Consider the following 72089-nt stretch of genomic DNA (forward strand, 5'->3'; position numbering starts at 1 on the left):
CGTGGTCAATCAGAGATTGTGCTAGTTGTTTGGCACTATCGAAAGTATCAGGCCTTGATGCTGACACACTTGACTGAATTTGGGGAGACAATCCCCAAATATAACTCTCTAATTTCTTGCTCTCTGGAGCAACCATATCCGGGCATAGGTTTGCCAGATCACAGAATCTACCCGTATAGGTTGATATATCGGTACCAACCATTTCCAGACTCCAAAGTTCTTGTTTGAGCTTTTGAACTTCCCCTCGAGGACAGTACCCTTTCATCAGCATGATCTTCAAGTTTTCCCAACTTATCGAATTTGCCATTACTATAGTCAGGGACTTAACGTGGTCATTCCACCAAGTTAACGCTCTGTCAGAAAAGGTACAAGTAGCAAACTTGACCTTGTTTCCCTCCGGGCAGGCGCAGATCTCAAAGACTGCTTCTGTCTTTTCAATCCACTGCCTTAGAACCATAACCCCACCAGTTCCATTGAAGTTTCGGGGTTTAGCATTTGTAAAGTCCTTGTAGGTGCATTCCCTGGGATGCCCCTGGCTCTCACCATGGTGAGAAGGAGGTGCACCCGTTCCCGATCCACTAGGGACATGAGCATTGATGGATGACATGGCAACTGCTACTACACACATGAAAGCTGCTTGGAACGTGGCAGCGTCGAAAGGAGGAGGTGGCTGAGGTGGTGGAGGAGGTGGTGGTATTGGTGTTTCGTTATTAAGGTTACGCCTTGGGTTCCTGCGAGGCGGCATCTTTTGACTATACGATGAAAAGATGACAACACGGTAAGAATAAACAAATAAGGAGAGTGACTCATGGACTAACTCTCCATAGTCCAACAGCACAATTTAATAACACGTTTGAATAAGGATCTGGTATCGAAAGGTGAAAGCATATGGACAATAATGTCCATACGATTTGGTATCTGTCAAAAATACTGGAATTATAGATGTAACATGTTCTGGAAAAGTGGCCTAGGAGTAGGCCTTACATCAACCATTGATGGGAAATTTTTGACAGGACAACAATCTAATCAAGACCTAATAGATCTAAGATTTAAAACGATAGGAAATTAGACCAGGGTTTTACATAAACTAGGTTATATCCGAATGAGTAGTCGATGAGATTCTATCGGCGACGAGAACTACTAGAAAAAGTCTTCAGTTGAGTGATCATTCGAAGGGATTGGGTGATCATTCTCTGGCTCCTCTCTGAGCCATCCAGCATTGTCGTGGTTGAGGTAGTGTGGGTTGTCGTGGAGATGGAATCCAACCATGATAACTATGCGAGAAAAGGGATATAAGAATTAACTAAATAGACGAACTGACTAAGATAATTATAAGATGGTTTTTATCAGTTGCTTCAATACTTGTTTAGTGCATTCCAGTTATATGTATTTAGGATAGGATAGACCTTCGAATAAGTGACCCTAACCCTAAGCCCCCAACCCAACAAGGACAGGACATAAAGCAAAGATTCACATATTCTAAGTCTATGACATCCTACTACATATAACCTTAGTGTATCCACTAAACGACTATTGACATACTAATAAAAATCTATTTAGTTCTCAAATAAGTAATTACAGTAACACTAAATACCCCTATGGTATTTCTTTTCTGGTTGTGTTGGTAAGTTTTTAGACTTGTTTCCACATCACAACCATTCTTGGGCATGTGCTAATCACTCCTCGGAACAACATAGTTGATCAGACTATGCTACTCCCAAGAATGGCCATACATCTCCAAACTTACTTGTGATGTTCAACAATCGTAATACTTTTGTTCTTGTCATTGTGACACTGATTTTAGTATGAATGCAGGCACGTATACTTACTTAAATATTTTATTATTTAAAAGTATAAACTCTTGGTCAGAGTATTTTAATCCCATTGTGTTTATAGTCTGTATATCTTTTATGGGTTGATATACTCAATTCACTATAAACAATGATCTAATACCAATCTGTCACACCCCAAAACCAGAACAGCGGAAACGTTCTGGGGCGGAGGACGTCATGTAATGTATCATAACAATGCAAAGTAGTAAATAAGCAACAACATCATCCATTGCATTAATAATATAATTTTAGTTACAAGTGTGTTCTTTCATAGTATAAGACAACATAATGAACAATCAAAATAAAATAGGAGTCTTGATTTCTCCGTCTTCACAAAACCTGGTCGTCGTACCGGTCTATTTGTGACCTGAGAATACAAGTGTTTTGAAAGCGAGTATCAGCAATAAAGTTGGTGAATTCATAAGTATTAATGTGTCTTAGATTTGTTAAACTGGAAAGTAAAGACTTTTGAACATTTGGAAAAAGTTGGTATAAGTATGAACTGTTCAAAAATAGTTTGAAAACGTTTGAATACCCTAGCAAATCCCTATGATTTCTACTACTATAAAGAGTAGTCTTCTACCACGACTAGACTGTTTTGTAAGTAACGAAGATGGTTTTTCCCTTGTATGGCCACTATTAACAATATATATATATAGTCTACCTCGTCGTTTATGTGAATGTTTCACAAAATAAAAGTAATAGGAAAATATAGCCATGTAAGTGTTATCCTTTTGTATTAGGATCAACCTGACATCGCGATTGCCGAAATAGTAATAACCTTGGACGTCCGTAGATGTTCATTTTCCTCTGTAGCTAACAGCAGGGCGTAGGAATGGTTAGTCTCGTAAAGGTACCCTAATATAAGTATTAACCGTAGGCATCCGTAGATGTTCATTACCTCTGTTGCTAACAGTTGGGTGCCGGAATGGTTAGTCCCGTCTAGTAAGTAGTCTTCTCAAGAGACCTGCTGTAAGTAAGTAATAATATGATTGGTAGTCCCTATTCTACATTTGGAACTAAAGGTGACTTCCGCAACGAATCGCTAGGTCGAAATCCATATTTATTACCAAATCATATATAAGCCCAAACTATACCTATAATAGCTTACTAGGGATATATGAATGTATACCTTTGATACCCAAAGGTACTGAACTGACGGACTAGAACTATTATGTCCGTATATGTACACATGATATATAACTAATATTTAGACGACCTTTCGACGGATACCCGTTACCCTACCAGACCACATCCCAACGAGGAAAATGAAATAAAGCGGGTTAGCCTTCCTAAGTCCTTTAAACATTACTTATATAACTATACATATACATGCATGCTTTTAACAAAGTATCTATGTAAAGGTATCCAAGTAAGTGTATCTATGTAAGTGTACTCAAGTAAGTGTATCCATGTAAGTGTATTCAAGTAAGTGTATCCATGTAAGTGTATTCAAGTAAGTGTATCCCTTCATATATCATTTAGTATAGACTCATGAATGAACTGACTCTGGTGTATTCCTTGTACTTGGAATGGTAAGTAGTATCTCCTAACTATACCTATAATAGTTACTAGTAAGGTACAAGTATACTGAAGGTATACCTTTGCTAGCCAAAGGTACTGAACTGACTGAGGGTACTTTTATGTCTATGTATGTATACATGATATATAACTAATAGCTAAATGACCTTCGGACGGATACTCGATACCCTACCAGACCACATTCCAACGAGGAAAAGGAAATAAAGCGGGTTAGCCTTCCTAAGTCCTTCAAGCATTACTTATATAACTATACATATACAGGCATGCATTTGATAATATAAAAGCATAAAAGGAGTTTTATAAAACCTTTGAAAAAGATTAATATCTAAGAAAAGTTCGACTTGATGTCGGTTTATAAAACGGTTTGAAAGTATTTTGTTTGAATAAACAGTTTAAGTATAAAGAAACCTTTTGTTTGAAATATAATTGCAACAGAGTTTGAAAGGAAACATACAATGTATAAAGCGGTTTGTTAAAGAGTTTAAACATATAAAACGTTTAATGAAACATTTGAAGAAATCTGTTTGGTAAAACAACTAACGTATAGTAAATCTAATTGCATGTTAGTTATTAATCACATGTGAGTGATATAATAACTAGCATGATTCAACTTGTATTCCCCCCCCCCATAAAAGCATTTAAAAACATTTAAATCAATGATTAAGGGGTATGAACTCACCTGTAGTGAGTGGCTTGTTCGGAAGTGTTAGGCAAGGTGCTAGGTGTCAAGTGAGGACTTGAACACACACAGTGGTCCTAGTTATCATATAATAGACATATGTGTAATCTAATTAGTCAATTAATAACTAATTAATAAATTTAAGACACTCTAGGACATGGGTACACTTTGTTTCAAGTGTTAAAGATCACAAGGGTTGCAACCAAGTGTTGTAGGGCACATGTAGTAAGTGTAGGGTTCAAGGAAAACTCCCTAAGGGAGTTTATGGTCCTAAGGTCCTCCATAAATGAGTTTATGGTCGTAAACTCATGAGTTTACGGTCGTAAGATCTCATTCCCTTGACCAATTGATGTTTTGAGGCTTTACAAGACCCTTAGAAGCATTTCTACTTGATGGTTATGTCTTTGGAAGAGATTAGGGAACTATTCCCTCCCTTTGGAGAGTTCACGGCCCTAAGACCATTTTCTTTTGGTTTGACTGCCGTAAACCCTTAAGGATTATGGTATTTTGATGTTTGCTAGTCCTAAACATAACAATGAATGATTCTCGGTTAGGTTCCAAGGCTTATGAAGAGTTAAAGCACACTTTGGCACTTTTAGTTGGGGTTCACGGTCCAAGAACTTCTTGGATCATGAACACCTTACTCTTGGTGTTCTTGGGGTGTTTTCTTGATGTTTGGAAAGGTAATAAGCTTTACAATACACTAGGGTAGAAGCACTTACTAGTTAGAAGCTTGAAAAGGTGCTAAGGGCCCAAGTACACTAGTGTGTGTTCTTGGTGTTTTGGAAATCTAAACCAAACATGAAATTTGATGGATGAAAAGATGTATAATCACTAGTTGTTATGATTGAACAACAAATCAAGCCAAGAAGTACTTACGTTTTTGGGAAATCGGGTGAAAGACGGGATGGTAGTTGAGAGTGTTTGGAGTTTGCTCTTGAGATTGTAAGTAAGAAGTGAGGTGTTTTGAGGAGTAAACTCATGCTTAAGGCATCAGTTTATGGTTTTGGAAGAATTTACGGCCCAAACATAAAAGTTTGGTCGTGAATTTCTTAACTACGTGGTACTTGTGGTTTTGGAATTTCAAGACTCGAGCCGTCACTTCCTTTCACCCGTTCGTTTAAAGAATAATTATTATTATAATCAAACGAACTTTAAATTTGCTTTTAAATAAATAAAAATGAACTTGACTTATAATTTGAAGTGATTGACTTTAGGGTTTGACCGAACGAAAATTTCGGGTTGTCACATAGGGACTTGCTCCTTTGCTAGCTATGTATCTCCCACTTCAGCCCAACGTAGTGGTGATCTGTCCTTGCGGTTTTAGAGAGCTTTGAATGGAGTGACCTTGATGTTAGGGTGATTGTTGTTGTTGTGCAAAAATTCAATGAATGGTAAGTGGGCATTCCCACGCTTTACCGAAGTCAATCACCCAAGCCATTAGCATGTCTTCCCAGGTTTGAATGGTTTCCCTTGCTCTGCCCGTCAGTTTGGTGGTGGTAGGCCGTACTCAAGCCTAGTCTAGTCCCTGTAAGGGTTGCCAAAATCGCGAAAGGAATCTACCATCTTTGTTAGATATAATGGGTATTGACACACCATGCAGTCGTGTGATCTCCTTGATGTTCGTTCTAGTCAAATTCTCCATCTTGCTGGTTCCTTTGATTGGTAGGAAGTGCGCAGATTTGGTCGACCTATCCACAATTACCCAAAGGGTATTGAGACCACCCTTTGACTTGGGTGACTTGGTTGTGAAGTTCGTGGCTATCCGCTTCCACTTCCTTTCGGTTATCATTAGTTGTTTGTAGCAAACTCAAAGGCTTCTATTGTTCTTCCTCTACCTTGGCACAAGTCTGATACTTGCCCACATGTGTACCGATGTTAGCTTTCCTATTCGGTCACCGATGTTACTTTTTCAGGTCTAGACACATCTTGTCCGAGCCTGGATGAATGAAGTAGCAAGTTTTCATGTGCTTTGCTCATGACGTCATTTCTGATTCCATCAACTTTGGTGTCCAGATCCGGTTCATGGGATAACATACCCTGCCGTACTTTCCTTCTAGGTTCTTATGATCGGTGAAGATTGTATACTTCGTGTCGTGGATATAGTGTCTCTAGATCTCTAGGGCGAATACTACCGCTCCTAGTTCGAGGTCATGCGTGACCTAGCCGACCTCGTACGTCTTTAGCTATCTTAAGTCATAAAGAAAAAATATTCTCCTCAAAGCGCTGCATAGGGCCTGCTGTAGTGTTTCTTGATTGATTAGTTCGGTAGGGAGCATATGGGTTTAGTTTACGCGACTAGACTTATTCGGATGGTAGAACGTTCACTCGCGCTCCTGGTTAGTCTTGTCTCGAAGTTCCTGGTAGGACTCGTACCCGGTTCGTCTATCTCTAACTTGTGCATAAAGGTCGTATGTAATTATGGTTGGTAAGACAACTGGATTGGTGACTCTGCCCCAAGTCCACAACCAGACAAGGAACAGGAAATATGGCGGAAGAACACATCTGATGTCCGTAGAATCTTAATTACATATTATCCTTACATATACCCTTAGTAGTGATAGGCTAACTGTATTCATCCTAAGCTTTCATGTTTGATCTTGGCCTGATATACGAGTGATATCCTCGAAGGGTTTACTAGGAATAAATCGAAAAGGTTACAAAAGGTATAACACACCTCCAGAGAGTGCTTTAGGGTTTTGCAATGAAGGATGACTAGAGATTCAGAGTCAGATTGAGAGACGAGGGTTTCGATATTCAGCTGGGTAGGTGGAGGGTCTTCTCGTAACATAGGTAATTGATAAGGCGATGATCCAAACCAATCCATATCGAATGACGACACCAGATATTTTTTTTGATGACACATGAACTAAGTCGTATTCGTAAGAGGTATTCGTTAGAGTGATAGTGCATCCTGTGTTTCTTTTTAGTGTTTTCCGTTTTGATCGATGTTATTGCTACTGCAATTGATTCATACCACAGCATCTCGTGCTGACAATAAGTGTGATCTGATAGCTAGTGATGATACTTTATATTGTGACCCCCGACCGATCATTCCATGATTGATCGGTATATACAAGTTGTATGTCATTTGATATTGATGAAATTGACGAGTGAATGGTTCTATCCTAATACTACCACTAGTCATGGAACAAGAATTAGGACGGAATTATTTGTTTTAAGTCTGTAGTATTTTGATTATACTTAATCCTGATGTATACATCAATTCATCACGGCTCGCCGGTAATGATCCTAAGGTCACATATGAGTGTCTTTGATTTGATTTAATGAGAGCGTATTTTAACAACCTTTTTGAAAGACAGTAATTTTTAGTGAACACACCGAATTCATTACAAACATATGGTACTTAAAAGTTTTCGTTGTTGGAAACATTACAAAATTCCTAGTAAGATTCCTTGTTGCCTTTGTTGGTTTGTTCGTCACACTCCTCCTACTCCCTTGTCATTCCTCTCAGTGGGACAGTCTCTCTTGAAGTGTCCCATTTCACCGCATAGGTGGCATGCTAGACTTACGTTGGTATTGGTGGTTGAACTGATGTGCTGAGTTGGGGTCCTGCAGAAAGGACGGTATGTCCTTTCCTGTTGCAGTTAATACAGTGCGGAATCTGGCAAGCTCCTGTGTAATGGTAGTTACACTTGTTACACTTTGGAAGTGTTCCCATATATTGCTTGTCTGGTGCTTGAGTGACAGATGTTGTGGCGGATGTCGAGGCATGTGTTGCGACTACTGTCGTAATTGTAGGGGCAGCCACTGATCGTTGTCTTTTAGCGAGTTTTTGGGATAGGTTGCGCTTCATTTTGTCACAAAACTTACTTTTCTTGCTCTTAGGTTTGTGGCCTGAGGTATTTTCGTTGGTAGACACTCGCTGGTGTTCTTGATTGTTATTGCGGTTAGTATTTCTGGCACCATCTCCGCGCCTGCTGACGGGGTTAGAGTTGAGCTGCGCCATGACGGTTGCCACGGCTGCCGTGACTGCAACTTGAAAGGTAGCAGAGTCTATCTGCAGGGTTGGTGCCTTGCTAGTTGGTTGGTTACCACTTGGTGAAGACATAATTTTGTTTCCTGATGAAAAACGACTTCGTGAGTGGGGATGATTATCTCAAGTGCATTCTTACAATTTTTATTCACATATATATCTCAAGTGCATAATTTTGTTTCCTGATGAAAAACGACTTCATGAGTAGGGATGATTATCTCAAGTCCAACAAGAGGTTTTTCGGTCCATTGGGCCCACACATGAGTTCTCGGCCGAAAAGAGGTAAAAACAATAGGTTTTCGGCCCAATAAGACCCATGATTACAAGATGAGTCATTCTAGGCCCACATGACCCAAATACTGTAGTTTCATGAATGTGGGTCCAATTAGGGCCCAAAGGAGGTATCTTAACCCAAAATAATCAAGTTGAGGGTTTATTGGCCCATTATGCCCAATAAGAGGATCCTGGTTCAATAAGAGTTTGAACTGGGAAGTTAGGGTTACAACCCAACATAGAGTGAATATAGCGCATTGAATTAGGTTTAGGGCTTCATGATTGAGTTTTTATTCAATTGGATGATTTTGATTGAGCATAGAGTATGATATCCACTTAGAGTACAAGTCTTACAATAGTTGATGTTTACATGAGGACATAACTTCCTAGCTAAAAATGCTAGTTGTGACATTGACCAAGATCTGATGCTTTGCCAAAGTATTGATATCATGCTCACCAAACTGCAGGAGACCCTTTGCTTCAATAAGTCGAATCTCACGAGTTAGCAGCTTGATGACAACGGTGGCTGTAACCTCATCGAATACCCAAAATACCATGTTCCACAGTGAACCATCAGGTAACTGCGGAACAATAGGAATTTTTATCATTTGTTTTGTAGGAGGCCACATCACATTTTTTATAGTACGGTTGGTGCTGGGATCACGAACTCCCTTGACTTTCTTGACAAAAGACTCTATAGTCTTCATCCCCTCGAACTTTTTCTTTACTTGGTTTTCCAAAAAGAGCTTGAAGTTAGTTCCACGGGGATCATTTGATGGGTTGTGAAAGGGAGCCTCAGAAAATTCTATAAGATCAACTTTAGTTGAGGACCTAAAGTCATTTTAATGTGCATAGTACTCCACATTTCCACTTTTCCTCTTGACTGCCCAGACGTTCTTCTGGTCGTGAAATCCCCACACCGTAATTCCCGACATGTCTCCATACTTGGCTTTGAACCGTTTTTTCTCGAGCTCGGTCACACTCAACTATGGCTGATCACCACGAATATTTTTATCAGAGTTTTTCATGAAGAGAAATCCCCTTTTGCCTTGAGTCTTTTCTTGTTTCTGAGCTCGCTTCAGAATTACTCTTGGATCAGCTTGAGTAGGTTCTTTTTCAAAACAATCAACAATACGGGTCGCACAGACATGTTGAGGAGCATCTTGTGAATCTTGAGTTGTTTAGGCAGGAGCACTTTGGGAAGCCTCAGCTTCATTGTGTTCACTGACTGATGTTTTGAATTTGTTGCCAAATTCACTAATCAACTTGTTCTTTAGATCAAAATATCCAGCAGTTAAAGCACCAAGGTTGAACTGCAAGTCAGATATTTGTTTTGATTTTTGATAGTTTTCTTTTTCAAGCTCAGAAACTCTAATGTCTTGAGTTCCAATCAAAACGTATTTCTCGATAAGTTTCTGATTTAAGATACCAATCTCTTCCTTGAGATCAGATATAGATGCCTCTTCACCCCCAGAACTCCCTGCACCAATGGATATCCCTTTTTCCTCTGGGTGCAGGGTCAACATCCTCTTGAGCTAAAAACCCGGCGAGCCTCTCAGAGGTGACATCACACGTAGGTTGGGATGCAGAGGAGCTACCAGGAGCTGACGAGCTCCCCGCTTCAAAAGAAGAATGAGCAAATTTGTGGCCTTCGTTCAGAGTTGGACTCTTGAAATGAATTGGTTGGGAAGTTTCGGTGGTTTTGATAGGTGGTTGAACATGTTGAACTTCTTCCCTTACAAGCACTCTCGGCCTGAGATCAGCACGTCTTTGTTTCAAAGGTGGCTAAGAGGCTTGAATTTCATCAAGGTCACGATCTGATGTAGTAATAGTTGGAGTAACAACTACTTAGGGAGGAATCCTTGCAGTTAAATCCAGTTGAGCAATGAATTCATCCATCTGTGCGGCTGATTGAGACGGTAGCTTGAAAATATCAGAATCTCCCTCTGTCTCAGTTGGAGAATTCCCAACATCATTGACATTATCAAAAAACGAACATAGGTCATCATTATTTGGCTCGAAATCAAAGAAAAAATCTTCATCATCAACGACTGGTGCATCACCCCCTTGATTCATCCCAATTCCCTCATCATCATGATTATCATCGTTATATCACCATCGTCATCATCATCTACATCAAGTACAGGCACATGTTCCTCGACAAAAATTGCCACAGGAGGAACAACGTCGTCTTCAGGCTCAGAAACAGAAATCTCATCATCTTCATCATTTGAAACATTTTCTAATTCATAAGCATCTTCTATCTCAGCAAAACGACCAAACTATACCAAGGGATTCAATCCCTTAAACACAAACTTTGCAATCTTACGATTCTGCTTCATCAGTCCAAATGTGTTTGGACCTAAGGATTTCAGATCCAAGGTTTCACCATTCCTTTCAAACTCTGGATATTGATCATTAAAGGTCATCTGAAGAAACCTTGGATACATCCTAAATACGTCCTTCTTTTTCAATTGCAAGTTTCTCTTCATCTCATGGAATAAAAGTCTTGAGAAGTTGAAGTCCAGATCCATAATCAGAGCAACAGTGACACTGATGGATGAAAGAGATAACTTATATGCTCCTCCCTTTCTTCCTGAGACGCAAATAACAAAGGTGTGGGAAAGTAAATGCCAATAAGGAGGGACCAATTTCTTTATTGTTGGAGTGAAGGTTCCTTCATATCCCATCTTTTCTAGAACCCCCAATATCATATAAATATGAATTTCAGTTGGGAAGCTAGGCTGATCTCCGAAGCGAAGAACTTCTCAGATAATTTGTTCAGTCACAACAATCTCCTCCCTCTTTACAATTGATTCTATCAAGCTTTGCTCCATTTGCTCCTTCTTGATTAAAAACGGCTTTCTCCCAAAATCCACTCACTAAGCTTTTGTAGATGACGGGATTTGACTTAATTGCGTGAGTGATCCTGCAATTGTTTAACCCATGGACCATAAACTTGAACTCTTGATGACTTGCAGATGGATCTTACAGACTGGCAACGATGTTGTGGTTGTCAGCAAACTTCATTTCAGCCATTTGTCTGCATTAACCAAGCCAAGCGAGAAAAAAAAATATTAAACAATTAAGATCAATTTTCTCAAATCATTAATTTTAATTAACTAGATCGATTTAGGTCAACAAAATTCAATTAGTCCTCAATTTGATTTGATCCAAGTCAAAAACTAAATTAATTAATCGTTTTCGGTCGAAAAGGCTACACCAAAAAACCCAAAAAAATCAATTTAATATGAGTTTTCAGCCTCAAAAGGGTTTTCGGCTGAAAATGGTTTTCTGTTCTGTGACAACCCGAAATTTCCTTTCTGTACAAACAATATCACTTCAATAGAAGTTATAGCAGTCACAGTTAATTTTCAAACTTTTTCGTGTAAGTTTGAGTAATTCAGGGTTTACACTTCAGGAGATATCAGGAGAGTGGATGCACTAGGGTTTAGTGCAACTCTATTATTCCATCACTCTATTATATTAGAGATCATTTCTGGAATAAAAATATTTTCTGCCAAAAATAGCTCAGGATTATAAATAGAATTCTGAACCAAATTCATTCATTATTCGTATTTCCAACTAGAGAAAAGCCATTTTCTCTCTCACGGATCTTTGGGTTTTTATACCAAAACGTGAGTAACTCTCTCTAGTAGTGTTAGAAAGCTTATTCTGTGTTTATAACATGATTTAGATGGCTAAATAACTAGATTTAGGAGTTTACTCCCCAAGGTGTTCTTGGGCGGTAAACTCCCGAAACAATGCCTAGACCTTCCCTAGTGTTATGCTACTACCTTACACTCATATATATGTGTGTTTGGGACAAGAAAACAACCAAGAAGCACAAAAGCATGGGTGTTCACGGCCCAAGATGATCTTGGACCGTGAACTCCAAAAACTTGGATCAAAGGGTGCTTTTAAGGCACCTAAAGCCTTAGACAATTACTAGGAATTGTTTCCACATAAATCAAGGACCAAAACACATCAAAAACACCCCTCAAAGTGAGTTCACGGCCCTAATAAGGTTCTTGGGCCGTGAACATCAAACAAAGGCACCAAAGTGTGCCTAAGGCCTTCATATGCTTGGGATAAAAGTCTAAGACCTATACCACATGTGCAAGAGACTTGAAAGCATCAAAAACACCATTCCAAGGGAGTTTACGGCAGTAAACTCCAAAGGAAATGGCCTTAGGGCCGTAAACTCCTCTAAGGAGTGTTTCTATGCCTTAAACCCTTCCAAGAATTAACCCACAAAGTTGGAATGCTTCTAGGGATTATTTAACACCTCAAAACAACCAAGGACATTAAGTCTTGGAATTTACGACCGTAAACTCAAGAGTTTACAACCGTAAACTCCATGTGTGAGGTTATATGGAGAGTAAACTCAAGTATAGGGTCCTTTGGAACCCTAAACCCAAGTGCCTTGTCCCACAATAGCTTAGATGCAATCCTTAGGGCTTATAACACTTATATAAAGTGTTTATTATGTTCTAGGATGTCTTAACATTATCAATTAGTAATTTGAGACTAATTGAGTGCATATATGTGTGATTATATGTTCATTAGGATCGTAGTGTGTGTGCAAGTCCTCACTTGACACCTAACAATCCTACACCGTTCAGTTCATCCAAACTACCATCTACAGGTGAGTTCATACCCTAATGAATATTTTAAATGTTTTTAAATGCTTTAATGGGGGGAATACAAGTAGAAAACAACATGTTATTAAATCACTCATATGTATTTTATAACTGTGTTTTCATCCAACAGATTCCACATACTACAAAATGTGATGCATGAAATGGTTTTCTATCATAAAATACCTTGATAAACAAAAGTATTAGTTTTGAATTGTTTATTAGCATGACATCAAGTCACTCTTAATTATTATTCAAAACTCTTAGATATCTTGCAAAACCATTACCTTTACCTTCTTGAACAACCAATTACCTTCCAGTTAATTATCATAGGGATAGTTAAAAGAAACAAAACAATATTCCTATTACAAGGAATTACACAAGAGTCAGTTTATTCATGAGTCTATACCAGTACATTACCTGATACATGAGTACATTTACATATGATTACATGATACATGAATATGTTTACATGAATACATTACATGAGTACCTTTACGTAGATACGTTACCTGTGTATATTTACATGAATACTTGTATCTCGAATTGCGAGGATGATTTATTAGTACCTTCTGTGTAAATCTTCCTGCCTATCCCTAGTATCTCGGGATATCTAGACGGGACCCTATCCCTAGTACCTCGGGATTTCTAGACGGGACCCTATCCCTAGTACCTTGGGATAAATGGACGAGACTAACCATTCCGGAACCCAATTGTTAGCACCAATGGGTGATGAACATCTACGGATGCCTAAGGTTAATACTTATACTAGGTAGATCGATTTCGGGACTAACCCTCCCTCCACCCTGCTGCTGCTACAGAGGATGAGTGGACAATCTTCGGATGTTCATTAGGTTATACCTTTCGCTTATTGCGATGTTGTGTTACTCCTAGTACCCAGCGATAACACTTACATTAGTACATTTTCCTATTTACTTTATTTTGTGATACATTCACATAAACGAGGAGTTAGACTAAGTACTTTTAGTACTAGTCCATAGAAAGGAAAAGCTATCATTTTTACTAACAAAACATTCGGGTCTTGGTAGAAGACTACATTGTCATAACAAAACATTCGGGTCTTGGTAGAAGACTACATTGTCATAACAAAACATTCGGGTCTTGGTAGAAGACTACATTCATACTAGTAGGAAATAAGGGATTTCTTAGGGTTTTCCATACTTATATCAACTGTCTTACTTAAAGGTTTTACATGACATTCATAACAGTTTTTCAAAACAAGACAAGGACACTTAAATACTTATGAATTCACCAGCTTTAAGCTGATACTCGCTTTCAAAATAACTTGTATTCTCAGGTCACCAGTAGACAGGTACGATGGCCAGGTTTTGAGAAGACGGAGCACAGACAAGTCTCGTCTTTTATTTGATTGTATATTTTTGGTGTCTTATTACAATGAAAGAACACACATGTATTAAAACTTTACTTATAATGCAATGGATGATGTTGTTGCTTATTTACTACTTTACACTGTTGTGATACTGTACATGACGTCCTCCACCCCGGAACGTTTCCGCCGTTCTTGGTTTTGGGGTGTGACATGTTCCATTTGACTTAGAACATCATCTGAATCGTGATTTGTTCCAAATCCTGCAAAAATACACCAAATCGAGTGAAAAAAACATTGTATGCGATTCTCCATCTAATTACCTTGAAGAATCAGGGATCAATTTTCGAATATAACCGCAAAAAATAGATGAATCGATGAAAGATAGACTGAAGACATGAATGCGTATTAGAGAGAAAAAGATTGGTTTTCGGCTGGAAACAAGAAAAGTGAAGGAGGCGGTCCAAAGTTGTCACATTTATACCCTAATCACATTTTCGGCCCGTATCATAACCAGTGGGCCTTACCGAAAATCCAACCAAGTGGGCCATATCGAAAATCCAAGTATAATTTAATCAAATATAAAACCATTTTGAAGACTTAAAATTAAAAAATGAAATAAAAATAAAATAAAATAAATTCTAGAATTTAAATGCAAACCAAAAATTAAACATTTATAAAACAAAAATAAAAAATAAAAATAAAAAATACATATAAATATAAAATAACACTAACTACTCTCCAAAATTAAGAATTTCTGACGATTTTGGGATCATAAGTTCTGACACAGTCTTAACTTGTTTTTCAATACCTTCACCTTCATGAATAGATCTGGTCAATTGCCGGTATTGTGGTCCACTTAAACACGAATGATTTTTGACAATTTTGATTGAAAATAAATAACAAGTCATTGCACCTAAATTCTTAAATGGACCATTTAGCTGACGACAACCAAGGGTATTGTTGTCCACTTAAATTTAGCAGTGAGATCTACAGACAACCTATTAAATGGTTCAATTTTAAATGTACTAGAATGTGTTTCCCACTTCCCAATATATTGTGACAACCCGAAACTTTTATTCTGAACACTTGGTCAACTTTATCAACATTGAACTCGATTCTGTTACCTTTTAACGCCGTTTAAGAGTTTGTTTAAGTGTTCTAAGCTTGAGTACAGCCGGGAATGAGATTAGGAATGAGTCAACAAGTCGTATAGAGACAAAACCGGGCCATACACCCTCTTGAGAGGTGTGTACGGCCACACACCCATCTTCCAGCCACATACTCACCCATATATATATATATATATATATATATATATATATATATATAGGGTGACCCCCTTCACTCATTCCTTTCTTTTGGCTGCACTCTACTTTCTCTCTCTAGAAACTTCATCCAAGAACACTTTAAGGGCCTCAAAAACATGAAATACTCCATCATTTAGCTTGTTATACTGCTAAGACACCTTGATCTAAGCCTAAAACTCTTCATGTTCTTCATCATTTGAAGGTGTACGACCGCACACCTTAATAAGGTGGTCGTACACACCTCAAAGACCCTCCAAAGTGAGAGTTTGACCCCCTATCTTCTAGTTGGACGTGGTTTGAACCTTAAAACACTGGAAAAATTGATTTTTGGAGCATAAATGAAGAGTGTACGACTGCACACCCCTATGTACGGTCGCACACACCCTCCGTACGGCCGCACACTCCTGTGTGCAACCGCACACACATCCTAACCGCACACTCTGGCCGTACACACACTCTTATTTCCTTACACCCACTTTAGGGTGGCCATACACCTCCCTCGTTCGATCATTTATGGCTCCGACACTTAGTTCAAGTAATTCCAAGTCTTTAGGGTGGTTTCCCGTCATGCTTTGTCATGAAATACCTCAATCTAATACATATATGTGTTACTATATGTTAATACGTTCACCTGTGTACGAAACATCAGTTGACACTCAGCACTCATAACCGATCGTACACCCGAATCCTACGTTAAACAGTGAGTTCATACGCCTACACATTTATAAGTTTTTATAACGTTTTTAGAGGGGAATACAAGCCAAACTTAAAGGTTTTCAGAATTTAAAAACCGATGCAATTACAAAGGTTTTACATTAAACACTTACATACTTTATTCCTTTTGTAAAATGCGGAGCATAAGGGACGTTTTCTATACATAATTGCATAGTTTTCAGAACAGTACATGAACACAACTTACCAGTCAAACTATAATAGGTGTAGTTTGGGGATTTCATTACAGGTTTTACAGAATCAAACTACATGCAAAGTCAAACATATAAACTAGGACATATTTAGTTTATTCATACAGACAACAAGAGTATCTTACTAAATAATTATTTTGTGTATAATTATTTATACTCTACAACGTATACAACGATTTCGAACTTGAGAACAACAGGACAACACGTAAACTAGTTAATACAAGATTGTGAGACTTATCTTCGTTATGCCCTTCGGGGTACCAATAAATCCTCTCCGTTAGTATAACCAGAGTCTCCTGGAGGGAGAGCGTGGAATTTGTGAATAGATCTATTCGGGACTGACAATCCCATACCTGAACTGTTAGCTACAGTTAGGCGGGCACGCCTGGGGTGACAAATTTTGTAATCGTACGACGCCTGAAGAAACGTCAAGGAGGTCATCAGTCATATTAGTATGGTTATACGAACTCACAATAGTATCAACTAACCTTTTGTTTATGGGATTTCTTTCTTCCATAGTTTTATTAAATTAATAAAACTACCTATCTACTTACTGGAGGGTATTCCAGGGACACAATCTTTGGTTTTATTTTAAGTAATAAAACTACTTTACTTACTAGTGGTAGCCAGGGTTTCAAACAGAACATACATTACATACTGGTGCTAGCCAGGGTTTTCAAACGGACATATCTTTATACAGTAATCAACAAACATGTTAGAAAATATTGGATTTTCTTGGAAAGCATGCATATATAATTCAAAACTTGATAACAATGGTTTTCGATACAAATGACATTTTACTTATAATGAAAAGAAACCATTTGTACAAATTCAGTGACTAGTTTCCAATTCAAAAACATGCTTATGAACTCACCAGCTTTATGCTGATACATTTTCAAAACCGCTTGTATTCTTAGGACAACGTTAGACAGGTACCTTGCCAGCTTTTGGAGAAGACGGAGCATCTTGGAGTCTCGTCTTTATCTTTTGCTTATAATGATGTATATAAACTATGTTTTCAAACAACTATAAATATTCATATTGTAATGTAATGGTTGTGTTTACTTTGATTGCTATGATACGATTGTTGTGATACTACGCATGACATCACCCGCCACCGGACGTTTCCACCGTTGTTTTTTTTACGGTTCAGGGGTGTGACATATACCCTGGAAATCAAGTGCTTCCAAAGAATTTCTTACTTTAGGTGAGTAGACAATTATTAACAGAGAAATTAGATTTAGAAATGCATATGTCATATACCCAGGTCGGATCTCTTCCAATCATGTAGAGGGATAACATATGACTAGCTAAAATAGATGGATTGAGAAGAAGAAGGTTGCATATGTTGTGTTCCAGGTCAGATCATTTCTAATCACGCAAAGGAGACAACATGTGGCTAACGGATAGAAAGAATTGCATTGATAAGGAGATGTACAGAGACAGAGTTGCATATGTTGCATTCCAGATCGGATATGTTCCAATCACACAGATGAGGTAACATATGTCTGACAAAAAGAAAGCAAGAAAATAATTTCCTACATACCTACTTTATCAGAACCCCCAGTCGCCCCATCAGTACCGGAATTAAGGACATGAGTCCATATATCAAGGAAATGTTAAGTCACAATTCTAGTTACATATGACTTTTAGTGAATCCCACAAGTTCCCATGTTTATCTCACTGCTCAATCTACCCAAGCGTCATATTGTTTAGACTAAATAGAGCTATCTAAATCCATATTGTCAAGTCCTTTCATTTGTCAATCTAAGTCTAGTCCTTTTGAACCCTTCGTGCCTACCAGCACATTGAACACAGAGTCTAGATATTTCATATTCAGTGCCATACACTTGTTTAGATTGCCCGTTATCACTTATCTTGATATCACTTCCCAAAGGATCATCTACAAAAGAAAACCATCAGAACATATTTTTGAATTTTTGTTGTACAATTTGTTATTATTATTTTGATTCCCCCCCCCCCTAAATTTGTGCATAGGAGAGAAAAGAAAGGAAAAAGAATAAAACTGTGCAAATTTAAACTAAACTAAAAAATTAGTCTTCAAAACGAATCATTTTCAAAAAGCTCACAAGCACATCGAATCGATCTTTACTAAAAGGTTTGGTAAACAAATCCGCCACATTATTATTAGTGTGGATTTGTTCCAAACGAATAAGCGAGCGCTCATAATAATCTCGAATAAAATGAACTTTGATGTCGATGTGCTTGGTTTTGGAATGATGGACTGGGTTTTTAGCAATTTAGATTGCAGCGTCAATATCACAAAAGATGGGAGTATTAAGAAAATTCAAACCATAATCCTGAAGTTGATGTTGAACCCAGATAACTTGAGAACAACAAGCTGAGGCAGCAACGTATTCAGCCTCAACCGTTGAGGTTGACATGGTTTGTTGTTTCTTACATTGCCATGCAACCCTCAAACTCTTTGCATAGCTTTGTACTTGACGACCTGAAAATGATATCGTCAACATAGATCTGTACAATGATCAAATCTGCATCCACATTCTTGATAAATAAATTCTGATCAATTGTTCCTCTTGTATATCCGTGCTCAAGCAAATGTTTCGTGAGGGTTGCATACCAAGCTCGGGGAGCATGATGCAACCCATATAGAGCCTTGTCCAACTTGTAAATATGATTTGGAAACTTTGAATTGACAAACCCTGGAGGTTGATCGACATAAATTTCCTCTTTCATAGCTCCATACAAGAAGGTAGTCTTGACATCCATTTGATAAACTATAAAGCCCATGTAGGAAGCATATTCTAGGAATATATGAAGGCTTCTAAATGTGCTACCAGGTCATATACTTTTGTGTAGTCAAGACCCTCTATATGCCTGAATCCACGAACGACCAACTGAGCTTTATTGTGCATAATAACCCCGCAATCATCTTGCTTATTTCTGAAAACCCAGTGCGTGTCCAAAGAGTTCTTGCCTTTTGGTAACTCAACCAGCTTCCACACACCCGGTTTTTCAAATTGATTCAGTTCTTCATGCATCGCATCTACCCAACTTGGTTTGTTTAAAGCCATGGCGACGCTCTTGGGCTCGATCTGAGATATGAAGCAAAAGTAGAGACATGAATTGACATCTCCACTTTGACTTCTCGTTTTAACTCCGTCGGCTATTGGACCGATGACATTTTCGATTGGATGATCGTGTTGGACTTTGGTAGGAATTTCATGGTTGATGTCATTGATTGAGATCGGAAGGTTGTTGATATAGATGAATCGATCTTCAGCCGAATCACTCTCCTCAGACGATCTAGGACCATGAGAGGTACTTACCACATACTCATTTGAAATAGGTTCAGGAAAGAGAAGCTCCATAAACGATGGAGTGGCAGTGGAAGAATCTCTTGTCATGAATTCTCTTTCAGCAGGGGCAAATGGAGTAGCTTCAGCGTCGGAACTAATTCTATGGCTTGGTGAGACCGAGGAAGTACTTGGAGCAGGTTCATCCACTAAAGGAGACATGGGAGTCACCAGGGGTGGTCTGTATACAACATCTTCCTCTTCATCTTCAACAACGTCACGTGTACCCGAGCTGGAACCTAAAACATTTTCCGAATACACATTAAAGGATTTAAACAATGATGCATAATCAAATAACCAATCAGGTCCAACTCGTGCATCTGTTTCATTCTCTTCCAGCCAACGCACATCAAAGGATTCCACAATCTTCTTGGTGGTTTTGTTGTACACTTTGTAAGCGGTGCGTGCGTCATATCCCACAAAATAGCAGTAATCGGCCTTTGAGTTGAACGTGGGGGTGGATTCGAGGCGAAGAAGGGTGCAACAACATCCAAAGATTTTGAAGTGAGCAACCGATGGCTTTTGATTGTATAGAATCTCGTACGGGGTCTTCATCTGAGATTTGTTGATCAGAACATAGTTCTGAACATAGCATGATGTATTAATGGCTTCGGCCCAGAAGAAGACCGATAACTTGGAATCACAAAGCTTCGTCCTTGCAGCGTTCATCAAAGTATGATTTTTCCGTTCTACAACACCGTTTTGTTGTGGTGTCCGAACAACGCTGTACTAACGCAAGATACCCTTCTCAACACAAAAATGGTCCAAAACATCATTTTTGAATTTTTTGCCATTGTCAGTTCGAAGTGCCTTCACCCGTTCATTGGTTTGATTCTCAATCATCACAATGAATTTCTTGATCAGGTTAACAATTCCACTTTTGTTGGACAAGGATAAAGCCTATATAAACTGAGAGTAATCATCAATCACAACCAAGTAATAAAAATTCTTATTTATACTGAGAACGTTGATCGGACCGAATAAATCCATATGTAACAATCGGAGAACCTTGTTGATTGAGTTGACCAACTTGTGCTTTTGTGTCTTGCGGTGATGTTTTCCTTGAGCACAAGCAATACACTTCTCAAAAGTTATGAAGTATTTAATAGGAAGACCACACACAATCTCATTTTTAGCAAGACGATTGAGGTTCTTGGCATTTTCATGGTCGAGTCGACGATGCCAGAGCATGGCATTGTGTTTAGAGACTTTTGAAAAAAGACAAGTGACTTGCTCAGGAATGTTATGATCCATGTCAATGATGTAAGCATTTCTGTCCCTTTTTGATCTAACCAAAATCCAGTCTTCAAGAATAATGATTTCGGGCTTCAAAATGAGACACTCTTTGTTCATAAAATTAGTTGAATAGCCTTTATCACAAATCTGAGATACACTCAACAGACTGTGTTTCAGCTCGGGAGCATAGTTAACATTCTTAAAGCTAAGTACACCATTCATCATAGTACCCTTCTGAGTGATCTTTCGACCTTCTCCTCGCGCAAAGGAAACATAACCCCCATTAAAATTTTGAATATCGTGCAGTTGGTAAATGTCTCCTGTCATGTGCCTGGAATAGACACTATCGACATACCAAGGTCTGATGATATTCCTCCATAACTGCTCCTGCACGATACGCAACATAAGTTAGATTTTGGAACCTAGGCCATAGAAACACTGGGCTTACCCTTGTTAGCAACAAAGTTTATCTTTTCACAAATTAAGCCAAATTTATTACCGGATGCACATAAAGGATGCTGAGGTGATTAGACAGATGAATGTTTGGGCACCCATTTATAATTTGGTTTAGAAACATTAACAAATGATTTTGAAAAAAAAATGATTTTGATAGTTTGGGTATCCGTCTATGACTAGATGAAGACCCGGACGATGACTTTGATGATACCGACCTTGGCTTAACCAATTTCGGTTTCGTTCAAGTGTCTGTTGAATTTTTGTTTAAAACCTGTTTGTTCTTTATAGGTTCAACCCAAATTTTGTTTTTATTAAGATTCCAATCACCATCACTAGGACAAGATCTCGAGGATTTTCTTTTGAGAGATCTTCCTCGTGACTCATGCTTTCTACCTTGTGCATAATAAGGAACATATGCACGGTTTGGACAATTTCGCCAGATGTGACCAGGAATTCTACAATTGAAACATGTTTGTTTCTTCATATATAAAATGGTACCGCTCTTTCCTGATTTAGCGTCCTTATTGAATTCTTTACTTTTCACACATGCATCAGAATGTGTGACTGACTTAGGTGGCAGGTATTTGCTAGTGACGAGTTTATTAGATTTATCAGACACATTACCACACTTATCAGAAACATTCGAATCATCAGATTTAAAAATAGAATCATTCAAATTAGAAACAGAAACATCATTGTTTGAATCAAAAACATTAGTTTGCAAAACAAAATTATTGTCAGAAACACTCTCTTTAGCTGCCTGCTTGCCTTGAATTAAAGGTGAATCTGCAGATGAAGTAGAAACATTAGTATTGTTCACCTTAGAGCTATTTACTGTCACAACCACAGTAGGTTTACCATACTGAAGATGTGCTTCCTTGTCTATTTCTTCTTGTGTCATAGGGATGGTTGTGTAGTTATGATTAAAAGGAGGAAGAACACAATCATACCCTAGACCCTTTTGCTGATTATCTTTAAATTTTAATTGTTTTTCAATCATCGAAGCAACTACCTCACTTGACACATCAAATATTCTAAAATTAAAATCTGCATTTTCAAACTTATTTTTTAATGAGTCAAGTTCATCAGTCAAACTGGCAAGTTGTTTTTTTTAACAAAGTTATAGTTCTCACACTTGTTACTATATTCTTCCTGAAGTTTCCTAAAGTCCTTGCTTTTGGCCTCTAATTGTTCATTAAGTGGTTTTTGTCCTTTCCTAAGAGTATAACCTTCATACTTAAGGTCCTCTTTTTCTCTACATAACAAATCAATTTGATCACGCAGAAATTTAATAGTATCCATGCATTTTTTAAGAGCAATAAATTTCACCGGCCTCTTTCTTCACTGGAGTGGTAGATACCATGAAAGAAAATTGAAGTTACATCATTTCTGCTTCAGCTTCTTGATCTAGAAGTTCATTTATCTATGCTAGATGTCCAGTCTCAGGCCCTGAAATGTTCAAAGCTTGAATCTGGTCTTCCCAATCGAACAACTGACCCACCACTGCCAAATTTGCAGTTTCACTGTTGGAATTAGTTCCTTTGTTGTTCACAACTGGCACCATTGTCCTGTCATGATTCTCTCTTCTGTTTGGTTTTGGACACTCACGAGCAAAATAACCCAGCTCATGACAGTTGAAGTACCTGAGCTTGCTTCTGTCGAACCCAACTTTCTTTTCTCCATTCATACTCCAGTTGTTCTTTCCCGTCTTCTTGGAAAACTGCTTAGCCCTAAATACAACCATTGCAATATGTCAGGTAATATCCATTTCTTCCACGTCTTTATGGTGAATTTGATCAAGATCAACAAATGAGAGTTGAGGAGGAAAATCTCCAGCTAGAAAAGCATTATAACAATTTACGAGACCAGAAGCTAAAGCCAGATTTTCTTCAACTTACTTGGGACTTGAGACAATAGCGGGAGATTTTGAGGAGGAGACTGAATGTTGATAAGACATAGATGATGGAATAGCATGGGTTTGTGGAACATTGAAAGCTTGAGTTTGTGGAACAGTGAAAGCTTAAGGTTGCGGAACAATGAAAGCTTGAGGTTGTGGAACAATGAAAGATGAAAAGGCATTGTTTGATGAAATTCATAAATTTGTTGTGGAGTAGGAATTCACATGGCTTATCTCTCGCTGTTTGTCATCCAAATTACAAGCTTTGATGATAGTCATGGTTTTCAGGAAGAGTGAGTTTGTTGAGATCTTTGGTTTTCTTGATAACAGGAACATTCATATCCCATGACTTGGGAAGAGAGTTCAACAGTTTCTTGTTTATCTCCGAGCGTGGTACATAAATTCTAGCAGTGATCATCTCAATGGTAAGAGTGATGAATCTCTACAATTGAGCTTCAAGAGTCTCCCCTAGAACATGGTTGAACATGTTGAATTTTAACGGAGCATGTCCTGTTTGCTTTGTTTCATGTCATCATTTCCTTCGTAGACGTCTATCAATGCTTCCCAAAGTACTTTTGTTGAATCATACTCCCTTAATCCTTGAGCAATGTCAGGGGATAGAGCCATTGTCAAAGTTGCAAGTGCCTTTTCTTGTTCCTCAATTTTCTCAAAATCCTCATCAGTATAGTTTTCAATTTCTTTGTCAGTTATGGTTCCATTTTCCAGGGTAGTTGTGATTCTAACAGGACCCCTAAGAATGCTTCTCCAAATCTTAAAGTCTTTCATTTTAATGTCTTTCTCAAGTCTGTATATCCATTCTGGAAAACCTTCTGTTGATAAGAGACGCGTAATTTTCGTAGTGGTTCCCATGATTGAATCCAATTCTTGATGAATTGCACTGTTTTGAGGTTCCATTTTTTTAAATTTTTTTAATAAATAAGTTTTTTTTTTAATTGAATAAAACTTGTCTAAAGGTCACAATGAAAATGGATTGCGGCCGAAAACGGAATGCGGTCGAAAACGGAATGCTGTCGAAAACGGAATGCAGCTGAAAACTGACAAGGATGCTCCACCGAAAACACCCAGATTCAGACTGAAAATACCTAGATCTTGTTGAAAACGATGATGTCAAACAAATTTTCGACCCTTTTCAATTCTTTTTGCCTTGAATCCTCGATGAATCAGCAAAAACGCAATAACAACAGCACCAATAGTAAGTAACTTGTGATAAAAGGCTCAAAACACTTTACGATTTAAGTAAAGCAAAAATTGATCTAATTCAATCTTCTTGAACACGGTTTGACACTAGAATAGCTCTGATACCAATTGTAAGTCCCCAAATTATGAACCAACTAGTGATCAAACAATAACAATGAATCAAATTAGAATGAATCAAGAAGAAGAAGAAGCAATATTGATAAAAATGCACATGATTTTATATCAACCGAAATCGTCAGGTACAAATGATCTCACACACACTAATGACTAAAAACAACTAGCTAGAATTTATCAATCTAGGACAATATTTATAGTATACACAAAGAACAACAAGTTTACAGCCGAAAACAACCAAGGGACCGAAAACCCAACGTTTTCGGTCCAACCAACCGAAAACCCACAAACAACCCATACAATGAGTAATAAAGCCTTAAAACATGTATGCCTAGCACAAACCAACAAAATAGGTTCTAACATCATACTACTAAGAAAAATATTTTTTAGTTTAGATCTTCTATGATAACTACACTACCTGCATCAGCTGTTTATAAGCACATCCGAGACGTTTGTACATTTAAAAAAATCGATTTCTTACACCACCTTTGTTCATATTTTTGGTGTTTCCTTTAAAAGCGTAGAAAAGGAAAACGAAAATCTTCTTAGATCTGTTTCTTGTTCATATTCTGAAGATTTGTTTAGAAAAGAAGTTTTAAGAGTTTTTATCTCATTTTTAGTTCACATATTACCAAAAATATCATTTTTAGCTACGATTTTTTGTGTGCAATCCCATCCCTGCAACAATTGTTTGTACACCTAGTTGTGTTGCTTGTACATATCCCAAAACCTTCAAATAAAGAGGAGGAAGAGAGGAGTTGTTTGTGGGTTTTCAAAAAATCCCATTTAGTTTCTGATTTTCAAGTTTACTCAAATTGTTTAAAACCTTGAAGAAAGAAATAAGTTTCTATGAATTTTTTACCTCCTCAAACCTTCAGAAAGAAATATATTTTTAGGCCAGATCTTTTGATCCCCTGGGATTTTTGTTCATTTTGAACATGTTTGCAAGGAATTATTCAGATTTATCTTTGTTAATACTTTGGTGGCTTTATTCAAGTTTGGAAAAAAAAAACTATTATGAGTTTTTATCATCTTTCAGTTTACATATCATCAAAGGTTAATTACAGTAATGAGTCTAAATGTACAAGTTTGTTTAAATTGTGATGTAATTCTTATACATTTCAAAAGGTAAAAGTTACATTTACCTCATAGTTTTACCATTTTAGTTAATGACTTTAAAAAAAAACGGGTATTGCTAAGAAAACCCTATTTGTTGAGTATTTTCCTATGTCTTTCACCCATTATTTATTTATTTTTAACCCATCTCAAAATTACCCATACATCGGTCACTCTAGTGAATGGTTTTAAAAAACAAAAAGTACAAGTGGACTATTGGTTGCTCCTTAACCAGTCAAGCACAGAGGAAAAGACAGCATACCAAAGCTGGAAAGAAAAGTTCAAAAGGATGACTGGTTGTCACTTCTCAACCAAACAAAAAAAGAGAAATACAACAAGTTGCACAAAAGAAAGATTATAAAATGGTCTCGGTGCTTTTGTCCTTCCCAAGCCGACCAAAAGAAAAAAAAAAGAGGGGGAGAGGATGGTAACCATCTATACCATCTATACCTATTGCATACATTTTTACATCCACTTTTACAGCTCTAGGGGTCCCACAAGAGACTAAACAGAAAAGACAAAGACAAAGGTCGGGCCCCACTAGGTCTACCGAGCACCTTCAGCGGGACCATCTTGTCCAATTGTTAATGCACACAAAGTAAAAAAAACTACAGCTGGCCTCCATGTGATGCTATTGTTCAAATATTAAAAGGCATGTGGGCCCCACGCGATCAAAAAAAGCTACCAAAAAAGTCAAAAGGTGGGCCCCACATGGTCACCTCCTCTTTGAAACACCAGAACCTGATCACTATCGTTCACCGTCTGTCGACCATCGGAAACAACAGCAGCAACCAGAAGAATCGTTGAACCTGCCACTGGCAGTGACAACAGGTCCCTACTTTCTCAACCTTTAAATTCTAGCCGGAACTACACCGTCGGTCATCACTTGCAGACCTCTGGTATGATGTACTTGCGAACCTGCGATCGTCAGCCCAACAAACCAATGCCGCTAGTGAACTCCCAACATCAATTGCTACAAACAACGCTCACCGTCACCTTCAACCTCATCCCTTTACTGGACCATACCACGACGACAAGCACAACAGATGGCTACATCTCTATAAAACCGCCATCAACAATCTTTGTACCAAACTCATCAGAACACCTCCGGCCGCCTCGCCCGACGAGGCACCTTCGCGATTATGTTTCTACCAACGAAATATCGCTAAGCACAACAATCTTCTCCTCCAAGTGGCGATTGTTGGGTTCGAATTGCATCCTTCGACCAACACAGACAACAAACCTCCATTTACAACCATCGCTGCCACCTGCAACCCCACTTGATCATCACCAGTCGTTACCGACCCCACCAACGCGTCTCCAACAGCATCCAACGGAGACCTGACACCAGACCATTTGATCTCTCGGTTATTCGTCGCATCGGAAGCGCTCACTGCCAACCGGACGCCATCCGCCTCCGTCCAACAATGATTTTTGCTCAACAACAGCTTGTCGGCGAAACCTTGCTGCTCCAATCTCCTTCTACGTGCCAGGAACATATCCGGTGAGGAATCAACAAAAGCACTACCGTCTGACTACTCCTTGCTATTGAGCACCTCCAATCGTCGACCCAACACCCCCAAATCTCTAGTGACGAACCACCAGGACCATTCGATATTCGCATTCGATGGAACTCCAGCAAGAGGCAATCCTTGATTTTGGCTTGTTTGACATCGAGCACCATTCGATGGATCTCAGTTTCTCCTCAAACCTGAAAAAGAAAGAATATCGGGTCAAAAGATGTATCCTCTATACTACCTGGATGCAGCCCACACAAAAAAAGGGAAAATGAAATTGGGCTAAAATTGACATTTAGGCTTATAGCTCGGATACAAGGATACAAGGCTGTTTTTTGGACTGCAACAATTCCACAAGTGGGCTCCATAAATTTTATTTTGGGCTTGGCCGATTACTTTATCGGGCTGATGGGATGCACTTAGTTTGGGCTCCCTTAGTTTTCACATTGGGTTATCTCGACAACAATAAGTTGGGACAATTTTACAAGACACAAATCAACCATTTAGCGCTCATGTGCCGCAAGCCCCGCTCAGCAAACGCATTTCAGAATATGCTTGGAGTTTTCAAAAAAAAGAGGGAGGGAGAAGAGTGGTACGCTGCTACTACTACTCGTGAAGCATTTCGAAATAATCCTCAGCAATCGTGATGCTCGGCTATCAGCAGCCATGTTGACCAACTTCAAGCAGTCTCGCTACTTAGCCATCACCATTTATGTTGACTGGCCCCTGCTAGTCTCGCTGCTCAACTCTCAGCAGTCGTGCAGCCCGGCCCTCAGCAGCTATGTGACCCAGCTCAGCAGTCGCAAATCCTAGTCATCAACGATTACGTGGTCTGACTCCCAACAGGCGTACTACCCAACCTTTGTTAGCACTTGTGTCGCCTAGCTTTTTCCAACAGTTGTGTCGCCCAGTTTCTAACAGCTACACATCCATTGTTCCCATCCTCCACCTCCCTTAAGAAAATGGGAGGGAGAAGAGTAGTGCATCATTGCTACTGCTACTCGCAAAGCATTTCAAGATTATTGCAATTTTAATTAGTTTATTTTTTCAAGAAAGTATACTAACTATCAAATATGATACTGTTGTCTTTTCAGATAGTTGCTCCAGTGCCGCGACACTCAGAGCTCGCCGACGGAGCAAAGCTCGGTCTATAAGACATGAGCAGGGGACTTACAAACTGGTACAAACGAATGAGGCTCAAAAGTGCAGACAACAAGCCAATATAATATATCCATTCATTCTTACTCCTCACTGTTTCTAAAAAAATGGGGGGAGTAGAGGGGTTAGCACAACACTATGCAGAAGTGTTGTTTCTATTTCGAGTAAAGATCTGAGCTACATAACGAGTTGACGTTATATATGATTGTGCATCCCTATGAAGAGATTGGTGTTATGAATGAAGAAGAAGCTCCATGGCCCAACACCAAACGTCAACCATGTGGCTTGGCTATCAGTAGTCATGGTGGTCGGCCCCAGGCAGTCACGCGACCCAACTCTCAGTAGTCACATTGCTTGGATCCCAACATTTATAATGTCCAACTCTTCTTAGTAACCATGCGGCCCAAATCCCAACAGCCATGCTGCCTAACTCTCATCAGCTATGATGCCTAACTTTTCTAAACAGTCGTGCTGACTGGTCTTTGGCAGTCTCTTTGATAACTCTCAGCAACCGTGCCACCCGGCTATCAATATTTGTGTTGACCAGTTCCAAGCATTCTCGCTACCCACCTCTTGGCAGCAGCCCCATAGTCCAACTCTCAATAGCCTCGCTGTGTAGCTCTCGACAATATGATTAAAAGACGAGGCATAAATCATCGCTAAAATTAATGATACGACAGAGCACCCGGTATCATTATATTTCAGCCGCTCCTGATAACTTGGTCCGGACACACATATTGCGGCCGCTGCGCCTAATCATGCAAGGTTCAACACCCTTGCTTTCAGTCGCCTGACTTTTTATCCCGACTCTATTATAGCGGCAAGCTCCGCCGGCAAATTTTAGTACCTTTGCCTTGATTCGTCTGGCTTCTCAACCTAACTCCATTATAGCGGCAAGCTCCGCATGCAAGGTTTGGCACCCTTGCCTTGAGTCGCCTAGCTTCTTAACCTGACTCCATTATAGTGGCAAGCTCTGCCGGCAAAGTTCAGTACCTTTGCCTTAAGCCGTCTGGCTTCTCAACCCAACTCCATTATAGCGACAAGCTCCACATGCAAGGTTTAACACCCTTGCCTTGAGGCGCCTATCTTCTAAGCCCGACTCCATTCCAGCAGCATGATCCGCCGACGGGGCTCAAAGTCTTGCAACCTTTGCCTATATGATTCCATGCGATGCTCTCCCGCGTGATGTATCTACGATCATTGGCGGCTAAGCCCGATCCATTCCACGCGATGCTCTCCCACGTGATGTATCTACAATCGCTGGCAGCTAAGCCCGATCTGTTCCACGTGATGCTCCCACGCATGACATCCCCATGATTGCTAGCTGCTAAGCCCAAACTATTCTTCTAAGCCGCACAACATAAGTTGTGTATCGTCGCGCATCGTAAGTCGTGCATCATAATTTTATGTCATGCTTAGCATCAAATTTGGTGTCTCTTCTCTTATAAACAACATGGGTTTCCTATGCTCGGGCGATCAATAAGGCGTTTCCTACATTACATCTTGCTATAGCAAGGTTACTCTTCAAGAAGAATGTTATCTACAACAACATTGCCACTTATAATCCATCAACATTTATGTTGCTTGGCTCTTAGCAACAGTTTGGTTGTCTATTATCATAGAAAACAACCTCGTTGTGTATTCTTATAACAACCTTGCCTATGCACCATAGTCTGATTCGACTACCTACACTACCCACATCAGACTGGGGGGGAATCTAGCTAGGAATAGCCCGAGCAAGAAACACCTTTAGAATGGTAATCAATGCTCATGAAAAACAAACTGTGAAGATGATTATCGATGACATCCCTCCAAGATGATAGAAATGTCACAACATTAGTGTCGTGTAGCACTCTTTAGCAGCCTCGTTCTACAAAACATTTACAGCAACAGTTATGCTACATCACACCGATCAGCTTGCACTCCTCTCAATGAAGGAGTATCAAGTCAGCTCAAGCCACATAAGCAATGTTTGGCTCATTGCACAACACCACGACTCTCATGGGCAAGGTCCAGTCGTTCTTTTTATTATTTAATGCATTGGTTCTTGTCTAGTCTGATCTGATTGTTAGCAATCCAATCACATCAGACTAAGGGGATTTGATGACACACAATTTATATGACTAAGTCCAATCCAATGTCATTAGATGCGTACCGGTAACATCAGACTGGGGGGACTTGATGATATATGGTCCATTAGCATGGCCTAGACTGCTCTAGAGTGCCAGCCTGGCCTGGCACGCTCCTGCCAGCCTTGTCTGGTGTTCCCTTTCCAACACTACCTGGCGTTCCCTTGCCATCCGTGTTGGGGACTCTCCTACCGGCCCGACGCCTTGCCTAGGGCGCGCCCGAAATCCCTGCCCAGTGCCTCCAATCGGCCTTGCCCATCTCCTTGCTAGTTGGGCCTGAATTTAGGGTAAGGGTTTCAACGGAAGACGTTAGAGAGATGGAGGCTGAGAGTGGAAGAGGTTTAGAGGAACTAAGGAACTTAAATAGGGCTCAAAACCCCAAATTTAGGGTTTGGATTCTGATCGCGTACGCCCAACGTACCAAATGATATGCTCAACGTACACTTCTAAAGACACGACTTCACAATGCTGGTACGCCCACCCTCCTTCCTAACTTCAACACACTTTCAAACTACCACACATTTTTTGTTCCAACTTCGATTTTGGCATTCTTTATATGCACAGAAGGGTGTACAAGAGCCCCACAATATTATCCAGATATCTTGGACTAAAAACTTCTTGAACTAAAATATGAAATTCATGCAAGAACCCGATTTAAGTCTTTTCCCTTTTCAACCCTTCGACCCAAAACACAATTTAAAGGTTTAGATCTCTCAACCATCATTGTCACCTTCCAAAGGGCCTAACTTTACCCCCTTAAGGCCCAAAGCCCTCACAGAATTGGCTTTTGGCCCATAACCTTGAATTAAGAAATGACCAGAAACATGATGTTACAATTCTCCCCCGCTTAAATTAGATTTCGTCCTCAAAATCAGTTCTCGTTTCCACTACCCGATGTAACCCCTTAAGGGTCCTTCAAAAGTGCCTCCAAGATCTGATTCATATTTGTTGTAGCATCTCCAATAGACGACCATCCCTCGACAATTCTGCCATCCCAGAAATTTTGGTGATACGACACGTCCTGAAGAAAACATCTCCACACAACCTCCTTAAATCATGACAGAAAGAACCCTTTCTATACTCGGAACCTGACGCAACCCCCACATCAGCCAAACTGACCGAAAGTCTGCAGATTTGATCGACCCAAAACCTTCTTTGCCAAACGTCGTCATGCTAACCTCGCAAATAAGCACATCATCGAAACAAAATCAATTGGTCACATACTAAACTAGACCTTGCTCCTATTCGGCTCTGACAACCTTGCTTAGCTATCCACTGACAACACAGGTTTACCCCCGATCCACCAACCAACAACATCACTCAGGCTTACCCCCGACCCACTAACCTACATCAACACTCACAGTCTAACCGGTCTGCACATCAATCCCAACAAGACTTAACTAACCCTATCAGACCTTTGGGTCGTGACTCAGACATCTAAGCTCCAATCAGACAAGAACAGACAAGGATGCCCTCATCACATCCCTCAACCTGGGCTCCTAACACCCTAGAGTCTAATGCACAAACACGCCCTACATATTTTCGCAACTAAAACTAATACAACCCGAGGGAAACCCAACAACTGACGATGATCTTGATGCGAAAACAGAAGATTCAACACTTGCACGAAAGTCTTGAACGTGGAGAAATTCCGACTGAAAATTGAACCTTGGCATAAGGTCTTCCCGCTGCGAGGTCCCACTCTTCCCCACTTAGAATATGCTAGAATCTAACTACTTCACTCACCATCCTTCGATACCCATATCAACTTGAATTCTACTACTTAATCCCAACCACTATATACAATATCAGATCAATTCTCATATTCACAATCTAACTTGGGCGTTGGAGAACAATGCCGCGGTCCAACCCTCGGTATGGCTTCCTAATCCAACAATTATTTATTTCGTACAGAACGGATTCCAAGATGCTTATTAGACAGAAACCCTGAATGAAAAGCTAAATATGTACCTAAAACTTGCCGTAACAATACTCTACGTCCTAGTTAGCACCATATAGGTGTTTCACGTGCCGTAGAAGGTAAAAATCATCTAAAGTACAAAAATAAATAAATCTTTCGGTGTATTATACATCAAGACATAAAATTATACATAACCAAATATTTTATGTAAATTTATGGCTTTTTTTGTAACCTAGAAGAAATAATTGTAAAACACTTTGAAATGCAAATGAAATTAACAAATGTCATCCGTCCGTATACACATGACTCCATCCGCTACTGACACCCAAAACGCATCTTCAACCTTTTTCATCCTCATCCATCAAATATACCATCAAACCCTTTTCCCTTTCTTCTCTCGAACAATTTCCTTCTCCATGGACTCGATTCCCGATCTGTCGCCGATTAACGACCAACATCAGCCTTACCCTGCCAGCCCAACTACTAACGGCGCCCACCCACCTTATTCCGATGTAAGTCCCTTCCTCTCTTTCGAAATTATCAATATCATCATCTGCTTGACCTGTAACAGTTTCTAAGTTTCACTACATATATATATTTTTTTGAATTTTGTTTGTGGGTTTTGTGTCTGTTTCTTGGCAGATGATAGTAGCAGCAATTGTTGCTCTAAAGGACAAAGATGGGTCCAGTAGACAAGCTATAGCTAAATACATAGAACGGCATTATACAAATTTGCCTCCTACTCACTCCAACTTGTTGACTCACCACCTAAAGCGAATGAAAAACGAGGGTCAGCTAACGCTCGTCAAACACTCTTACATGCTTCCACTTCCTAGATCTGTTCCTTTCGAAACTCCCGCACCCACACCCACACCCACGTTGGACCATGATATCGCTGACTATTCTGTAACTTCTACTGATACATTGGGTACTACACCTGGCTTTAAAGCTGATAATTCTTCTGTTCAACCTAGGAGAAAGCCCGGCCGTCCTCCCAAACCCAGACACGAATTCGGGTTCCAGGTACAAAATCAGGTGCCAGATGAACAGCCAGCAGCTGAGATCCAACCTTATGAACCTCAATTCGAGCAGCACTTGGGTTCTTCTGGGCAAGAGTTGCAAGGAAATTATGCAGGGGCTGCTGAACCCATCTTTGCTTCATTAGGTTTGGGTGATGATGGTGTTGCACCAACTGTTGAGTCTCCTGAGAATGTAGTGGTTTCAGCCAAGAGAGGCCGTGGTCGGCCGCCAAAGAGTTCCAGTGCTAGCAGAGCTGTTGTAACAAGTTCTGGCGGCGGTGATTCTGGTGAGGCGGAGGCAGAGAGGAGAGTAAGGCGGAAAGTTGGCAGACCTAAGCTGATGTCAATCATGCTGTTCAATGGTGGTGGTGGGATTGGGAAGAAGAGGGGTGTTGGCAGACCCAAGAGAATTGGGAGGCCTGTGACTGTGCCTTTGTCAGGAAACGTGATGAGGCCAAGAGGAAGACCTAGGAGGGTGGGCCCCCCTGCACAAAATGTATCTGTTAATGCCAATGGTGCTGATATTCATACTGATACTGAGCCTGCTTCAGTTTCAAGATCCCGGGGTCGGCCTCGCAAAACTTCTGACACTGATGCTGCAAACAAGCTACAAAACTCCACTTCACAATCATTTGGATGGCCGGCTGAGGTAATAATATCTTTCTTCTATCTTGTTTTATTTACTTAATTTCCATTTCTACTGTGTAAATAATTTATACCTTTGATTTGAGAAACTAGTTTGATTTAATGTAGATGAAAAAAATAAAGGTTTCATGTCAATTTAAGCATTACCACCATCTTTTAGCATGTTAGAGTAATGGGGTGTCATGTGCCAAATAGGAGAGAATAACTTAATGAACTGCCGGCATGTCTTCTTAGATATATTGTGAAAAAAAAAAGCTAAATCAGTGAACTTTAGAAGATGGTTGCGTTGGATGTTGCTTTTCATGTGTTTAAATATTTATGTTCTGGGCAAATTTGTAAAAAAGTTAGTACTTAATTTCCTGATTCCTCATTAAGTCAAATAAAATAGAAGCAACCATGTATAGCAGCTTACTGGATTAATTCTTGTTCTCATTAAGTTCATAAATTAGCCAACTTTAAATACTATATACATAGAAGATGTTGGTATACAGGATTTTGAGCTAGCCCAAGTGTGTACTTAACTCCAAGCTCAAGGGGTTATTTTCAGCCTTTTTGAATTGTGGGGCCATAATTTGATGGGCATATCATATATGTATAGTACAACCTTTTGTCAATGTTTGTTTTTTTTACCCCAAGAACCTTAGTTTTTAGATGAAGATACGGTTACGGTTGGTTGATAAGAATTTATAGAAATATATCTTTGTGGTTAGACTTAGTTTTGTGGAAGGATCTATCCATGGCTGTTGAATTGGTTTCAAGATTCAGGAGTCTTAAAAATGACATGGCTTGTTGTTGGATCTTTATCCGTAGATTTGTAGGAATATGGTAAATAATAAGACATAATGATTTATGATGCGCATGCGCATGCGCCCTAAAAGGCATGGGTGTAGAAAACTGCAAATGTTTCCTAACGGGCTGTGTGATCCTACATTTAGGGATATGGTAAAATATGGATACATTATTAGAATTAGATTTAGAGAAGGTTAAGTTGGTATTGGTGGATGAAAGATGACAATCTGAAAAGTGATTTGGACGTTTTCCATGCAATAAACTCAGTTAAAAAAGGAGAGATGTACAAAGAATCTCCAATGGATAAGCAAATTTTGACCATTGTGTGAGCTTTTTATGTATTTGTGACTTGTGTAGTAACTCAAGTTCAGACATATAGATGCATACAAAATTGGAATAAAAATCATATTAAATATAAGTGCAATTAAGATGAGGAAATATTATTGTTATAGTGAGGAATGAGGATATGATGAGGTTTTTCTGGTTGCTAAAGTTGCATGCATTTAGGTGCCAGAAGAAAGTTGGAAAAAGCTTGCAGCCATTCAACATGCTGTTTGGAGTTAGGAGAAAGTAGATATTTTCTAAGATTTAGTTAAAGAAACTTAAAATTCTTCAACTCTTAGTGTTGGTTTTTGAATTGTTCATGTATATCTTTTAGATTGAGGAATCAGGAGAAAAAATTGTTGTGTAAGTTTGGAAAATAGTTTTGAGGAATCTATATATTTTAATGTTGTGTGTGGGTATTCTCTAAAGCACAATTGACCTGAAGAGCTGCCAAAAGTTGTATTATGAAATACTTAAAAGTAGACTTACTTATTGATGCTCCCTTAATATTTGGATAAATGATTAAAAAAATATTATTAGAGAAAATGACCACACACTTGGGGAAATGAAAGGAGAAAATAAATGAGGTAAAATTTTTAAAGGTTAGAACTTAATAGGGAAAGTGATCTTTTCTATTAAGTTGTTGTATCTGCATTAAGTTAAAAAAAAAAAAGAAGCAACACCCTAAAAGGGCATTTGGTTCGTAGAATGTTTTGGCAAAGGAGTTGGAAATAATATAAGGAACTGAAATATGTCATGCATGAACTCCACTTCCACTCTTTTGTGTATTTTGTGTTCGGGTTACTTGTAAATCTGATCTGACTAAGCATTTAAAATGTAAATAAAGATGAATGAATTTTAGTTTTTACATTATAAATACTTTCAGAAGGTTAATTAAATTATCTTTTTTTATCAATTTCTTGTTCACTCAGTGTTTTTAGATCTACATTTAGGTAAAAAGCAAGTTATAAATATTAGATAAGTAATGGTATTTCCTAAAATATAAAAATGTTAAAAGTTTTTATTAAAACTCTTTCCTCGGAAATGGTACCACTTCCCTTCCCTTCCCTTCCCTTGGGATGTAGCGTATTAAAATGTGAAATTGGAAAATAACATGTAAATACGAAAATATTATCTGATCTTATATATTAATAAATCTCTTGTAGGTTTATTTTGTTCTATTCATTTACATGAATTGTTAAGATTTTATTCTTGTATTTCTAGAATATATATATATATATTTTTGGGTTAAATGCAAGAAATAGCAATGTACTCTTTTTGTTTACTATAAAATCTTTCTGACATTTCTTCCTATCACTGTACCTTGAAACATGTAGCCAATTATACCATCCGATTGATAGATTTTTGAAGTTTAATGCCCCAAAATAAGAAATTGTATGGTTTTACTTTTATAGTATGAAGTAAGAAGTAAGAAGTAAGAAATAGAAGTTGAGCTTTCTCCATCAAGTCCCAACAACTTTGGCTGCCTTGATTTTCTCACTCTTACTCTTCCTACAAACAAGTCAATTAACAAATAAATAACAATGTTGAGAAGCTTACATCAAAATCTTTGACTTTTTTGAACTCCAGTTTGTACCAGGGACCTCGGTACTCGTGACAGATCCACAGCAGCTTGTAGCTTTCCAAGAATTGAAGTCAAAATATGAGCATTTAGTAAGTCAACAAACCCCCCTGCCCTACATCCTTCATCCCTCTACTATGACTATCTTTTTGGGATTTCATTTATATTTATACCTATATTTTTGTTTACAAATTGTCAGCTTTTCGTTTCTGTTTAGACTTTAGATTGAAAGGGTTGTTAAATGCAAGAATTAGCATTTATTTGTTCATTATAAGTTATAGCATCCTACTTCCAATTATTTCTATTACATGTCATTCAAATACAAAACAGATAGAATTAAAACTGAAACTGCAATGCGCTATAATTACCTAATTAGGTGGATTTTTGAAAACAATGCTCTAAAGGTAAGATGCTATAAATGAAATATGTTGCTACTTCTTGCATTTAACCCTTTTATAGTATCTATTCTTGTATGTATGTCTAAATAAATGGCAACTCATTTTTGTGTTATAACATCTCACTCTCATTTTATACATTACATTATTTTCTTTTCGAGGAATAGCATTAGCATTGTACTTTGAGTTTTTTTTTCTTCCCATTATCATACTTTCAGTTTCTTCTTATTCTTACTTTGAAAAATCTAGCAATTACACTCTGCTGAAAGTGGTTTGTATTGGATAGATGTGTCAAAGTACAGTGCTGTAGTATGATAATATGAAAGTAGTAAATAAATAAATACAAGTATGCTGCTATTTCTTGCATTTAACCCTTGTGTAGTCTCCCAATTTTTGAAGCAACTGTTTTATTGTGAGATTCTCACAGATGGATGACACGATGTAGCAATGCTATTTATTTTTGTCTATTATAGCATCTCACTTTCATTTGTTGTAACAGAAAATTGGTTTATCTTATCAAAGACATTTTACCTTGAAAATTATAGCATTGTACTTGCAGTTTTCTTTTTTCCTTTTAGGGCATTAATACTCTGAAAAATCTACCCAGTGAAAATTGCTTTGTATTACTATTTTGATGACTTTGCTTATAAGTGGGTAGAACATTCAAATCAAAGTAACTTCCAATGCTGTAAGTAAAATATGTAAAATGAAAGCAGGATAATGTTTTGATGAAATAAAATAGTAAAGTTAAAGTTGATTGCTATTTCTTGACTTTAATCATGTGATGAAACTTTAAACGCAGCAATTGAAAGCGAGGGAAGTGTTGAATGTGGCAAGGCCATACATAAACATAAACTCCGAATATGCAGCGTTTGAGGTACTGCAGGAGCTGGAAACACTCTTGGGAATGGACACACCATAACATCTACATCCACATCCACATCATTTCTTGAAAATTAGGACTTTGTACGTTTAGATTCATGCTACTTGAGTTTAGGGTATTTTGGTAAAAAGGGCTTGTAAGACACACTACTAGGCATATGAATAATTGTGGTTTGTTTGCTTTTTTTTTGTCCATGGATTAATGTAATCATGATACTAACATTTTCATCTTCTTCGTGTTAAAATCTTCACTTAGGTAGAGTGTTTGCTAATCAAACACTTACCAATAAATATATCCAGACATTCACTAAGTATGTTGCTATTTTGTTTAAAACATAGAAATCACATGTCCTAAAATATTTTACTAGCGTTTATATTATTATACAACCTCACATCTTCGTTATTGTTTAATAATAGAAAATGAAAACTTCAAACTAAAAAATACCAATTTTATGCAAAAGAGAAATTAACGGTTGCTAAATTTATGGTTATTTGTGAAAAACCTTCAATTATTTTTTTGTTCCCTTGAAAATATGATCAACCAGTCAATTTCATGGTTTCAATTCGTCTTGGTTAGCGCATGTATTTTTTTTTTCAATTTACTAGAAAACAATTTTGAAACAAAATATTGTTTAAAAAAACAAAAATACAATGCTGGATACATATCACCAATAATCTCCACAAGAACATACACCATTTCTAAAATGATGAAACCGATGAGAATCTCTCACAATTATCAGCCTTCCCACAATCTTGGATACATATTTAATAACATTATGACAATCCGCACACACCCGTAAATTTTTAAAAACACGAATCGGTCGGCCACTGGGTATCTTAAGTACCCCAAATGCCACCGCTAACTTTTCACTATGATACTTGAGCATATGCTCCTTTTCCTCCTCTTCCACATCATGCAACACCAATTTAGGCAAAGATACATAACCCTCTTTTTTCAATTTAGAATCCAAATCATCAAGAAAACTGTATATTTCGGGGGTATCCGAATGTGTCAAATCCCCAACCGAAAACGTGTGAATCTTGTTTTGCACCTCAACCCAACTATAACCAGGAACCTTTTTTACCCCTGTGTCCCTCATTTTTAACCTCATTGTCCCCACATCACCCCATCTACCCGAAGCTGCGTAGAGATTTGATAAAAGAACATACATACCCGCGTTATCGGGCTCCATTTGGAAGACTTTTTTCGCGGCTTTTTCGCCTAATTCGGTGTTGTTGTGAATCCGGCTGGCACCAAGTAAGGCCCCCCATGTGGCGGCATCCGGTTCGAAGGGCATGTTATTGATCAAATTCCGGGCAGCATCTAGTCGGCCTGCCCGACCTAAAAGATCAATCATGCATGTGTAGTGTTTTGGGTTTGGAGTTATGGAGTAATCGGTTTCCATTGTGTGAAAATACTGTGTGCCCATGTCCACTAATCCGCTATGACTACACGCTGATAACACACCAACCATGGTCACTTCATCTGGTTTGACTCCTTTTCTTTTCATTGACTCAAAAACTTTTAAAGCCTCTTTACCAAATCCATGCCTTGCATACCCTCCAATCATTGTGTTCCATGACACTATGTCCTTATCACTAATTTCTTCAAATGTAACATGAGCTTCTTCTATGTTTCCACATTTGCAATACATAGCCAATAGTGCATTCCCTACATACCATCCGGATCCCAGCCCTACTTTCACAAGGTGCGCGTGAAATTGTTTTCCCAATTCTAATGCGGTGATCTCTGCACACGTGCTTAAAATGCAGGAGAAAATGGACCGATTTGCCCTTTCTCCGTCTCTTTTCATCTCTATGAACAATCGCAAAGCTTCTTCATTGTGTCCCAAATGAGCATGCCCTGCAATGATTGCACCCCATGAGATGCAATCACGCCTAGGCATGTTCTTGAATAACTCCATAGCAAGATCAATGAAGCCGTTCTGTGCAAACCCTGTAATCATAGTGTTCCAAGAACTAACGTTTTTGCAAGGCATTGCATCGAACAGCTCCTTTGCTATGTCGAGTTTCTTGGACTGTAGATATCCAGCGATTATTGCATTCCATGAAACGGAGTTCTTCACAGGCATTTCATCGAACACCTTTCTTGCTTCATCCAGCTTTTCGTTCTGCACATACCCGGATACCATAGCTGTCCATGTATACACATCTCGAATTGGAGACTCATCGAATAACTTCTGAGCTTCCGATAATTGCCCGTTTTGAGCATAACCTGAAATCATCGTATTCCAAGACACTTCATCTCTCTTTGGCATTTTATCGAACAGGCATCTTGCATCAACTAGTCTCTTCTTCCTTACATACCCACCCATCAAACAGTTCCAAGAAATCACATCCCAGGATGGATTTGATTCAAACAATTTCTGTGCTTCGTCTATCCTCCCGTTTTGCACGTAGGCTGCAAGTATTCCATTCCACGAGATAGAATTCTTGTTTGGCATCTTATCAAAAACCATCCTTGCTTCTTCAACATATCCGTTTTGCGCATAACCAGACAACATAGCATTCCAAGACACCGCATCCTTATGGGGCATTTGATCAAACAGTCTCTTCGCAGCACCTAGGTTCCCATTTCGGACGCACCCCGTAATCATCACATTCCATGAAACTAAATCTCTTTCGGGCATTTTCACGAACATCTGGTGAGCAAGATCGAACCGATGGTTCATCAAGTATCCAGATATCATTGCATTCCATGAAACCGAAGTTCGCCGGGTCATCTTTTCGAAGATACATAGAGCTGAATCGCATCGGCCACTCCGCATGTAGTTGGTGATTGCGTTGTTCCATTGCACTATGCTTGAGTCTGAAACGATCGGTGCTTTTGTGGGTGGAGAACGTTTTGGGTTTCCAAAATTGGGTTTATGGAAATTACGCCTTGGTTGTTTCTTCAGTGAGCGTATACAGCTGCTGTGCAGCAGTCTCATTGAGTGGCAGCTTGTACCATAACTGGTTTTTAGGTTTGGTTTTTAGATGGTTATAGAATGAACTACAAATTGATCCTTGTGCTACCATTTATTAGCAATATTTCTCCCTCCCACTCCGATAATAAACAAATACAACTCTGGGGGTACGTGAATAACGACTACCAAAGGTCTTATAACAACGTTACAACGAGGGTTTTGTTGAAGACATAAGTGGATTTAGGAGGAATATATAAGTAAGTAAGATTTTCCGTTCTAAAAAAAATATAAAGACATAGATGGATTTAAGAGTAATATAAGAATATTTTAGATTTACCGTTCTAAAAAATATGAATAATGAATACTAAATCCCAATTTGGTTTGTATGATTTTTATTTTTGTAATTTTGTAACTATGAACTTTATCTTTTACTATTTGTATACGTAACTAGCTTGTTGATCATTCCTTAAGTTGCTGCAGAAAACTTTTCACGTAAACGAAGTTTAAAAAAATAAATTGTCCAATTTAAAAAGAAAAACTAATTTTAAAGAAGCTAAAAAAACAAAGTTATACAAAAATTGGAAATAAATTGTAAACAATGTTTACATGAATTTTGAAAAAAAAAAAACACTTACTAAAAAGATTAAAGAAAGTTGTAAAAATAGTTTTAGAAAAAATACGTTTTCTAAAACAAAAAAAAGAGTTTAACGAAATGAGGTTGTAAAAAAAGTAGGTGAAAGATTATAAAAAAGTTTGTATCAAATTTGTAAAAGAAAGTGAAATTTGGCCAAAATTATCATAAAAAAAAACCTAGACAATAATTGTAAAAACGTTTTGTACCACATTTATAAAAATAAATCGACATATGGCTAAAAGGGTAAATAACAAAAGCCTGAGGTATTAAGGAGAAATGGCTTTATAAAAGGGCTAAAGTGTAAATTATAAAAACATGAGGGTGGAACCGTGGAACTGTGGAAGAGATGGCTCCTGTCTTAAAGAAAAGGCCGAGGAATCAAACCTTCTTCTTGCATTTTGCTTCTTAAAGTAAGTAGATATCACCAATAAAAGATTTTTTTTACTCGATCAATTTTACTAGATCTTTTCGTTCTAATAAAAGTTTTTTTTTTTTTTTTTTTTTTTTTTTTTTTTTTTTTTTTTTTCATATCTCATCAGTCTAAAATAATGTAATACCGTTCCATTTGACCGATAAATTTCCATTTGATGTTTAGTCAAATCAAATGGACTGTACTATTTAAAAATTTATCGGATGCTTATTATTCGACAACGATCACATGCACATATTTAGCTTCTCACCTAGCTTCATGTGGTATCTCTCATCTCACATCTTCTCCCCATACTCTTGAACACAATGGCTATGTCGAAAGACGACACATGCACATAGTTGAAACAGCCTTATCACTACTATCTCATGCTAATATGCCTTTACCTTTCTGGACCTATGCAGTCTCCACTGCCACATATCTTATAAATCGCCTCCCCACAATCAATCTTCAGAATGGTTCACCTTTCTTTTGTATATTTCACAAAACACCAAACTATAACAAATTGAGAAGTTTTGGTTGTCTTGCTTACCCACAAATTACAACCCAGATCTAAACCATGCCTAAGTCCCTACTCTCAACACAAATTACAAACCAAATCTAAACCATGCATATTCGTTAGCTACTCTTCATCTCAAAGCGCTTATCATCTCCTAGATCCGCTCACAAACAAAATATATACCTCCAGACATGTTCAATTCGTTGAGAGCATATTTCCATATCAGTCACTCACTAAAACAATTACCCAACCATCACCAAACCCAGACACTTGGCTACATCTCGACTTCATTCCCCTTCCACCTACATCAACACAAACTCCACCTGTTACACCTCCATTTGTTCCACAAACTCCATCTATTACTCAAAATCCCAACACTATCCATAATTCAAATTCTTCAATCTCTACAAACATATCTTCACACTCGTTTGAACCAAATAAAACTGAAAATATCTCTTCATCTTCAAACAACTCTCCACAACCACAACCACCAAGCCCAATCAAAATTTAAACCATGCAAAATCCCAAACCAAACTCTAAATATCATAACAAAGATTTCCTTCTCTATAATACCATTGCCCAACCCTTTCCTGAACCTCAATCGATTACTCAAGCATTGAAACAAGCTGCTTGGAGAACAACCATGCAAAGTGAATACGATATACTTATTCACAACCAAACTTGGACCCTTGTACCTCGTGAATCAGCCTCTAATCTTGTTGGGTGTAAATGGGTATTTCGAACCAAATTCAAACCCAATGGATCTGTTGATCGGTTAAAAGCTCGCCTTGTAGCCAAAGACTTTCATCAACGTCCCGGACTCGACTATATAGAAACCTTCAGTCCAGTCGTGAAACCAGCCTCTCTTTACGCATTGTTCTTTCTTTGGCCACCTCTCAAAACTGGTTTCTAAGACAACTTGACATAAACAACGCTTTCTTACAAGGCAAACTCACAGAATCTGTTTACATGGCTCAACCTCCCGAGTTCATTGACTCCTCATTCCCAAACCATGTTTGCAAATTAAATAAAGCCATCTATGGCCTTTGCCAAGCATTACGCGCTTGGTACAATGAACTTAAATCATTTCTTCTCTCCAACAAATTTAAACCCACAGTTTCTGATCCATCTTTATTCGTTCATCATTCTCCCATATCTTCCATCTATGTGCTTGTTTACGTGGACGGCATCATCATCATTGGTCCTAACTCTTCTCACATCTCCAGTTTCATCACCTCTCTTTCTAATCGGTTCTCTCTAAAAGATCTTGGCACCTTATCTTACTTCCTAGGCGTTGAAGTCCTTCCCCATTCCGATGGCCTATTCCTCTCTCAGACTAAGTACATCCTTGATCTTCTCACAAAATCTAACATGAATGATTGTAAACCAACAACCACCCCTATGTCAAGTTCTCTCCAACTCACCATAAACGATGGAAAACCAATCTCCAATCCTACCGACTACCGCTCTTTAGTTGGAGGCTTACAATACGTGTCCTTAACACGTCCTGACGTTGCCTTTGCAGTAAATAAACTCTCATAATTTATGCATCACCCTACCGATATACACTGGTTTGCACTCAAAAGACTGCTACGCTATTTAAGTGGCACCATTCATAATGGTCTTATTCTAAAACGTAATTCACCTTTACATCTTCATGCTTTTACCGATGCTGATTGGGCAGGTGACAAACAGACATATCGAAGTACTACTGGATACATAGTCTACCTTGGTTCAACTCCAATTGCATGGGCTTCTAAACGACAACCAACATTAGCGAGATCCTCTACTGAAGCAGAATTCCGAGTAGTCGCTTCTACTACCACTGAAGTACAATGGGTCATCTCCCTTCTATCTGAACTTGGTTACAAGTCATGTGTCACTCCAACCATATACTATGACAATCTAAGTGCTACCCACTACTCAGCTAACCCATTTTTCCACTCCCGTATGAAACATCTAGCCCTGGACTTTCATTTTGTGAGAGAAAAAGTTCAAGACGGCTCCATTCGGGTTACTCATATCAATGGAGACGATCAACTTGCAATTGCCTTGACAAAACCTTTACTCACCCAGAGATTTCATACACTTATATCCAAGATTGGACTTCTCTCAAGGTCGTCCATTTTGAGGGAGCATTCAACACATAAATTGACTACCACTATTCTCATTATACATATTTACCACATGTTTATTTATTGTTCAAAATTGTAGATAAACTTTAGAAATAGTCTCTCTGTATAGTTGTAACAGATCCTACACAATCGGATCTCACTTGTATATGTATCAGTTCAGTATTGAATGTAAAATAACTTTTCCTTATTCACTTATATGTACCACCTTGGTCGAGGTTCACTCAATGCATAGTGTGAATCTGAAATGAACAAATCTTTTACCCTAATATTCAAAAAATCATTAATAACAAATATTTATTTAATAACCGTTATAAATTTAAAAAATGAAAATTAAGTAATGCAACCCATTATAAATGAACTATTTGCAAATAAATAACCATTTTTTTTTGTAAACTAACCACTATTTCCAGACTATAACATTTCAAAGTAGTATTCCGGACAGTCATTTCATTTTTTTGGTACTATTTGCATAAATAAATGTACTATCTGCAAAAATAAGTGAAGAGAATAAAACTCTAGATCAATTAGATCTTTCACAGGTATGAATATGAAAATCAAACAAGGCAAATACAGTAATAGAATGAACACATAATAGAATCAAATATGTGCTTATGATTCAATGAAGTCACGCCTTAGCAGAGCTCGATGAAGAACTTCCACTGTAGAGGCGAGCTAGGGTTTACAAAACTCAAAGAGAAAAATTATAAAAGCGTTAACTCCTAAGACTGCATGCATGCAGCTTATATACTAAACCCTAGAACAAAAACATGCACGGTTGGACAGGCCCAATACCGACAATCAAAACTAGGCTAAGGACCGAGCCCATGACGCAACATAATAATCCCAACAATCTCCCCCTTTGCGTCAAATGAGGCGAGAGATTATTTCTTCTGTATTGGCTTCACGGTCTTTATTACTTTGAATAGTCGAGGAATTATTGCAAGAAGTGTCTGCCGAAACTGGATATACCACCTCAACATATCGGTGAACAACTTCTTGTCAGCTGCACTGTTCTGATCACACCTCTGAATGATCTCCAAGATATGCTCCAGGCAAGAAGTTGAGAAGAGGTGTTTGTCAACGAGAGCGAACAAGCATTTCTGACATTCGCCTCTGATGAACATAACAATGTGGTACTTCGAATCAATCTTCCCCTTGACCATTGTGTTGACATTGCTTGCTTTGCCCATAGTCTTGATCGTGGTTCGCTTGTGAATGGCAGAGGCAATCTCCTGGTCCATCTTCGCTACCTCGTGAATGTAGCACACAAGCATTCGCTTGACATGATCAATTATTGGCTGGTACTCCTGTGGATTTGACAGAAGAATGTTATTGAAGAGTATCCAGTCGTGGGGATCAAGGTTCGGTAGATCAGCAAGGGTGAAGTTGTGAACTGAGCCTTCGGTGCCTCGAGTCACTTTGAATTTTTTAACGTTAATAAACTTCCCCGCTGAGTAGGGCTTCAAAACCTTGACAGTAGTAATATTCTTCGAACTCCAGGTCAAGTAGTGGGGCTGAGCAAACTCCAAGTAGAACTCCAGCAGATCCCTATCTACCTTCGGGTCTGGGGAAGGAATAGTAGCAGTCGAATTAAAGCAGTGAAAGATGAATGCCTTTCGTGTGATCGGCATGTCGAACTGTGCATCCTTGGAGTTCTCGAGCCCAAATGACATTACTGGCTCAAGCCAAAGTATGATGGGCTCATCAATAGCACACCTTTGAAGCGAATCTATAGTCCAGACAGGAAACATGGACTTTATCTTTTCTAGGAGCTCTGCCTCCTTTCGCTTTTGCTCGAGCTCAGCCTGTTGTTTCTTGTAGTTTTCTTCTAGTTCTTTTTCAGAGGTCTTTACCTTCTAAAAAGGGTTTTTAGGATTCTCAGCATAGACATCATCCTCATTGTCTGTGTCATCCTCCCCAATCTTCTTCTTCTTTTTCTCCTTGTTACTGACCGAAGCTTCATTACCCTTAGGTTCAGTAGATGGTTTCGGTCCAGGAGGAGGTTGAGTTGTTACCTTCTCTCCCCTTGTTTCAGCTGGACACCAGTCAGCGGAACACCCTCAATACGACTAAGGATGTCCAACGCTGGTCTGAGCTTGTCAACCAGATGGCGCATGATAGTTATGGTGATGATAGGATCATGAGCTTCAAGGAGATGGAGGAGGATGGAGTGAACATCAGCAACAGAACTCCGAATGACCTCCCTTTTTGACTTCAGGTCATTGACCTCAGCAGTAGCAGTACGCAGCTTGCAATTTTGCATTTTCAGCTATGAGGTTCTCCTGTCTAGCTTATCCACGATACGATTCTCTACAACTAACTCAGCCTCCAGTTGAGTCAATCGATCATTGACGTTAGCATGTAAAGTTTCGTTGGCAGCTTCAATTGCCTGGCGTGCAGCTTCAAGGTTGGAACGTTCAGATTGAAGAGAACGTTGAAGATTATCCACCGAAGCATTAACTGTTTGAGCATTCTTCTTAGCTGTTGCCTGCAAAGAATCTAGAAAAAGATGAGCTTCAGAAACTAGTTTATTGACTTTTGCGGTCGCTTCCTTGCACTCCTTGGTAGAAGCCTCAACAGCAAGAGAGGCTTGCTGGCATTGAGAAGTGGATGCTTCAATGGCTTTAGCTACAGCAGAGAGTGAGGCACTGTGTTCTTGAACAACAATTGAGAATAAAGCCTTTAATGCCGCTTCAGAGTAAGCTCCAGAGGAAGAGGATGAGAGCAGTTGATCAAGTTTTTCGTTCACTGCCTTGAGATGACGCTTTGTAATAGGCTCATCATCATCATCGTCACTCTGTACACAGTAAGGACTAAAATACGTGGAATCAAATTCCAAGTCCTCACCACCTAGAATATGGGTTGTTTCTGTGTATGGAGTAGGAGATAAGGGTTTGGTAGTGGCTGGAGGTTCGGTTGTGACAGGTGGTTCGGTTGTTACTGGTGGAGTGGGAGCGGTAGAGTGAGCTCCTGTGGTAGTAGTGGTAGTAGTAGTGTCTGTGAATATGGGAGTAGGGATGGGAATTGTAGTGAATGGTTGAGTGGTTGGAATGAGAAATATTGGAGGGATAGATACTGGGATGGTTACAGGTGGAGGTGACGGAGGGTGAGAGCGAACTGGAACTTCTGGGGTAGGGGAGCGAGGCGGAGTATCACCTCGGCCCGAAGCCTCATCATCAAAGCTTTCGCTCTCAGATTCTGAAGGAGGAGCATTCTTATGTTTAGGAGGAACATACTCTGAATCTGAATCACTTGAGGATTGTAGTATAAGCCTCCTAGAGGGCTTCTTCGGTTGAGCCTATGATGTAGCAGCCTTGTCAGAATTTCGCTTCTTGGGGGTTTGCCCCTTGGTTGGTTTGGAAACAGGTGCCTCCTTCTGATTCTCAGTCTTCTTGCCCCTTTTCGCTGGTTTGTCAGCCTCTTCAATGGAGCGAACCATGACTGGCGTAAGCTCCCTTGGACCTGAAGATAGATGCTTCCTGTATTGTTGTAGAACATTACTCGATGCAGAGACACGAGCGAGCATGGTTTCAGGAATAGATCCAATAAAGGAGTACTTGGTGGGATCTGTAACAATGATTTTGGTTGTGTGAAAGGTAGCAATGGAGGAGAGAAGAGAATCCGCCATGATTGGAACATGAAGGCGGTCCATTGCCCAGTTGGTGATGATTGACCAAAATCGCCTACACGAGATCTCAGAGTGCCTGGATGAAGAGACCAAGCTTTGTACCAATTGCTGCCAGATAATAGTTCCATAATCCAAGTCGATCCCATGGTACAGTCCATATAGCACAGTCATAAAAGACTTGCTCGCACCATCTGAGCCGGCGCTTCGCTCAGAGAGTCCCTTGAGCAGCAACGTGAAAAGGCCATTGTGGTGAGGGTTTCAGTATACCCCATCTGATAAAACATGGAAAACAATTGACTAGTGGTGATGGATTCATGGTTTACCAGAGATTGTTCTTGAGAAAGACCAATTAGGGCACAGAAGCGGTGCTTGGAGATAAGGTCTTCTCATTGTGGATTCAAAGTGAATCCTTTCATGAACCTTGTCGTAGTAGGCAGTGGAGTAGACAAGAGAAAGACATGACATTGGTACGACTTCGACTTTAGTTAGCGCTTCGACGAGAGGTGAGTATTTGAGACACTCAACAACATATAGCATGTAGGGTTCATAAATAAACGGAGTGAGATCGATGATCAGGTTCTGTTGAGGTTTGATTGTGAGAAGTGGTTGATGAACAGAAGTATCATGAACGGACGAAGAGTCTGCCATTGTAGAAGCTTGGAGAAGATGATGAACAGTAAAAGAAATCGCCTTTGTTCTTTGAGAGAGGTTGGTAAGTGATAAAAGGTTAGAGAGTACCGTTTCAATTCCTTTTATACGTACAAGGAAGAGAGAGAAAAATCCGGCTGAGATCTTGGATTGTCTCAAAAATAACGCATGACTTGACGGATGAACAGTTGGCATACTGATGATGATGCAGGAAAGAGAAAGGACGTTTCCTTTTTGCACGCCATTCCATAAAATTCACTTTTTCAAATCGCCAAATCGATTGGATAACCGCTGAGTCACCTTTCACTTTATCCCAATCGTCACTCCAAAATACATTTGAATCGCCGTTGCCTATTATGCTTTATTGAACAGCCTTAAAAGAACCAGAGTATGGAAAATTAAAATTTTTCGTGCATAGGGTGTAAAAGATAAAGAAATAAAGCAAACGTTTTGGGATAATCTGTGATGCCTTAAATAGACATAAAACAATGGATTCTGGGCACGAATCACTTCCTTCGAAGTCAAGAGAGACATTAAAGTGGTTGCTTGGTTTCCCATTAAATAACGATCAATAACTTGTTGAGAAGTACTGAAAGGCATCTTTTTGAAGGTTATAAAGGTTGGCTTTCGCTTCAATTCATGATTTCGATACTTGACATAAGACCGAAACTGAATGAAGTACTTGTGAGATCATTGTGATCTGTTGAATAAGTAGGTAGGATAAATTTTATAATGACAAAAACGAAGTAAATAAAACTCAAAAAAAAAAAAAAATTAAACTGGATCTTTAGGGTAAGAAAAGCCTTGGTGAAAGACAAATTCATAAAGATCACTCAAAATAAAAAGAGATTTCATTAGGTAACAAGTAAGATCTTGAATATGAGAATTCACCGTCAATTCATTAGTGGTATTGAACTTTGGGTTTCACTTAGTACATAGTGGCATGAAACTAAGATCATGAACGCAAATTTGGTATAACCATAAACCTCAGTGGTTAATACTGAGAGTCTCAGGGGTTATATTGGTGAAACGAATTATAATGGAGAAAAATGACGAAGATGGTTAAAGAAGCGAATGTACCTCTGCTTTAAAGAAAAAGAATGACCAAGCAGAAAACTCTAAACTCAATGTGAGTAGAGTAAGGTAGCTCATGAATAGAGTGAATATTACAGCCTGGATTGGGAAAACAAGATTTGTATATATCATGTTATTAAGGCTTCACTCAAAATCTTTTGAGGCTTTAGTCAACATACAATAACATGCTTCTAAGGACTCTTAACTAATAAAAACATTTACATGCCTTAGCTTCGCCACCGAGAATCACACTTAGACAAAAAGAAAAACTTTAGATAAAAAGAAAAATAAAAAAATATATATTTTTGTATTTTGTGAGAATTGACCAATTGAACGAAAGAGAAAAATATTTTTGGATTTTATAAGTAGAAAAGAAGTATTTAAAAAGTGTACAAAGGAATACAGTCAAAATGCCTTGATAAGAAAAAGAAGCGAACGAGTGCAGAAGGACCGAACCCGAAATAGACCGAACGTTCGGTTCATTTCGGTTCGCTCTATTTCGCTTGTTACCTTTATTAAAGCGAAGAAGATTTTGGTACGGATTCGGCTTTCATCATTCCTAGGCATTGTAGAATCTTATTGAAGCTCGCTTCAGGTAAAGCCTTAGTGAATATATCTGCCAGTTGATCGGTTGTCCTGACGAAGTGAATTTCTACGTTACCATCTTCGACGTGATAAAGTGGTACCTCAGTGCTATATGCTTGGTCTTCGAGTGTTGCACTGGGTTGTGACAAATCCTAATTGCGCTTCCAGAGTCGCAATATAGTGGAATTTTCTTCATGTTTAGCCCGTAATCCCTAAGCTGACTTTGTATCCATATTACTTGAGATGTGCATGATGCTGCAACAATGTATTCAGCTTCTGCAGTGGAGAGAGAAACACAAGTTTGTTTCTTCGATTGCCAGCTAACCAATTTACCATCTAGAAATTGGCATCCTCCAATGGTGCTTTTACGGTCTAATCCACAGTCACCTAAGTCAGCATCTGAGAATGCTTGAACAAAGAATCCTGAGTTGGCTGGATACCATAGACCGAGAGAGGAGGTTCGCTTCAGATAGCGAAAAATGTTTTTCACGGCTTGCAGATGAGGTTCGCGTGGGTTAGCTTGAAATCTTTCACAGTAACAGACTGAGAACATGATGTCAGGTCTACTAGTTGTGAGATACATCAGAGACCCAATCGTTTAATGATAGAGCGTCATATCAGCTGCTGGTTTCTCCAATGAGGGTGTAGGCTTTGTCCCAAAGGCCATAGGAATTTTCACTTTGGAGTCTCCCGTCATCCCAAACTTGGTCAATAGTGTCTTGGTGTATGCCTCCTGATTAATAAAAATGCCTTCGGGTCCCTGTCTAATGTTTAATCCAAGGAAAAAGTTAATTGGACCCATTGAGCTCATCTCAAATTTAGTTTCCATCAACTTCTTGAATTCAGGTGTTAAGCTAGGATTCAACATAAATTTGGACTACCATAAGGTGGTTACCTTCTCTCTTGCGAAAGAAGGTTGGGTCAACCGAACCTTGTTTGAATTTAGACATTTTTAAGAATCGAGTTAGAGTTTCATACCATGCTCTGGGAGCTTGTTTTAGGCCATATACCGCTTTGTCAAGGACATAACAATGATCTGGATACTTCTCGTTCACAAAGCCTGGCGGTTGCTCAACATACACAATTTGTTCAAGTTCCCCGTTAAGAAAGGCACATTTGACGTCCATCTGATAGACTTCAAAGTTCTTGTGAGCTGCATAGACAAGAAAGATACGAACAGACTCTAATCTTGCAACTGGAGCGAAGGTCTCTTCATAATCGATGCCTTCTTTCTGACAGTATCCTTTGACCACCAGCCGTGCTTTGTTACGAATGACATTCCCCTTCTTATCCATCTTGTTTCTGAATACCCATTTGAGACCGACAACTGAAGCATCCTTTGGAGTTGGAATAAGACTCCATACTTTGTTTCTTTCAAACTCATTTAACTCATCTTGCATGGCTTGAACCCAGTCTGAATGATCAAGTGCAAAGTTAACAATCTTCGGTTCAACTTTGGAGACAAAGGAGTTGAACATGCAAAACTCTACTTGAGAAAAGAGTGCAGCTTGTTTCGCTTTGATTTGAGAACGAGTTAACACCTTTTCTAAAGATTCCCCGATAATTTGACTTTGAGGGTGATCTTTGGTCCATTAGATAAGAGGTGGGTAATTTGGATCATAAGTGGGATCCAATTCTGCATTTATTTCTTCTTCTAATTCAGTCAGAATGTCATCATCATTGACGTTGGTGTTCTCCCCCTCGAAGAATGACGCCTGTTTAGTACCTGGATTGGTATTCCCTCCTTTGATTGGATTCTTAGAAGAGCTTGAAGAATGAGACGATAAGCTATCCCCCTGGAACGATGAACATTGATCATGATGAAGAGATGGACCCTCCCCCCTGGACATTAGGAAGGTCACTTGAAGGTTCGCTTGCTTCTGGCCTTTCGGTTTCTTTGGATTTTTCATCAGCCATCTTTTGAGCAGCGTCGTCGATAATTTGTTTTAGGTTATCAACTTTGTTGTCTTTTGCAGTTGATTCAGAGTCAATCGCCTTTTGAGGCTCATCAAATAGAAGCAAATATTGCTCGAAAAGATTTGAAATAGAGGTCGTAACTTGACAATTCTTTGGAAAGATTTCCTGCGTTGCATCTTCTGTTAATTTCATCTTCTTAACATAACTATCGTCAAAGGTGACATAATATGTTTCTTCAATCTTCTTTGAGCGCTTATTGAGAACTCTATACGCCTTGGAGTTCAGGGAGTAGCCTAAGAATATTCCTTCATCAGCCTTAGCATCAAACTTATTTCGATTCTCTCTGGAGTTGAAGATGAAGCATCTTGAACCGAACACATGAAAGAATTTCACATTCGGTTTACGATTATTCAAAATCTCGTAAGGTGTAATGGATAATCGCTTGTTCAAATATGATCTGTTTTGAGTATAACAGGCAGCGACAATTGCATCAGCCCAGAAATATAGAGCTAAGGACGCGAAACATAGCATTGTTCGAGCTGCTTCACACAGAGATCGGTTTCATCTTTCAACGATACCATTTTGCTGTGGAGTATATGGGGCTGAGAAATTGTGAGTCGTTCCCTTTTCAGCAAGAAAGTCTTCAAAATCTTTGTTCTTGAATTCCAAGCCATTTTCGCTTCTTACATTACGAACGACATTCCTTAGTTGAGTCTCTATCTGTTTTATAAAGAGCTTAAGCTTTGGAGTAACTTCAGACTTTTGCTTCAAGAAGAATACCCATGTAAATCGAGAGAAATCGTCCACAATTACCAGAATGTACTTGTTTCCACCAATGCTTTCAATGGACGAGGGTCCACACAGGTCAATATGTAACAGCTCTAATGGTTCTATCACCTTAGTATTGATAATAGAAGGATGACTTTGCCTACTCTGCTTTCCCATTTCACATGCTGCACAAAGATGTTCTTTATCAAATTTTAGAATTGGAAGACCACCCAAAACCAACTTGTTGATATCCTTGAAATTCAGATGAGAGAGTCTTCGATGCCATAACCAACTTTCATCAGAGTGAGCCTTTGTGAGTAAGAAAACTGCTGGTTTACCTTGAATTGGGTTGAGGTTCAAAGGATAAATTTCACCATTTCTCTTTGACTTCAACAGAACGTTATTAGATTTCTTCTCGACAATCTCTGAGCCTTCATCATCAAATGATACTTTCAATCCAGTGCCAACTACCAGCTGTGATACACTGATAAGGTTGTGTTGGAGCCCTTCAACATAAGCCACTTTTCTTATAGAGAACTCGCCATTAGTGATCATTCCATAGCCTTTGATAGTACCAAATGAGTTGTTGCCGTACTTCACAATACCACCATCCTTGAGAGACCGATACTCCCTCAGTTCTTCCTTCCTTCCTGTCATGTAACGCGAGCAGCCACTATCAATGTACCATTCTTCGTCAAACTGCTCGTCACGTATAACCTGCAAAATATTAAGCAGATTTAGGAACTGAAAGTTTCTTGGGTCCTTGTGAGCCTTTTACAGGACAGGGAATAGTAAGAGAAATATCAACCATGTAAGTACGTTTAATTAAAGTTGTTTCATATTTTCTTTTTATGGTGAAAACTTTAATTTTGTTTGATTTAGTAGGATTGGAATTTGTGGTGTTGACGTCAGCATACTTTTGGATCTCGTTTGAAAGCCTGTTATCTTTAGGAAAGAGTTTTCCTTTTCCCTTTAAATCAATTGAAGGACGAGAATTGCAATGTGAAGTGTTGGATTCAGAAGTGGCTTTGGATCTCCTATGTTTCTGATTGGACTTTTATGGATGGGGACCGAAACTGCTCTTTCGGTTGCAGTTGGGTGGAGAGCCGAGACCGCTCTTTCGGTTGATATTGCTTCGAGGACCGAAACTCTCCTTTCGGTTCCTTTCGGTCGAGGGATCGAACCTCTCCTTTCGGTTCCTTTCGGTCGAGGGACCGAACCTCTCCTTTCGGTTCCTTTCGGTAGAGGGACCGAAACCATCCTTTCAGTTCCTTTCGGTCGCGGGACCGAACCTCTCCTTTCGGTTCCTTTCGGTAGAGGGACCGAAACCATCCTTTCGGTTCCTTTCTGTTGAGGGACCGAAACTACCCTTTCGGTTGGTGTTGTTCTGAGGACCGAAACTACTCTTTCGGTGCATTTCAGTTGTGGGACCGAAACTCCCCTTTCGGTTCCTTGATTCCTCTTGTGATTTGTGCTTCATGTCTATCCTTATAAAGTGAGGATTTTGTGATTTCCAAAACCGTTTTCTTTCTGAGAGATTCTTCTTGTATCTCAGATTTCTTTGGTGTTTTCGATCAACCACCTGTTTTGGATTTCTGTGGATGTTGGCCTTTCTCTTTGAAGCATGAGCACAACATTCACTTTTTCTGAGGATGTTTCACTAGTGGTTTGCGTAGGTTCGCCCAATGAGGTTTTGGTTCCACTTGTGCTTGGCACATCATATCTTGCAGGCTCATTTAGTGGTTCGGGTATATATATATACATATATATATATATATATATATATATATATATATATATATATATATATATCTACCTTTCACTCTCCATGAGGTCTTCTGAGATAGGCCCTTAGTCTCATCAGTGTTGTCTATTGGTGCTGACCAGAAAAACTTGTCACATCCGCCAGCATTATCTTCTTCCACCATAGCTGTCAATTCTACAGTTTGTTGTGGAGTGACACCCGGTACCGTGTAGACTTGATTTGGAGTGGTTTGTACCTTTTGGTACACAACAAATTTTGCTTTGAGAATTTTGTTCTTGTCAGTAGACGAGCGAGCAAACTCAACAGAGTTTTTAGAAATCAGGTTTTTGCGTGACTTAGGTTCGCTTTTGACAAATTCTAAATAGTCCAACACATTGTCTACAGAGATTTCACTCAGATCATCATCCTCATTAAGTTTAGATGCATTTTCAACATGAATTTTATTTTCTGAACTTAAAATGGCATTCAAAGAGTCAAAGTTCTGTACGGTTTCGGCAATCTATCATTTTCGTCTAACAGATTTTTAAGCATGTCCTTGTGGTCTTTAGACTTTATGTAGGATTCAATTTTGTCCAGACCAAGTTTGTATGCAGGAGAAACCTCGTCAGAAGATACAACGCTTTCACAGTTGTAGGCTTCAGCATCGATTTCATCCTCCTTTAACTCAAGGAAGGGTAAAATCATGCGATGTATCTTCTTTCCTATTTCACAATCAAGATGCAACTGAGTGATGTTAAAGTAAAGTCTTTTAGCAATCAAACAAAACACATTTCGTTGTTTAAGAAGTTTAAGATTGTCTCTTTGCAAATAAATTGAATCATCCTTAGACCTAATCAACTCCTTCTCCTTCTGCTCGATCCACATCCTCATTTCCTCACTCTTTGATGAAATCCTGCTAATTTGATCAGTTAGGTTAGAATTTGTGACACGGGTTTGGGTGAGACTGCTACTTATGCTTGAAAATTTAGATTTTAAGTTATTTAATTCCTTTTCATAGTTAGTAACAGATATTTTTAGAGAAGCAAGAATATTTTGTACCTTCTTGATCAACTCATCACATTCGTTGATCTGTGCACTGACAGGTTTGGCAACAAAATACCTGTCCTCTCGCTCCTTCTCGCCTTTTATTCCCTTGTCGGTTGTATATCCTCTCATTTGAGACACACCTTCTGTCACCATAAAGCACATTCCTGTTACAGGTTCTTCTTACGCCAGCATAGCCTTCCCATGAGTGGGCTTCCTAACTTCTTCATCCTCTGAATCTGTGGACCAAACTTCCACACCACCAAATTCATCACGGTTGTCTGTATCCTGCACATTTAAAGCATTCATAGTAGTATTGTTAGCAGCAGACTTTCTTTTCTTGATTTCCTCCAGTCTTCTCAGGAGGCTCGCTTCCTCATCTTCATCATTTATCTTTTCTTCTTTCTTTTTCAGCATACAATCTTTTGCAAAATGGTTCTTGCCTCCACAGTAATGGCAATCAAATCCTGAGTCTCCTCCAACTTTCGCTTCTTTCTTTGAATCTTCAGACTTTGACCCCATCTTCGGTTCCTCCTTGATCTTTTCGGCGCTGTAACTTCCATGCCAGTTTCGGTTCTTGTTGGCTGGGAATTTCTTCTTAATGAATTTTCTAGGATTGGATACCATCATGGCATATTCTTCCCCGGTTAGATCATAATTGGCAAGATCCAATTCCTCTTCTTCTTCAACTGAGCTCTTTCCTTTAGAGACAAGAGCTAAAGAACCTAAACTGGAAACCACATTAGTTTCCTTAGACAGTGCACTTTCATGGGATTTCAAAATACCCACTAGTTTCTCCAGAGAGTATGACTTGAACTGTTCATGAGCTTTAACTGTAGATACAACAACCATCCATTCGGATCTAAGACCGTTCATGAAAGTAACTTTTTGTTCAATAACTTTCCTTTCAATCCCATGCTTTATCATCTTGCTTAAAAGATTATTGAAGCGATCAAAGGCTTGAACAAGTTTCTCTTCAGGCTTCTGCTTAAAGTCACCAAATTCAAACAAAAAGAGAGTTTGAATTGAATGTTCCAAGTCTTCGTCAGTGGAATACAATTCTTTTAATATGTCCCAGATCTCTTTAGCCGTGGCACAAGAACTTACGAAACGAAACGTATCTGAATGCAACGCAAACCTTATCATCCTCAGGGCCTTGATGTTGCATTGAAACTTTTCCTTCTCGTCTTGAGGAATATCTTGGACATCGTTAATGTGACAACCCGACATTTTGAGTCAATATAACGAAACACCAATCAAACTTAAGCCAAAATTTAGCTTTCCTAAAATCGTATTTGGGTTAAATAAAGTGGTAGGAATCGTATCAAGGTTTTCGTACATATAAAGAACACAAAAATCCGAGTTATAACGAAGAAGTTATGACCAACCGAAGATTCTCGGCAAAACCAGGCAACGCCGATTAAGCGAAACACGCGAAGTTTCAATACAATAACATTTAGCCTTAGGTATCTAAACGATAGTCGTAGATTACGTTAAACCATGATCATGCATAAAAAGAATGCCCAAATCTGACTTCGTATGAGGAAGTTATGATTTTTCGAAGTTTCTAACCTAGCAGTAGACAGCTAAAAACTCGAAATAGAGATCGAGCGATCTTTAGCCGAAACAAACTAAACAAAAGTTGGAGAGCCCGACAATAGGAGTATAACAATAAAAAGTCTGACGAAAATGGACGTCGGATGAAGAAATTATGGATTTTTAATGAGGATATCGTGTCCCGACCTATTAATTAAAATATAATTAAAAATAAAGTCAAAACTAGTCGACGGAGTCTAAATGAAAGTTGTAGAGTATTTTCTCACCTTTGCGTGGATATAAAGAACGTCAAAAACGGAGCTCGTATGCGAAAGTTACTCATTTTAGAAGTTCTTGGCACGCACTTCAAAGTCTTATCCGAAGGAGTACGCCCTGCGTACCCTCGTACGCCCAGCGTACTCGGATACTAGGCTCCGGATCGCCCACGTCGACCAGACACTTCGCCCGAGGATGCGGTAAGCAGTGATGCAAGTGAACGCCCCGCGTACCTTCGGAGTACGCCTCGCGTACGAGGAACGCCCCGCGTAAGTCCGAAGTACGCCCTGCGTACCGAGGACCTCCAGCTCCTATAAATTGATTGCGAGGGTGCCGACTGTTTTCACAAAAATACTTCATTTCTCTCACATTTTTGCCTCGTTTTTCGAGCCGACAACATCCCGACTTCCCGGTTTCATATCCAAGCCCCGACGAAGGTCCGAAGCCCCGAGATTCCCGAGAATCTCGTCACTTTCCGGTCGAGGTGCCGCACGGGAAAATCTCGTTTTCTTCAAATCACGCACTTTCTTCGGTGAGTTCATACCCCTATAAACTACATTTTTAAATGTGTTATCAATACTTTTTATATACACTTTTAAGGGGGGGAATACAAGTAAACACACGATTTTTATCGTGTGTAACCCAAGATTTCACTAAATACTCATTTTTATCAAGAAAATCATATGTGGTTCATAACCACTATATGGAATCCTTCGTACGCAAAATATATCACGATATCATCTTATCTGTTGAAATTAAATATGTTGTTATATACGAATCAAACATTTTATTTATACTTTGAGTATATGTGTTCATGTCACCACAAAAAGTCACACATTACATAACAAGTGAGCATCACACTAGGGTTTACTATACAAACGAAACAAACTTTTGGAAAAACTATAATAGGTTACGACAAACATTTTTACATGTTAAAAACTTTTTATCAAACTGTCTTACATACTTTATGTTTCCTTTCAAACGCTGTTAGAATCGTATTTCAAACAAATGTCTTCTTATACTAAAAATTGTTCTTATCAAACAAACTACTTTCAAATCGTTTTATAAACTGACATCCAGTCATCATTTCTTATTTATTGAACTTCTTAAAGGTTATACAAAAACTTCTTTTATATTTTTATTGTCAAATGCACGCCTATACATGTGTAGTTATATATATATGTGTGTGTATATATATATATATATATATATATATATATATCATGTATACAGATATAAACATAAAAGTTTTCCATCAATTGGTTCAGTACCTTTGGGTAGCAAAGACATATTTCGGTTATACACATACATTACTAGTAACTATAATATATATAGTTAGGAAATACTACTTACCATTCCAAGTACGAGGAATCACACAAGAGTCAGTTTATACTAATACATTACATACAATTACAAGAGATACAATTACATACAATTACAAGGCATACAAATTTCAAGACATACAATTACAAGAGATATGATTACATAAGATAGTGTAATAGATATTCATGAAATTTTACATACTACAAGTACCATATCAAAGAGATATTTTCATATACAAGAACAAATGGACATTTTTCATACGTAAATCTGTTTTATACTAGGTTGTGAGACTTTTCACGTACTTTCGAGTATGCATTATTAAGTCCTGTATTATATACCATAATCCCTTGTAGGGGGAGCGTGATACTTGTGTATAGATCTATACGGGATTGACAATCCCGCACCTAAACTGTTAGCTACAGTTAGACCGGCAAGTCTTGGGCGACAAATGTCATAACATTCCAACGCCTGAAGAACGTTGTTACACGCAGTCTGGGTCATTAGCATGGTTATAAAACTCACATGGAGTATTAAAAACATGTTGATTTACGGAGTTATCATATACCTTGGCAATTATAACTGTACACAAATCTACTGTTTTAGACATGAAAAACATCATGGTAGTTCATTCTGGGACTTTTAATCTACCATCCACTTATAAACAAATATTGGATTTCTAAAGCAAACATTCAAAACAGTAGAGTCTTGGTAGAAGGCTACATTTTATACTAATAGAAAATATGGGATTTTCTAAGGATTTTCAAACGTTTACAATTACTTACAAACATGTTCGTGGGTACAAACTTTCCTTCATACATTTACAGGTCTTTCTTTACAGCTTTACAAATCAAAGTCACATAAATACTTATGAACTCACCAGCATTATTGCTGATACTCGCTTTCAAAATAACTTGTATTCCCAGGACACGGATAGACAGGTACGACAACAGGTTCTGTGAAGACGGAGCGATCAAGACTCGTTTTTTATTTTTGAATATTCATTTTTGTAGAATTTTACTATGAAAGAACTCAAATGTAATTAAAATTATACTATTAATGCAATGGATGATGTTGTTGCTTGTTTACTACTTTGCATTGTTGTGATACATTACATGACGTCCTCCGCCCCAGAACGTTTCCGCCGTTCTCGGTTCTGGGGTATGACAGTTAACAAGCTGATTGTACTCTTTTCTGAGTTTTGACAATGTTAGAGGTGCTTGAGTGAGCGAATGGCCCAACAGTGATCGCTTCACAGATCAAGTATCCATTGTCCTCCGATCCAATCACATATTCTTCAAAATGATGCGTCCAAACTTCATAGTCTTGAGTATACAAGATTGGAATCCTTTTAGTAGAACCAATGCTGTTGGAGATGTTGATTGGATTGGATTGTGAATCATCCATGGACATTGTAATGACTTTTGATCGATTACCTGTAAAAGATCAGACTTGTAATATCTCGTTAGGGTTAGATCAATGATTAATGAGATACGTCAATATGGAATGACAGTTCAATTAATATCAATCAATGTGGAATTAAAAACCCTAGTCACTTCTTTGACAGAAGAGATGTGTATGAATTACACAGTCTCCTGCTCTGATACCAATTGAAGAGAATAAAATTCTAGATCGATTAGATCTTTCACAGGTATGAATATGAAAATCAAACAAGGCAAATACAGTAATAGAATGAACACATAATAGAATCAAATATGTGCTTATGATTCAATGAAGTCACGCCTCAGTAGAGCTCAATGAAGAACTTCCACTGTAGAGGCGAGCTAGGGTTACAAAACTCAAAGAGAAAAATTATAAAAGCGTTAACTCCTAAGATTGCATGAATGCAGCTTATATACTAAACCCTAGAACAAAAACATGCACGGTTGGACAGGTCCAATACCGGCAATCAAAACTGGGCTAAGGACCGAGCCCATGACGCAACATAATAATCCCAACAATAAGGGTTTTTTTTATTTTTTTTTATTTTTATTTTTTGTTGTTGTTGTTGTTGTATAAGATTTGTTCCTATAAAATTTAAATTGCAAATGTAATCTTAAAAATGAACAAAAAACTAATAAATACATAAACTTAAAGGATTTGTTTAAAGGTAATATTACATCATATAATACATAAACTCAAATTGTTTTTATCCTTGTACCCCAAAAGATTTCCACCAATCATTTACAATATGACATTGCCCATAGACCGTTTTTACCCTTTATAAAATATAATTTCCCGGCGATCAACATTTTCAGAAACCAACACAAAAACACCCCACAATCCTCTCTACTGTCAATCTGTTGTGGTACGTCTGGGGTCTTTTTGAGGGTAATGTTGAAACTCTCAAGTGGGATTGCATCGATTAGTTCGGTACCCTAGTAGTTGATACCCACTAGGAGTCTATGGATGTGGACTCTCATACCTATAAATCATTCTTCTTCTTCTTCTTCTTCTTCTTCTTCTGAAAAGTAGCCGTTGTTCCAATAACTATCATATATAATCATTTTGAATGTCTTCAAATCCAAAGTACCCAAAAACCAGTAAACAATTAGTATATTGATTGGGATGTAAAGCTACACAAAAGGTTAGCAATAATTAATCATTAAATAACATTATATTATAATTAATGTTACGTAGGTAATGTAATCCACACACAATTATACCGTATCACAGGTTGTCCAAGCTGGACAAACAGATCCGTCAGCCATATCACTCCAATCAAATACATCAGTGTTGAAAACTGTCGGCACAACCATCCACCGAGCATAATCCGATCTATACTCTATCAACAATGAGATCTATATCATGATGTGTTGATAATCAAAATTTTTTGCATTAAAGTAAGTATTGTTATTAGAAACTTAGTACATAATGAGCACATAATTATATAACTTACATCACATTCCAACAAGCCTGTGTGACTATCCACGTATAAGCGTGTCCAAAATTCAATCGTCGTAATACCAGTCAAAAAACGGTGAGCAAACAACAAGTAGCATCCCGTTCTTTATTTAGACTGTGTATAGCAGGCTCTAAAAGATTGTCCAACGGTGCGGACTATTTCCGTGCAACACCTTTACTCTTGATCTATATCCATGGAGACTTGTACCATATGGAAACAACTTTTTGGCATAGAGAATGCCTAATAAGTGTTACCGCCAATGTTTTGTATTCATCCCTTGGAATCTCTTTTAGATCGGACGATTGAATACGTGGAGATGGCTTCTCAAGGTCGTGATTCATTGGTTTTCTGAGTATGCCTGGCCCATAATCATGATCCCACATGTCATTGTACTCTGTGGTACCAGCATCTTGCATGATAAGTGACTGTACCATTCAACAGTTTTTTAATTAAAAACATTGCAAAAACATAAGGAACATTAAGTTAAATAAAAATGGTATGAAAGTGAAATAATTAACAATGTACCTCCAACCCATTCGAGGTACCAACATTGTCTTTAGGAGTCTTATTAATAAGTTTTACAAGCATGGCTTAAGTAGCCTCATGCTCTATTAAGCGCTTATCCTGTGCCCTCATATGCTTGCGACATTCACTAAGCTTGTGCAATTGACGGACCTCGTTTTGCATGTCAGTAAGAATTTGGTCCCTATCAATTGATGGTTCAGAGACCGACGATGGTGGTGGTGGTATGTGAGATGGAATATCTATCTGTGTCTTCTTTTGTCGAGGCTCATGGGTAGGGTGGCAACTCTCAACCCAACCCGTAACCCGACATTGACCAAAACCGAAAATAAATGGGTTTGGGTTGAGATTTTTGACCCGCCAACCCTTTTATTTCATGAGTTCATTTGGGTTACCTATTTGGGTTTACCGGTCAACCCGCCAATATATATATATATATATATATATATATATATATATATATATATATATATATATGTCACACCCCCAAATCGGATGATGGAAACATCTGGGGGTGGAACGATGATCATAGTATCACAATAATTGTATACATTGAAACACAACTACATAAACAACCATCATATCATATGAGTATATCAGTTACATGAACCAAATGTTACTTAATACCAAAATACATTACAAGGTTTGTATGTTATCAAATAAAGTAGTTCTTGTAATGATATTTGATGTCTTGTCTTCAAAAGTAGCTCCACTGATCCGAGCTTAATTGTTTCCTGAGATTACATGTCGTTTTAAAGTCAACATAAAGTTGGTGAATTCATAAGAGTTCAGTTGTAGAAAAATCCGATATTTTTCCATAGATGAAATTCGTATCTCCGTCTTGTAAAAAGTTTTGTATTTGTAAGCCTTCAGTGTAAAACAAGAATGTATGTGTGTAGTATGTATCCAAAAGCATTTATAAAATAAAATTTCCCATAAATTCTAAACTTATAAAAGTGCGAATTTTCATGTGATTTTTATGATCCAAAAATCGAGTGATACTTATAAGTGTTGTGTATAAGTAAATAACCATACTTAATAATGTTGTGTATAAGTAAATAACCGTAATTATAAATGTTGTATATAACTAAATAACCGTACTTATAAATGCTGTCTATAAGTAAACATACTTATATTGTATATTGCACTAGAATTTACTATTCGATGTTATAGTGAGCCCCGTATAATCGTGCTATCGACTGTAATGCTGCCCGCCATGACACTTCTTCGGACGCCGTGAAATGTTAAGACAATTGTCACCCCAGACCTACCGGTCCATCTGTAGCTAACAACTTAGGTGTGGGGTTGTCAATCCCATATAGATCTATACATAACTCTCCCGCTCATTTAAGATTTACGATTATAAGGCCGGGACTTAGCATAATGGTTGAAGAAATGTCACACATAACCCGTCGAAAGTATGTAACTCTAGGTTGTAAATAAAATCAAAGCTTTCCCATGTTCAAAGTATTGTTCTACATGTATGTTGGTTACCCAATGTGTAGTAGTATTACCCAATGGATAATGGTATTATCCAGTGGGTAATGGTTTTATCCAATGTGTAAACACAAAGTTTTAATCTTTCAAAACTAGACCTTTGGTAAAAATGTTAGTTTGTGTTTGTCCAATGTGTAATAATATTATTAAGTGGATATAGATATTATCCACCATATAATTGCTCCAATATGAGAAAATTTTGCATATGAAAGAATAAGACTTGTGTGCTTTATTTGAAAACATGAATATATGTATATATCTTCATAAAAAGAACATATACATGTATGTAATAATAATACCCAAAGGTTAAAAGTTTTATCCAACATATATTAGATCCAGGACCATTGCGTAAAGTTATTGTCCAAAATGTATTTTGTTTGCATGGCATGTAACTTCCCCCGAAAGTGTAAAATGAGTGAAAACTAGTAGAAAATGGGGTATGAATTCACATTTTGTGCTTTCCCTAGAAGATGGCAAGAAATGGTGAGAAAGATGAAGTAGGAATCAAGCTTTGGAAGACAACACCTCCTTGAACTTCAAGATCTCGCCTAGGGTTTTATTTCTAGATTATGATTAAAAATAACCAAAAGATGACGACGGATGGTGGTGAATCTCGAAAATTAGGAGGAACACTTACCAAAAGACTCGTAAAAACACTTGTCAAAAGCCTTGAATCAACTAGAGAATTCTTGGAGAGTTTTGAGAGTATAAAAGTGAGATTGAAGATGAAATGGTGGGGAAGGAGGCCTCTTGGTCGATTTTATAGATGGAGAGAGGGAGATAGAAGAGTGGTGGTGGTTTTCATGGGGAAGGGAAGAGGTAAAGTGTTGTAAATATTTAATTCAGCGTAAGCTTTCGCCATTTTTTTTATTCATGTAAGGTCATTTGATTAAAATAATCATGTAAGACATTTGGATTATTATATTCATGGTATGGTTTCTTGATTTCTTTATTATATAAAAGCTATAATGATGTTGGATGTGTGGAGATATGTTGGGAGAGAAGAGAAATAATTTGTCTCATATAGTTTTTATAAAAACCTAACTCTTTTTATAAAAGTTTGTCATTTTTATAAAAGTGTGGTGAGATTTGAGAAATTGGTAAGGTTTAATAACTAATAAAAATATTGTTATTTAATATTATTAAAAGTAATATTAACACCTTATAATTAAATTGGTTTTCTCAAATTTTTGTATAAAATATGAGCGTTAAACGTGATAACATTTTATTTTCTTGATGTATCACCTTTTTCCAGAATAACCACCGGAGTATCAACTAAATACTAGGTCATATGATGTTTAAAACGTGTTTATGGATTTGTGAACAAGTAAACCTTGTGTTATGAACATTACCCAATTCCAAGTAATATTTGTGTGTTTTATTGAATTGCTATATTACCATAGTTTACTGCTCGCAATAAAAGCGTTTATTCGATAATGGATTTCAAAATAGCGTGTGTAGCATTATAAGATTCGATAATACATTAGGGATCTTAAGAAAATCACATTTCGATTTTTTGACCTAATATACACACAATTGACTTTTGTTGACCCTTGTTGACTTTTGTTGACCAAATTTGACGGATGTCACATCATCCCCCGTTGAAAGGAATTTCGTCCCGAAATTAGTCTTAGATATTAGGTTCCTAGGGATTTTGGAAAAGTTGGGGATACTTCTGTTTCATTTGATCCTCACGCCCCCAAGTGTACTCAGGTCCCCGCTTAGCGTTCCAACGGACCTTCACTATTGGAATGCGACTTTGTTTTTGTTTTTGTTTTTTTTTTGTCTTTGTTTGTTTGTTTTTTTTTGACCTCCCTATCCATGATTTCGACCGGTTCTTCGATGAAATTTAAGCTTTCATTAACCTCGATATCGTTTAATGGAATAGCAAGGGTTTCATCGGATATATATTTCTTAGGGGTTGATACGTGGAAGGTGGGGTGTACATTGATGAGCGCATGAGGTAGTCGGAGCTTGTAGACTACAGGACCTATCCTTGAAAGGATTTCGAAAGGTCCTAAATACCATGCATTGAGTTTACCTCATTTGCCAAAACGTATCATCCCTTTCCACGATGATACTTTTAACAATACTCGGTCGCCAACCTGAAACTCCAAAGGCTTCCGCCTCCTGTATGCGTAGCTCTTTTGTCGATCTCAGGATGCTTTCAGTTGTTCTTGTATCTGAACGATTCTTCTCTGTTGTTTCCAGTATGATCTCTGGGCCAGTGAGGGTGCTATTGGTTGCTTGACCCTTAGCCATTTGGGTGTCTCCAACTTCAACCCATCATAATGGTGATCTGCACTTACGTCTGTATAGTGCCTCAAACGGAGCAACTTTGATGCCGGCATGGTAGCTATTATTATAAGAGAACTCAATCAGTGGTAGGTGAGCATACCATGCTTTGCCAAAATCCATCACACAGGCACGAAGAATATCTTCTAATGTTTGAATGATTCGCTCACTCTGACCATCTATTTGTGGGTGGTAGGCTGTACTTATATCGAGTCGGGTACCTAAGGATTTTTGCAATGATTTCCAAAAACGTGAAGTGAACCAACTGTCCGTATATGAGATTATAGAAAATGGCACACCTTGCAGCCTTACGATGTCTTTGAGATAGGTTCTTGTTAGCTTTTCCATCTTATCCGTCTCTTTGATTGGTAGGAAATGCACGGATTTGGTTAGTTTGTTTATGATCACCCAAATGGTATCGTGTCCACCCGTAGTCTTGGGAAACTTTGCTATGAAGTCCATGGTAATCCATTCCCACATCCATTCAGGTATTTCTGGTTGTTGTAACAGCCCAGAGGGCTTTTGGTATTCTAGTTTAACCTTAGTACATGTTAGGCACTGACCTACATAAGTAGCAATCTCTGCTTTCATGTTTGGCCACCAATACAACCTTTGAAGGTCCCGGTACATCTTGTCTGCCGTAAGGTGAATGGAGTATTTTGTCTTGTGTGCCTCGTTCATGATCACATCCCTAAGATCGCCGAACTTTGGCGTCCATATTTGATTCATGAAATACTAAATTCTGTCATCTCTGAGCTCAAATTTCTTATCCATTCCCCACAATATTTCCTTTGGGGCGTTTTCCGTTTTCAGGGCCTCAAGCTGAGCATTCTTGATTTGTGCGGGTAGGTGTGAGTATATGGTTACCGTTAACGATTTTACTTGATGTCCAAAGTATTCCTTCCGACTTAAGGCATCTGCTACGACGTTTGGCTTGCCTGGGTGGTAAGAATATTGCATTCGTAATCGTTTAACAATACGACCAATCTTCACTGCCTCACTTAGTGTCGTACGTGTAGTGTCTTCAAATCTTCAGGGCGAAGACTATCACTCCAAGATCAAGATCGTGGGTACTGTAGTTGACCTCGTGTGTTTGTAGTTGCTTAGAAGCATAAGCGAAGACCTTTCCTCTTTGCACAAGTACGCATCCCAACCCTTGATTCGAGGCGTCGTAATACACGACGAAGTCCTTTGTGCCTTCCGGAAGTGATATGATTGGTGCGCTACAACGCTTGCTTTAATGTCTAAAATGCATCCTCTTGTTTGTCTCTCCAGTCAAAACTCACCCCTTTCTAGTTTAATGTTGTGAGGGATTTAGCTATCTTGGAGAAGTGCTTGATGAATCTTCGATAGTAATCCGCAAGACCCAAGAACTAGCGTATCTCTGTCGACATCCTGGGTGCCTTCAAATTCTCTACTGCCTTTATCTTGGATGGGCCCACATGTATTCCTTCTTCGTTGACTAACTGTCCTAGGAAGTATAACTTCCGTAACCATAACTTGTACTTTGAGAACTTTGTGTAAAGTTTCTCTTTTCATAGCAATTATAGTACTGATCGCAAGTGTTGCCTATGCTCCTCCTCACTTCGTGATTATATCAATATATCATCGATGAATACGATGTGACAACCCGAAACTTTTATCTTGTACACTTAGCCAATTCAATCAATGTTAAATTTGTTCTGTTGACTTCTCGTGCTGTTTAAGGGTTCATTTGAGAGTTCTAAGCTTAAGTAAGACCTAGGTTAAGTTTAGGAATGAGTCAGCAAGCCACAGGGTGACAAAACCGGGCCAAACACACCCTTAAGGGGAGTGTACGGCCGTATACATGGGTGTGCGGCCGCACACTCACCTCTTGGCCGCACACTCCCTTCTAGGCAGCACACCCACCCCTTTATAAAGAGTAGCCCCTTTCCTTTCATTCCTTTCACTTCTTGGCCGCACACTACACCATTCTCTTAAGCTTCTTCAACCGTGAACCCCCCAAAGGTTTCAAAACGTAAGTGATTCACCCCCTAGCTCGTTATGCTTGAAAGAACCTTTGATTTTTCATGATTTAACGATGTTCTTCACCCCCTTGGAGAGTGTACGGCCGCACACCTACATAAGGTGGCCGTACACACCTTAAAAAGGCTCTCCAAAGTGAGAGTTTGGCCCCTATCTTCTAGTTGGACTTGGTATTAGCCTTAATGCACCTCAAAACACAGGAAGTGAACGGAGACTCCCGAGCGAGACAATTAGTTTGTGAGGTATGACTACGAGATACCGAGCGACAAGTAGCTCGTCTCCGAGGTGCATCCACTTTATCAGCACCACCACCAGACACTTTCCGCCACAATTAGGATCAGCCTTTTCTTTCCCCCCCACTATCCCATATGACTCTCTTTCGTGTACTAAGATGGTACTTACCAATGGAACAATTATGTGCTATCTTTATTTCGGATTACTACATAAATTCAATTATATGCACAACCGAACCCTCAAAACCGCTAGATACTTAAGGAACTCAAAACCGAAACAACCCATATACTCTAAGGATAGACATAACGATCGTGCCAAATCTGCGATTACCTACTACCGTAAATACATCATAGGGATGTAGATGGAAACAATGAGAATCATACGACGGGATGCGAAATTTATAGAGTACAACCAGGAATGAAGATCATTACTTACGATCTGGCTTATCAACATGTAACAAAAAAAATGTCATCCCACAAAGATAACAAGCATGCCCGCGAGACACCGCTCCTGCAGATGGACTCTGCTACATTCCAAGCTGCTGTAACAGCGGCAGTAACCACTGCTATGGCACAAATCAACGCAAACAACACCAATGGAGGCGAAAATGGCATTGACTACTCCAGCCGAAGGAACGAGCATGGGAACCAATAAGTGACAGCTTATCAAGGCACACTAAACCCGAAGCTTAAGAGCAGGAAGCAAAATCCTGGAAGTAAGAGAAAGGGACAGCCAACTCAAAGGTTCTCAAAGAAGCAACATTTTGTTGCTGTTCATGCAACCATGACCCCTATTACATCAACATCAGCGAGACCATATGCTGGAAGCCTTCCAAAAAGCAACCAGTGCAATTTCCATCATAAGGGAGCCTGTTGGGAGCTGCATTGTAAGAAATGCAACCGAAAGAATCACATGTAGAACTTATCCACGACAGAATCGGCAGCCAAACGAAAACAACAACAATCGCAACAACCTTAACAACAACACCAATGATGAGACCTGTCAAACCTGCTATGGGTGTGGAGCAACCAGTCACTTCAGGCGTAATTGCCCCAAGGATAACAATCAAGGAGTAGAAGGATCAGAAATGGTCCTGACCTTGGGTCAAGGCGAAGTAGCCCAAGACCCGACGGTTGTTATTGGTACGTTCCCACTTAACAACTCTTTCTACGACCTCTTATTTAATAGTGAAGCTGAGCGAAGCTTCGTTATTAACAAATTCGAGCACTTACTAAAACAAAAATCCCAGAAGCTAAACGAAGCCTTTACGGTGGACATGGCTAATGGGAAAAACCGAATCAACCAAAGATATTTATGTAGGGTACACCATAACACTAAACAACCATTCATTTCAAATAAAATTTAATGCCAGTAAATATTAGGAGTTTTGATGTGATAATCGGCATGGTTGGGTTAAGCCCCCACTGTGCTAATACTATGTGTCACGAGAAGGCCGTTTGCCTTCACCTTCCCAATCACGAAACTCTAATAATCCATGGTGATAAACCTGGCACCAATCTTCGTCCTATCTCGTGCATCAAGGCACCGAAGTGCCTGCACCAGAAGAACTACGTTTTCCTCGCTCGTGTTGTGAACAAGACCAAGGAAGAAGTAAGCATACAAGGTATTCCAGTATCATGCGATTTTCCGGATGTGTTTCCTGAAGACCTTCCGGGAATACCTCCAGAGAGATAAGTCGAATTTTGAATCGACCTAATAACAGGAGCCACATCAATTTCCAATTCACCCTACAGGTTAGCTCCCGCCGAAGTTCAGGAGTTATCTAGCCAAATAAGAAAATTGTTGAGCAAAGGATTCATCAGACCGGGCTTTTCACCCTGGAGAGCTCCAGTCTTGTTCTTCAAGAAGACGGATCCTTTAGAATGTGCACCGATTTTAGGGAATTGAATAATCTCACTATCAAAAACCGATACCCACTTCCTCAGATTGACGACTTATTTGACCAGCTTCAAGGAGCTAGTTGCTTCTCCAAAATAGATCTAAGATCCGGTTACCATCAACTCCGAGTCCGAGAAGAGGAAGTTCCCAAAACTGCTTTCCGAACTCGTCGTGACCATTTCAAATTCATTGTAATACCCTTCGGTCTAATGAATGCTCCCATGGTATTCACGGACCCTACGAACCGACTTCTCCCAACTATTACTAGTCATCCTTTTCATTATCTGCTCACGAAGCAAGAAGAAAACCCTGTTAACACCTACGACCGACATTGAAAGCGTCAAAGTCGGAGAATATCGCGGAGGAAGCACTACGTGGATCGAGATAACGAAATTATTCCAAGATTTTGACAGTCACTTCGGGAGGCTATAGGAATACAGCTAGTCATGAGTATTGCTTACCACCCTCAAACCAATAGCCAAAGCGAAACAGACCATTCAACCGCTCGAAGTCATGCTCCAAGTCTGGGAGTTTGAATTTAACAAGTCATGGGATACCCAGTTGCCTATGATTGAATTCTCATACCATAACAACTATCGCACGAGCATCAAGGTTGCTCATTTCGAGACTCTTTATGGTCCTAAATGCAGATCACTCACCAGCACTTTCACGGGACCAGAAACTATTCGCGAAACGACAGAGAAAATAATCCAAATCAGAAGTCGATTTCAAGCATCACGAGTTAGACAAAAGAGTTATGCTGACAAATGACGAAAACCTCTGGAATTCCAAGTCTAATGTCGGGTACTATACAAAGTCTTTCCTTGGAAAGGAATAATCCGCTTTAGGAAATCAGGAAAGTTGAACCCGCGATACATCGGACCATTCGAGATTTTGCTCGAATTGGTCCAGTAGCTTATAAGCTACAGCTATCTTCGGAGCTCAGCAACGTACACCCCGTGTTCCATGCCCTGAGTTTGAAAAAGTTCCTATCAGGAAAAACTCTTATCATTCCTTTAGAAGAGATCAAAGTAGATGAGAATCTCCTGTTCACCGAAGAGCCAGCCGGAATCATAGATTGAGAAGTGAAGAGTACGAAGCAGAGTAGTAACGTGAGGGTTCGTTGGAACGCCAAGCGCGAACTGGATTTCACATGGGAACACGAATACGGATCAAGTAGAAGTACCTTCACCTATTCTCTCATTCATGAACCTACCTTTCGAAAGAATTTCGGGACGAAATTCCCTCTAACGGGGGGATGATGTCACAACTAGCAATTTTGGCTAGG

The 72089-nt window shown here is 38.7% G+C and overlaps 2 protein-coding genes across 2 annotated transcripts; one reads left to right on the plus strand and one right to left on the minus strand.

Moving 5' to 3' along the window:
- The first annotated feature begins 32931 nt into the window (after nt 1-32931).
- LOC145065846 (uncharacterized) lies at nt 32932-38591 on the plus strand. Its single transcript, XM_079012948.1, has 4 exons — nt 32932-33156; nt 33287-34312; nt 37012-37095; nt 38201-38591. Exons 1-4 carry the CDS (start codon nt 32947-32949, stop codon nt 38318-38320), a joined length of 1440 nt encoding a protein of 479 aa, XP_078869074.1. The 5' UTR covers nt 32932-32946; the 3' UTR covers nt 38321-38591.
- A 302-nt stretch (nt 38592-38893) lies between these two features.
- On the minus strand, nt 38894-41356 carry LOC145069030 (Tetratricopeptide repeat (TPR)-like superfamily protein). Its single transcript, XM_079016007.1, has one exon. The coding sequence runs from the start codon at nt 41229-41231 to the stop codon at nt 38946-38948; it is 2286 nt and encodes a 761-aa protein (XP_078872133.1). The 5' UTR covers nt 41232-41356; the 3' UTR covers nt 38894-38945.
- Between the last annotated feature and the right edge of the window lie 30733 nt (nt 41357-72089).

Source organism: Lactuca serriola, chromosome 8, assembly GCF_051521515.1.
Source record: "Lactuca serriola cultivar US96UC23 chromosome 8, Lser_US96UC23_V15, whole genome shotgun sequence".
Lineage (NCBI taxonomy): Eukaryota > Viridiplantae > Streptophyta > Magnoliopsida > Asterales > Asteraceae > Lactuca > Lactuca serriola.

Bases quoted from the DNA above. Each gene is read 5' to 3' on its own strand.
- LOC145069030 (XM_079016007.1), bottom strand. From the start codon at position 41,231: ATGAGACTGCTGCACAGCAGCTGTATACGCTCACTGAAGAAACAACCA.
- LOC145065846 (XM_079012948.1), top strand. From the start codon at position 32,947: ATGACTCCATCCGCTACTGACACCCAAAACGCATCTTCAACCTTTTTC. The intron at 33,157-33,286 runs GTAAGTCCCTTC...GTTTCTTGGCAG, and splicing joins CCCACCCACCTTATTCCGAT to ATGATAGTAGCAGCAATTGT. The intron at 37,096-38,200 runs GTAAGTCAACAA...CTTTAAACGCAG, and splicing joins AGTCAAAATATGAGCATTTA to CAATTGAAAGCGAGGGAAGT.